The sequence below is a fragment of the Schistocerca piceifrons genome, chromosome 3 (genome assembly GCF_021461385.2).
Source record: "Schistocerca piceifrons isolate TAMUIC-IGC-003096 chromosome 3, iqSchPice1.1, whole genome shotgun sequence".
Classification (NCBI taxonomy): domain Eukaryota; kingdom Metazoa; phylum Arthropoda; class Insecta; order Orthoptera; family Acrididae; genus Schistocerca; species Schistocerca piceifrons.
Window position 1 is genome coordinate 458009330 of NC_060140.1, and position 60948 is coordinate 458070277.

General features: G+C 40.0%; 1 protein-coding gene across 1 annotated transcript; it reads right to left on the reverse strand.

Annotated features, from left to right (window-relative positions):
- Positions 1-1016: 1016 nt before the first annotated feature.
- On the reverse strand, positions 1017-59979 carry LOC124789534 (cholinesterase-like). Its single transcript, XM_047256930.1, has 10 exons — positions 59856-59979; positions 58267-58401; positions 50672-50948; positions 43813-43998; positions 34462-34661; positions 26111-26261; positions 25663-25844; positions 23286-23415; positions 1485-1617; positions 1017-1289 (listed from the first exon to the last, which is right to left on the reverse strand). The coding sequence occupies exons 1-10, from the start codon at positions 59952-59954 to the stop codon at positions 1121-1123; spliced, it is 1662 nt and encodes a 553-aa protein (XP_047112886.1). The 5' UTR covers positions 59955-59979; the 3' UTR covers positions 1017-1120.
- Between the last annotated feature and the right edge of the window lie 969 nt (positions 59980-60948).

Below are 60948 nucleotides of genomic sequence, written 5' to 3' on the forward strand. Positions count from 1 at the left end.
TGCTGATGTCAGCGAGTTCCTGGCTCATATGTCCACTGCCCTATTACTTGCCTTTCCATTTTTCAAAAAATCGTACAGCGTGATTCCTTGAGGAGTGTTCTTGTTTCATGATATGAACATACAAAATAGATTTCCAAATACAAAGCGATATATAGAGTCTAAAGGCTATGATTAATTACCTAAAAGGACAAAATTTCTAAGGTAATTAGTTCTTTTCTGTCTACAGGATGAATCCGAAATCCACAGAAATAATTTTAGATGTTGTTCTGAGATTTTTCTTAGTTTAAGTGTAAATACATTAAAAATGAGGGTGCTCAATGAGTAATCGAGAGAAGCATTTTGGGAATTTCTAGGAGAAAAAAAATTCAGGCAAATAATGTTGTGTAAGACGTGTATACGCCTATAATTAAAAGGATAATGAGGTGCATGGGACATGTAGCTAGGTGATGAATGATAGATGAACCAAGGAAGTTCTGTTCTGGATTCTAAGAGCAACTAAAGAACAGAGACTTCAACCTAACAGTTAGTTGGTAGGTGATCGGTGGGTTGATTGATTTGGGGGAGGGGACCAAACAGCAAGGTCTTCGGTCCCATAGGGTGGGGAAGGAAGCTGGCTGTGCCCATCTATGCAGATGACTAGATCGCATCTGGCCAAACGTGGGAGTGTAGATCTGGAGACAGCATTGCTTGTAAACGTCTGGATAGCATTTCACATTCCATACATATTCATACATTAAAGGAAACGGTAAGGCCACACTAAGAAAACGGTAAGGCCACACTAAGAAAACGGTAAGGGATTCCAAATTATCGACTTCCCTCAGTCCCCACCCGCAACCCAATGCCATCGACATCCATAGATCAACATATAGTAGTGAAGAGATTTTTGTTCCTTTTCTCCCTCTCGAAACACTATAGTCACAAAGACGATTTACTGCCTATTCTCAGAAATATATAAGCGCAGTTTTCAGACATTATTATAAAAACGTCTAGTAAAATCATAAAATCACTGTTTCACATTTTTAATTGAAAGAAATGGTAATTTATTTGTGTCGTATCCTGTGAATATTATTTATCTGGCGTTTTACAGTGATTAGACATGAATACATGTTGCATTTCCCTCTCAGAGGTCGTCAGCGTAAGGCTGCAATGGCACATTCTCATTCCAGAAATCCATCCGCTCTCCATCCTTGTTATGGGCGACAGTAAAGTTGTCCTGCATCAGCATGTAGCTGCGGGTTTCATTGTTATAGGATTCCCATATTACAGGGTCCGCCTCGGGAGTGGGATTCCTGTGAGAAAACGTATACATGTATTTATAAGGATCATAACTGTTATATAGTGGATTTTTTTCTGAGCACAGATCAAATGTTTGGCTTTTTTCTTGGACTTCATAAGCCAGTAACCAATGTCTGTTGTACCTGTCTACAGGATTATCTAAAATTTAGCAAATAGCGATAGGGATACTGAACATACTGTGTACATACCCATACTTGGTGAAATTAGTCCAGTACCGAAGCATATTCCTGCGTATACGATCTTCTTCAGATTCTGGATCCAAGTTATATTCGGTATCTTTCCTCAGGAACAGGAATGGTAACTCACCTGAATGGGATACACCTGGAACAAGGGATTATTTACTATTTTCAGTTTTAAGGTATTCTGGAAGGGTTATTCATCTACATGAACAATTAAATCTATACTCCATAAGCCACCGTACAGTGTGAGGCAGAGGGTACTTTGTGTATTACTGTCACTTCCTCCCTTTCGTGTTGTAGTGGCGAATGGTGTATGTGAACGAAGACAGATTGCTGGTATACACTTACGTCCATGGGAGCTCGTAACTCTCAATTTTATCGTCCGGTCTTATCGTGAGATATATGTGAGACCAATCAATAGATTGATCGATACTTCTCAGACTGTATGCTGTTGGAATTTTAACAGTACACAATAATGTGATACACAATGCCTCTGTTGTAGCATCTGCAACTGGAGTTAGATGAACACATCAGTGACGCCTTCACTTTTACTAAACGAACCTGTAACGAAACGTGCTGTTTTTCTTTGGCTTGTTTCTATATTCTCAATCAATATTACCTGGCGAGGATACCAGACTGACGAGCAATATAGAAGCATCGGATGAATGAGGGTTTCGTAAGCTACTTTCTTTGTAAATGGCGTGCACTTCCTGAGGATTCTTCCAATGAATCTTAGTCTAGCTTCTGCCTTATCTGCTATTAACTTTATGTGGTTATTCCACTTTAAATCATACCGTATGCATACTCCTAGATATTTTACAGATGTGGTTACTCTGCAATCGTGGAATTGCAGAGTACTGACTCCTTCTGCCTACTCATCCACATTGTATAACATTTATTTATTGATGTTGAGAGTCAACCCTAAATCCAAGCATCAAGTGTCGATCCTCTGAAGGCGTCTCTAAATTTCGTTACAATTTTCAGGCATTACAACTTCTCTGTATACAATAGCATCATTTGCTAACAGCCTTACGGAGCTCTGCTATTATCCACTATGTCATTTATTTTAATACCTTTTCTGATGTCTTGACCACACTTTTTATTATTTTCAAAATCACCTTACATGTCTTATTTTCAAAGGCTATGAAATACAACATAAAACCGGTATCAGAAGATATGAAAATTCGTCACATTTCACCATTGATTAGAGACATAAAGGAATAGCGTATGGTTTTACAGCTTACCAGTGTTATGTGAATCATGTAAAATTGTTCATTAGATACATTGTATCTCGACAACATTCTCAATCAAGAGAAAAGTGCTTACTGCTACCAAGGGACAAACTGAAAGTTAAGTGGACTAAATAATTAAGTGGCTCTGGATATGTGGTGTATGCTGCATTTGTTTGTTAACAACTGCACTTCCATCGTTACATCACGTAAAACAATTCCACCACTAGACAATTCATGGAAGATACTATAACAATGTTTTACAAAAGGTATCTATATACAAAACAATGGATTAAAGGTTTTCTGAGTGGTGGAAAATAATACATTGGAAGAGTACACTCAGTGGTCCTGGGGTGCATGGGGGACAACTATCTCATCATCATCATCATCGTCATCATCATCACTATCATTATCTCAGCCTTTCCCCACATCATGTGGGGTTGGTGTTGCTTTGCTGCATCCTTCTCTTCCATAAATGCCTATCCAGTGGTTCTTCTCTGAGCCATCCTTTCTCCCATAGGTCCCCTGCTATCTTGTCTTTACATCTCAGTTTCATTTTTCCTCTTCTCCTTGATCCTTCGATTCCTAGGTCTTCAACTCTTGTCCCCATGTGGTACTCCCCTCTTCTCTGCGCACGTCCATACAATCTTAGCCAACTTTCTTGGATCTTATCCCCCATGGGCCGAATTTTCACTGTTCCCCTGATGTACTCATTCCTTAGTCTATCCTTTCATGTCACCCCATTCATCCACCTCAACATTCCCATTTCTACCACTGCCATCTTTTTCTCTTGGTCTTTTGTAATTGGCCAAGTTTCTGCACTATACAGCATCACAGGCCTCACCACAGACTTGTAAAGCTTTCCTTTCATTCTGCAGCTAACCTTCTTATCACACAGTACTCTGTTCAGTTTCTTCCAGTTCATTCATCCACTATTTATCCTGCCCTCTATTTCGGCCTCCAGTCCTCCTTCACTTTGCATGTAAGAGCCTAGGTATTTAAATTTCTTGACCAGCGTCAGTTGTTTTCCTTGCAGGTTAATATATAGATCTTTGGCATCCTTTGTACACATTTACTCTGTTTTCACCATGCTAATTCTCATTCTCCTTTCCTCTAGAGCTTTTCTCCACTGTTCAAGTTTGTCTTGAAGTGTCTCCTGGCTAGGTTCACAGATTACATCACTGGCAAACATCATGCTCGAAGGTGCCTCTTTGTTCACATCTTTGACTAATACATCCATGACAAGGTCAAAGGGATATGGGCTGAGAGCAGATCCTTGATGTAGTCCTACTCTCACTGGAAATGCCTTTGTTGCATCTGCACTGCTTCTGACTTATGTCATTGCACCTTCACACATGTCGCCTACCACCGTGATATATTTTTCTGTCAGGCATTTACTTCTCAGACATCTCCATATCTCTTGCTTCAGCACTCTGTCATATGCTTTCTCAAGATCAATGAAGGCCATATGCAGTTTGGCTTGTACCTCTCTGTGCCTCTCTATCAGTTGCCTTAGTGCAAATAGAGTGTTGGTTGTTCCTCTTCCTGGCATAAATCCAAACTGTTTTTCACATACTTCACTTTCTAGACGCAACATCTTCTCAATTATCCTTTTCCAGATCTTCATTGTGTGGGGCATGGGTTTTATCCCTCTATAACTGCCACAGTTTTGGATATTCCCTTTCTCCTTAAATATGGGAACCTGTATACTGCTTCTCCGGCCACGAGGCATTCTTCCCCCTTTCCAGATCTTCTGCATTAGATCTCAGAGAATATCAGTTCCCTGTCCTCCCAGACTTTTCTATGCTTCTATTGGGATTTGGTCTGCCCCTAGGGCCTTCTCATTTTTGATTTTCTTCATTGCATGTTCGACTTCTTCCCTATTTATACTTTGGGTCATTCCTTCATTTATATTTCCATCCTCATACTTCTCTCATACATTTTCCTCATTCAATAGCCTTTCGAAGTACTCCCACCACCTATTCAGGATTTTCTCAAGGTCGTGTAATACTACACCTGATTCATCCTTTATCTGCCTCATTGATGTTATGTCCTTGGTAGCCTTATCTCTTGCTTTAGCGATCTGTAGGAGTTGCCTGCTGTCCTGTCTATTAACAAACAATATTTCCTTTTTTTCATACATAGTGGTTTGTGAATAAATTACTAGAGCCATTACAAGTTCATAGAAAAACATTTCATAAGAATTTACAATGTCTAGAAATACCAGTCGGGGCACATAGCATTCATTTATAAGAAACAGGTGGCACCCATGCATTCTATTTCCACCAGAACCACATACATCAGTTCCATCAATAGCACATGCCAACCATGCCAGACTGCCTTATCGACATTCCTTAACCCCGAACTTCAGTTTAATTAAAGCATCATCCAAAATGCAGTCATGTAAAAGCTAGTGCAATATTATGTACATTGTGTACAGTAATGGTCCTATGGCACATCGTGGGGTACACACAAGGATACTTTTATGTGTGAAGATTTTTGTATGTTAAACAAGATTTGCTGTTCATAGAGCATTACAACAAACTGAATTGTGATGCTACAGAGATTTTGAAACAACATTATAAGTTCAAATTACAAAATGAATTTAAAATGAAAATTTTAAATTTGATACTAAATTTCACAGCCAATGCAGATTTTGTACAGTTTTGCATTCGGCGTCAAACATGAGGTTTTTTTAGTAATGCCCATAATCTTTAATGGTAGTGACGATTACTATTGATATTATACCTCTTTGTTGGGGTACTGAGTAATTTGGTCGTCGATAAAAAATTCTCACATTTTTAGACGTGATTTTACAACTACAAAACACAATCTACATCGACCAAAAGTTAAGACTTCTTTTAAAAAAAGTGAGTGAGATGAAAATAATGGAGTTTCTGGTGCTCTTTGTCGAATTTTTCATGTTTTTGTGTATGTTATTTGCGATGAAAAATGTAGGTGAACCTATGCTCATTGAAATGGTGAGTTGACAGTGACATTATTTAAGAGTATGTATTCGTGTGGAAGGAGCAGGGCTAAACCCTGTTAATGGCGCCCTGAATTAAGTTTTCTGAGGTGGCCTAGACGATATGAAGAGAAAATACCAACTTATCTAATTCGAGTTTGTGCTCTGTATCTTATGACTTTGTCCCAATATCGATCTGGAGTTCGACCTCGACATTGGTCTCGACCTGGACATCGGCCTCGACGTTGATCTCGACTTGGACTTCGACCTCGACCTCTATGGAACGTCAAAAACTAATTTTCTGTTTATGTCTCTTAGTTTGAACAGCTGCACAATAGTCCGGTTGCAAGAAGAATACAACCCCAACCTAGGTAATTTCAGGGAAAAAACAACTTTCTAGAGGGCTAACATAGATCAAAGCCAGATAAGATTGTCGTCCAAGATAAGCATGTGAGGCTAGGTCTAATGTCTGTGATGAATCTGCAAAGATAAGTCATACATGTTCAGGCATTAAATAAGCTGTTTATTTGAGGGATGAGATTAATGAAAAACCCACACTATTTAAAAGATGCACCAAATCCACAACTTTGAAGTTCCATCAAAGAAATTTTGTACCAAGCTTTATATATATTTTTATCGAATTAAAAAAAAATTTTTCGAAAAAACAATACATGTACCTTTCTCTGAGAAACTATTCAAGAGATTTCTACAAAATTTTCTCTGTTTAATCTCTTTGCATATAGTAAGCTTCTGTCATATGGTTTCTTGAATATATCGAATAGAAGAATTTTAATAATTTCCTAATTATAATTCTGTAAGTACAATATAAAATTAATGCAAAATTCCAGACACTTTGCCCCATACCTTAGCCTACACTCATATTTGCAAAGTCTGACATTTATTGGGTTTACAGAAACCAATGTATAAAATTTTGTAATTCTACCCTTCATAGATTCTGAGAAAAAGTGACATAACTTAATAAAACATAATTTTTAAGAAATGCAATTTAAAGTTTAACCTAATATATTTTCTTATGTCACATCTTGAGAATGCCCCAGAGTTGTGCCCTGTGTCCTTTTCCATGTCAAAGCTTCTCTTCTGGTTTCTTGTTTCTACCCTGTTTCCTTTGCAGATATTCAACTGGCTTTTCTGCTGCAGAGAGGCATTATAATTTATTTCTTCAAGATGTCTTGGATGAAATTTATGAGCATAAAGCCCATTCTCTCTAGTACCTACATCTTCCCTACGTTCCCACCACTAAATACAAGAACTGGATCATAAGTTGCAATTCTGACACTTGTAACAGATGAAAAAGTATGATTTCAGGAAATCGTTTCGATTTAAGTGAATTTAGAGGTCGGCCGCAGTGGCTGTGCGTTTCTAGGTGCTTCAGTCCAGAACTGCGTGACTGCTATGGTCGCAGGTTCGTTTCCTGCCTCAGGCATGGGTGTGTGTGATGTCTTTAGGTTAGTTAGGTTTAAGTAGTTCTAAGTTCTAGGGGACTGATGACCTCAGATGTTAAGTCCCATAGTGCTCAGAGCCATTTTTTTTAATTTAGAGATTCATTTGGATTCTGGGTTTAGCTATGACAATTTTTTTTTAAGTTCAGAATCGACCATAAATCTGTAAGTTGGCTTGACAACATCTATGATTCAATTTGGAAGCCTCTTCTTGTGAAAGTAGGGGTTGGTATCCCTCTGAAAGCATAGGTATTTACACCAACTAATGTGATACATATGATGAAATGAAATGTTCATCTGTTGACATCATGTGGAGATATGTAGCTCATACTTCAGATTAGCTAGTTTTCTATATACTCTTTGTGACCATGAAAAAAACTGAATTCTCCTTTAGTAGCACACAGAAAAAAAAGAATTGCTTCTTCATAAACAAAGCAGCTGATTTCTTATTGTTTCTAAGCTATGGAACAGAGTCACAGATTATCTGTAAAATCAAAGAGTATATGTCACAGCCTTGCAGATGTATCCCATTCATGTTTCCTTGAAAGTAATCTATGGAACCGTTAGTCACCAAGGTAGTAGTGAAGTGTTGCTTCAAAAAGTGGGCGTTACAGGGAGGTCATGTCACACATTTAATTATTTATCAGGCACTTTGGGTGCGATTTCATCATTGAAAATTTGGGAATGTATTGTCCATGAGTCCCAATAAATGAAAAAAGATTGAGAATTGATATTTTCTGTCAATTTAATGAACATACACCTAGAAGTAAAACTGGTGACAGGCTCACTCGATGTTTAAGAGGAAACTGATATCAGAATTTCTGAAATAACGAAGGTTTCACAGCATAGGTGAGTTACAATTCGATGGCTTTTCAGTTCAAACAGAAGCACCATCGTGAGCAGACCACTCACAATTATAAAATCTCTCAAGTCATGCATCCTATATACGCATTTACAGTCTAAATGAACTACATCTCGTGCAAGCTTTTGAACAAGAATGACTCAGTGTTTCCGTGAGCGTTCATACTAGACAGTCAGTGAGCACAAATATGCATGACTACTCAGTGTATTTATTTCACTTTGGGGATCGTCGAGTTTGCTCTTGTATGATAACCATGTCGGGATTTTTGTGGCGCAGTAGTTAGCACACTGGACTCGCATTCAGGAGGATGATGGCTCAATCCCACGTCCGGCCATCTTGATTTAGGTTTTTCGCGATTTTCCTAAATCGCTTCAGATAAATGTCAGGATGGTTCTTTTGAAAGCGCACGACCGACTTCCTTCCCCATTCTTCCCTTGTCCAATGGGACCGATGATCTCATTGTTTGGTCCTTTCCCCCAAATCAATCAACCAACCATGTCGCCATTGTAGACTGGTACTGTATTTGTTTCTGTATTCGTAACCCTCTTACAGACCTGACGCGAGTGACACTGTTGAACATCACTATAAAGATGTTAACGCTGCCAGACATCTACATACAGTGTTTGAATTTCGAGGGCAGCACAACAAACAGCAAGAACGAACAGATTGCAAGAATCTCCTGACGTTTTATTACAACAGCTTATACTCTGAACGGTTTTATACGAAAGCTAGACTTACACTCTGTTACATAGGGGATCGTAAGTCAGTAATCATGTAGTTAAGTATAAAACAATATCTCTAAACGAGAGTGGCATTACAGACAAGGAAAGAGACTGAACTGCAGTGGCTTGCGTCATGTTCATAGACAAGATGGCCGCCGAGTGAGATCACAGGTATTTTCTTCGTCTGCTAAAAGAACTTCTTTAAGAAGAAGTAGTGTCAGATCTAAATTTTCTTTGTTTCGTATATTTGTTGGGGTGTCCATTCTTGTCACACAACTGAATATTAGCGTCCCAGCAGTGCTTATTCTTGAGAAAACTTCGTGTTATACGAAATCCCAACAATTGCGCCACAACCCGAAATTTTGTGTGACATAGACACAAAAAATTTTATTCAAGTTTTCTTGATATTACGAAATTCGTTTAAGAAAGACAGCTACTAGTTTCATCAGTGTCTATTGTCGCAATAAAAGTGTAACTAAACGTATTTAACTAACACATTTCGTATTGTTTACTAGTTAGACAGACACGATCTAGGCCTAAATTTTCTGAGTTACAAACGTTTGAAAACCTAACCAAACACGCTTGATAAGGTAAATTCTCTAAAAGCAAAGTAATTACTAATTCATTCTTCTGTCATTGTAACTCTATATCAGTACAAATACAGCAACAACCGCACGTAAGTCCTGTGTGTCGTTTTTTGTATACATACAGCTAATCTCGCGCCCTTGACAAATTTAAAACATTCTTTAAACTTAATTTTTCTTTTGAAACTGACCATGAGTGAGAAATGTGGGAGCTCTTATAAGGTAGTGAGTAGAGGGATTTGCTGCCAATCTTGTAGGAAATATTTTCACTGGGGCGAGGGGGGGATGCAGTGAGGAGAATGTTGAGAAACAGAAGAGGCTCTCCACTGGAACTGCAGAGCATGCAGTAGGAACAGGGCTAACTCATGTGATAGAGGACTTAGGGAATTTATGTGAGGACTTCACAAAAGAGGACCATGTAGAGATAGTGGGTGGGATGGGAAACAATTTGGATAGGGATAGCACATATGACATAGGTGGTAACCTCAAGAAGATAGCTTTCCTGACTGATGGAATCAATGTACACTTTGTTGAGCTGGGAACAGGAAAGGAAAATCTGTGCCCTTTAGGCACAGTTGGAGGAAGCAAGGAAGGAACTGATAAGTATCAAGGGACAGGGGGGGAGGAGGGTGGTTGGGAACTAGCAGGTGGTAGGAGGATAGGAAGAAAGAGAATGTGAGCCTATATATTTATCATCAACGCCAAAAACAGGAATCTACCACTGCCAGAGTTAAGTGGAGAAGAGCCTCAGTTAGAACGAGGAGCAAGAAATGTGTGGCACACTTCAACCGAGGCCAAGAAGCCTAGGAATATACAAAACGTTAGGAAGAAGAAGGTGCTGCTGCGAGGTAGTAGCCATGGGCGCGGTGTAGGCCCTCAGTTACAGGAAAGTTTAGGGTCGATGTACCAGGCCATCAGTATATTCAAGCCAAATGCAGCGCTAAGTCATGTGATAGAGGACTTAGGGTCCTTATGTAAGGACTTCACAAAAGAGGACCATGTAGAGATAGTGGGTGGGGGGGGGGAGGGAAACAGTTTGGGTAGGGATAGGACATATGACATAGGTGGTGACCTCGAGAAGATAGCTTCCCTGACTGATGGCATCGATGTACGCTTTGTTGAGCTGTTTCGGTGTCATGATCGATCACACCTTGATGGGTCTGTGAGGGGAATCAATATGGAGTTAGGGATGACTCGGAAGGCAGCCAACTTTACTCATTTTTCTCTGGTGGCTGTTGGGACTATCAACAGATAGGGTTCACTAGGCATGGCCTACACCTAAACAGGACTGGGAAGGGAAAACTGGCACAGCTGATTCATGAATGTATAGAGGGTGGACCTGTTGTTATGGGCAGGAGAAATTGGTCTTTTTTTAGGATAAATCCTGACAACAGCTTCTCCTGTCTAAAGAGTATCTCCAGCAGTTTAAAAAATACTGAAACAACTACTCAAAAGACAGATTTTAACACTTCAAATATCACATTTACCACATGTCACAAAGAAAAACAAACCATTGATAAGATACAATTATTAGAAGTTGAGCTTCAATCTTTGAACTGCACAGTAGTTTGTATTACTTAGGACTGGTGTAGAGACACAGAAATCCAACATGCAGTATTATCATTGAATGAAATGGCAAACTCTTACTGCAGAACTGCTTCAAGGGGCGGAGGATCACGCATTTATATCAGAAAAGGAACATAGTTCAAATTAAGACATGATCTCAGCAAAGTAAGTGAAGACAAACACTTTGAAATATCAGCTATTGAATTAACAGGGCTTGATATCACCAAGAAATTAATCATTTTGTGTTTGTGTGATCTAGCAGTGGTAGCGTGGACCCTTTTTTCAATAAATTATCAGAAGTTCTAGATAAAATCTCAAGTGCAAAGGTCAGCATAATTCTGTGTGGGGACATGAACATCAACACTAACATCATAAATGAATCCAGCAGTACCCTCATAAATATCCTTCAAAGTTTTGGCATGTCCCTATTGGTCAATAGTGCAACAAGGGTTACTAAAATGATTTCATCAGGAACTGACCGTGTGGCCAGAAATATGGAGAGGGAAAAATGTGATGTAGCTGTAAAAGACCTTGGACTATCAGACCATATATGTCAAATAACAACAGTAAAATCAGGCATTGAATCATTCCATAAACTAAAAGCCTACAAATGACATCTATCAGAAATCAAAATAAAAGATTTTTAAAAAAAAGTAGCAAAACAAAGCTGTGATGACATATACAGGGAACCCAATGTGAATAAGAAATTCTCTAAATTCTCCATATAATATAAATTGAACTTTGAAAAGGCATTTCCAAAAGTATACATGTCTGTATCAATTTCACACAAAACAGATGGATAACAGCAGGTATTAAGAAGTCCTCCCAAACACTTAAATGCTTCAGGTCCATAAAAAAGAGTCACAATGATTCAGAATTCTTAAATTTCTATGACAGATACTATATAGGAAGGTGCTGATTGCTGCAAAAAAAGTCATTTCATGACAAAATAATATATAATGCAGAGAATAAAAGCAAAGCAGTCTGGAATGTTATAAAAAAGGAAATGGAGAGAGGCAAAGAAATGCAGAATAACATACTGCTAAGGGAGGGGGATAATGTAATAATGATCCAAAATACTTGGCAAACCATGTAAATGAGCATTTTTCAAGTATTGGAGAGAAGTTACAGCAAAAATTCCTCTAAACAAATATAACACCTGTAAATAATGTTGCACTAAATACAATGATGTTACTTCCAACCACAGAGAATGAAGTCAACAAAACTGCTCAAAAACTAAAAAATAAAAAGTCAGTATGCTTAGATGAAGTACCACACATTGGTGTGTACTAAAACAATGCATAGAGATTATACAGGGCCCTTTAACAAATATAATAAATGAACCCTTCAAATCAAGGACATTTCCAGAGCAGTTAAAACAGGCGAGGGTTGTACCTTTGCTTAAGAAAGGTAATGCAGAAGACATAGCAAATTACCAGCCCATTTCCCTGCTGTCAAGTAATTATGAAAGACAGATTAATGAAGTACCTAAATAAATACAGTCTTTTAACTGAATCACAGTTTGGTTTCCGAAGTGACAAAAATACAGAATCAGCCATAATAGAATTTACAAAAGTTGTACTTGATGCTCTTGATAAAGATGAACGTGTCACAGGCATATTTTTTGATCTTTCTGTGGCCTTTGATACAGTTGACCACAAGATTCTATTAAATAAATTAGAAGCATTAGGACTAAGAGGGGTAGCTAATGACTGGTTTCGATCATACCTAGCAGATAGGGTACAAAGAGTAGAGATAAAACATACTTCAAATAGTATCTAAACATTCAGTAAAACACTTATAAGAACCAAAATACATTAATAAAGGCGTTTCGCAAGGTAGCATATTAGGACCAATACTATTCCTCATGTACATCAATGACTTTCCCAGTAGTGTTACTCATGGTGAAAAAATTCTCTTCACTGATGACAGAAATATTACAGTCACAGAGAAAACAAGAGAATTCCTCACAGAGAAAGCAAATGAAACTCTCAATGAAGTTTATGATTGGTCAATAAGCAATAAAGTGACATTGAACATAGAAAAACTAATCGCATGAATTTCCGTTTGAAGAGGAAAAATGACAATGTTAAATTAAATATAGATGGCACCTCTATAGACTGTGTCACAAATGCAAAATTTCTAGGAATGAATATTGATTCTCAGTTGAAGTGGTGTGAACACACAAAGGTACTTGCAAACAGAATGTCATCGGCATGCTATACCCTTAGAATCCTATCATCAGTGTGTAACATGCAGTGTCTTTTAGTTATACACTACTTATATGTACACTCAGTTCTTAACTATGGCTTTCTGTTTTGGGGAACAAATACACAAAATATGAACACAATTTATAAGCTTCAGGAAAGAGCCATTAGAATAATAACCAAAAATAGTAGTCGAGCTCATTGTAAAGATCTGTTCAAAACACTGGGGTTTTTAACTGCAACATGTGAATACATTTACCAGTCAGCTATACACATCAAAAATAGCATTGGTAACTACTGTACAAACAGCTCTGTCCGTGACCGTGGAACAAGAGCTAGACTCAACTAACATTTACCAAGAAAAAATAAACATAAAACTCAAAACAGCATTTTCTACCAAGAAATAAAACCGTACAATAACTTACCAAAAGAGGTTAAATAAATTGCAAAAATACACTTATTTAAATAGGTAGCTAAAAAGATTCCTGTTACAATACATTATATACATTGAAGGATTACTTAGATAAAACAATGTAGGGGTTTGGTAAGAAACAGTTATACAAATAAATAATAATAATTATTATAAAACACCCAACATACTACATAACACCCTCCCCCAAGTTATGCGTAGCACAACACTAACACCTCTTTCTCAGCTCAACATCTCACTCATTATAGAGGGATGCTGAGTAAGTTTTTCAGGATAGCAAATGGGAAGTTGTGTTACAGAAAATGGCCCAGAGTTCCCCAGTGTGTGTTTGTGTGTGTGTGTGTAGCAAGTCAACTGTTATGAAAAAATGTGTGTATAGTGTGTGCAGTGTCTGATAGTGAGATATGAGTGAACAGTGTGGCATTACATTGTTTAACAAGATATTTGTAAAAAAAAATGTTGTATTCTAGAAGGAAATGTAATGATTGTCTCTAACTAGAAGTCTGTAAATGTATCTGTATATGAATTAGCTTATTTTAAAATGGTCTAAACTTGTAAATACTTTGACATGTTCTACATCCTTGTAACAAGATATCTACAGATGAATAAAGCTACTACTACTACTACTACAAATGTTGAGAGAACATCACATGTGACGGCGACGATAGGATGAGATTTCAACACAAAGGCTCACATTGCAAGGATAACAATGGAGCTAAGATAGGAAAGCATACATCGATCATTTTCTTGCTCCTGACAGGTTTGGAATTTCCTACTCACTGAATTATATGTCACACAAAATTCTTTCTTTGCAACTGAAACTCACAATGAGTAGGAGATCATATAAGGTAACGATACTGAGGACATGTGAATTACAGACTGAATGACCGAAACGTATCAAGGCATACAAGGGCAGAACAAAACCTAATTAATTCCGAGAACAGCGGCTGCCTGTTCTCGACGGTATCCAAAAACTTTACTGGAAAACGATTAGGAACTTGCATATAATTTCGTGTGAGCGCCTCATGTGGGCAGAAATTCCTATCGCCAGCCGGAGGAAGACTTCTACCTGCCTCTGTGCCCTACAAAATATGTGAAACGTAAACTTGTGTATCATTTGTTCTGACTATAAGACAGCACAACACGACTATTGGAAACTCTAGACTGCAAGTGGGCATCCCGCAACCAGCGTGCTGGATCCAGCCTGCGATTTGTTGCAGTTCGGCTCGCGTAGAAATTTGTGCGAGTGAGAGCCAGATACTCGAATTGTACTCCGTCCAGGACGTATCTTTATATATTTACGACGACACACTGCTCGCTTCGGGTTTGCAGCTCATGTCACAGACCGGTGAACATTGTGCTTACTCCGTGTATGCCACTTCGCTGTCGCTGGATTTGAGCAATAGAGAGAAACACGTTTCCAGTATGAGCAGAAAGAACCTATGCCTACGCGATTAGTCACCAAAAGTATATTTGGACAAATATTTAAAAAATTCTTGTTAATGGTGTTTCTGGATCTTTACACACCAAATTTCAAACATTTGACTGACTTCCTTGCAGCCAAAAATTGCGAAGTTACACCTAATTCCTTGCCCCCGGGAATTACGTGTCTCACTGTTGTACTTCTTTTTCCTATCCTGTCTTGTATTAAATCAGTAAATAATTCTGTCTGTTGTGGACGTATTACAACACTGCTACTAATGAAACTGAAGGTAATTTATAGTGAATTAGCTGCTACTGGTTGCTTTTTACAAAATTCTGCAATTGAAGTTTTAAGACAGTAATTCTAAAACGTCATAAGGACGCAACGTTCACAGCACATAAATAAATGTAAACATCTGGAGATGAGGTGGACACAAAAAACGAATGCACTTTCAAAAATGAGTTTTTTGAGGCATAATTTCTTGGCGCTTCGTGAAAATGGTGCCATCACATCGATGCATTACTCGATAACATCATCGTACGGACGCTGTAGTTCTGACTTCATGCGCTAGGAGCGCTGCTGCCACATCAAGTGAGTGGCGGCCCGCACGCGTATGAATGTGATTCAGGCCCGCGGGTCACCAAAAGTTGCCCACGCCCGCTCTAGACCGTTAGAACTAGTCATGTATGCTCGTTTCCTTTACTTTTACAACACCTGCCTGAATATGTCAGTGCTTCATACGCCCATTTTGGATGACTGCAGCCAGACAAGTTACGAGACTGTCAAACACTATCTCTACTTCATCAGTTCCATAGTGTACGTATATCCCAGTGCCTCGCATCAGATATCAACTACTTCTCATCTGATCCAAATCGGAAAACAAGATCTCACTCATCTAAAACTATAGCTGTGTCCAGCCATAAAGGAAAAACATTCGTAAATTCCTTCTATGTCGCTGCTGCCCTTCTATGGAGCAAGTGCCGCACACAGATCATTTCAGACCCTTGTATCAGTCTCATAACTTTTTCTCAAAAGACATCAAATATAGCGAATGTGCCAAACATGAAGCACATATTCCCATCTTCTTCCAGCTATGCTTCTTTCCCTTTGCGGTTCTGTCAGTCTTCACCCCTGTCATCAGTTCTTCCGTTGCCCCATGTCCTGCCTCCCCCTCCCATTCTCTCACATCGTTTGCAGAATGTGTCCCCTGTCCAAACCTACCTCTTATTCTACTTAATATCAATTGCACTTTATATTACTATAGCTACAGCATTGAACCCAATATGAAATATATAATATGTCTGTCGTAATGACCATAATGTAAACTATGTAGAACACGTGGTTTGGTGTAAAAGAGGGTCCAATGGCCCATATATTGGCAGAATATGTAAATAAATATATAATGAATAAATATCATGCTGATTCATGTAGTGCATGCCTGCTACAACAGTAACGAATGTGTGTAATCGGCGGGCAGAAAAGAGTGGTTCCAAACTATACGTGGGTGTTATACCGTATAAAGTGTTCAGATTCTACTATTTCTGGTTAAGTACCACTACAAACTATCGTGAATTCGTGGCCGTATACGAATTAGACGATAGCAAAGTGATGGCAGTCTGGCACCCTCCATTGTTTAACAACAACTCAGACAAATCGCTCGATTATAACCTGGGGCGACGTCAGACGCGATAGGCGATCTCTGTTCATACGTGGTGAGGATAATCCAAGCAGATCAAATACATCAGGATAATTTTAGAGCAAATTTACGTTTCGTATTTCAGAAAGACATTTCGCGACGACATATTTTGAGGAATACGCTAGGCGTCTTAGAAAAATTACCTCCTCCTTCACCTGGAACGTCGCACATCAAACACGTTTCTGTTATGGTTAATTGGTAAATTGCTCGCCACTGTGTTCCATCACTGTTGTTGATGCTTTGTCGAATCGAACCCATTTCGCTTGGGGAAAGATTCCCCAGGAACAAATTCAGGCTCATTTTAATCTTATGCCTCGACATTTGCAACTCTGAGTTTAACAGGCTGGGGCTCACATCATACAGAATTCTTAAGTTGGAAGACAATTTTTAACCTTTCTTAGCCACGACAGAAAAGAGGAATGAGAATTCTCAAAAATCTATTATGCAGTCACATGATCAACAGCTGCTGCAAATTTTCCCATGAAACGACATCACAGTAACGCGCAGAAAGAAACTGAAGATTTAGGTGACAATTACAAATTAAAGGCGAGCTTTGTTGTTCTGCACATCAAGTAGCACTTAGTGCTACATTTTCAGGCATGGAACACATAAAGAAATGAATAGTTATATTGTTGAAGTCACACGCGGTACTCCACTGTCAGATGCAACACTTTTCGATGGGATTGAATAAAGAGTGTGGAGACTTTTATATTACAGAAAAGTACCGTTAGGCCCACGGAAAGGAAGATTAGAACATCGGTAAAGGATTGCAGACTGCCCACAGTTGCAAGGAAGGAAATAACTTATTTCTTATTTGATCAGATTGCATTTAAAAAGAAAATCGCATTGCAGAAAGGAAAAATTTTGTCGATCTGAGTCCAGTTCCCTAAGCTCACTGGTGTTAAAGAAAACACGAAGTTTGAAGAATTAATTGTGACCTTGAAGCAAGTACAAGGATAGTTTTCCGAACGTCTTGAGGACAATGCCAATATTTTACATCTGTTTTCGAACTGTTTTCGAAATCGTTTGCCGTTTCAGCTGAAAGCGACCCAGTGCATGCATAAATGTAACCGAATAATCTGCAATGTAATCCTGTTTTAAGGACAAATCCTTTTATGTGCAAAACTGTTCAGCACGTCTACATTGTTTTCCTCGTGTTGAGTTTCCATGTCTTCATACCGAGATTGCGAAAGTCCTTCGATATTTCGATCAATGTATGTGTGTGAAAGAGCTTTTTTGCGATTACGAAACTAATTATATTGTAACCTGAGTGCGAAAATGTGTGAAATTGTCTGCGTCTGTCGGTTGCCAATGGCCTGTACCAGGTAAAAATTATACAGGCTGTTCCAGAAATGTTGCAATAAATTTAGAGGGGTTGTAAAGGATGTCTTGAGGATGGAGCTGGCTGTTGCATAGAAAGCGCTTGTTTTCTATGAATTCCCAAAAACATGGAAGATTTTAGAGGTATCCAGGAGGAAAATAAACTGCAGATGGAAACCGTGTGTGTAACTGCCATGCAGCAAGGCAACCAAGCACTGCATTCATGGGAGACAAGGCCTTTCTGCGCAGCATCAGCTCCATGTTCTCCACTGGCGATTTTGGCAATCAGTCACCATCACTGAATATCAAACAACGTTCCTCCTACGACCCGTCAGCGTACTAAGTCACGTTTGCTGCCGAAGGGGTGGCCCGGTGTCAGGTGCTGGTGCATATAGCTCTGTAGCGTCGTTGGATGACGTTTCTGGACACGGTTTCCTATGCTCGAGTTGCTCCTGAAGACATGCTCTACAACACCTCGAAGCTTGTCGTAACAATTCCGTGGGCTCCCAGTATTAAGTCTTCAGCGCACCAAACACGAGGGCTATCCACAAAGTACATTACGTTTTCGTTTGTGTCCGTTAGGGGCGGGGCTAGCGCGGCCATCTTGGTGTCATGGTATTCCGCCGCTCAGTCGGCATCCTGCCGTGCTAGTGAGAGGTTCGTGCTGTACTCCGTTGAGTTACTGTGACAGTTTTAAATGTCAGCGTTAACTGTAAATGCCGCGAAGTGTGAAGTGCGTGCTGTAATAAGGTTTCTGACTGCAAAAAACTGTACACCGATAGAAATCTATCGGAAGCTTTGTGAAGTGTATGGGGACAACATAATCACTGAAAGTGCAGTGCATCAATGGGTCATAAAATTTAAAAATGGCCGAACTAACGTTCACGACGAAGAGCGAGGTGGAAGACCCAGCCGACTTAACGAAAAAGTCGATGCCGCGGTCCGTGAAAACCGTAATTTCACAGTAACGGAACTCTCTATGAGTTTTCCACAAATTTCACGAAGTTTGTTGCACGTAATCATTACCGAAAAGCTTGGTTACCACAAGTTTTGTGCAAGATGGATACCAAAAATCTTGACAGAGATTCACAAAAATCAGCGAATGGCTGCAGCGTTAACGTTTTTGGACGCTTACGAGAAAGATGGCGACTCATTACTCTATCGCATCGTTACTGGTGATGAAACATGGGTTAAGCATGTGAACTGCGAGACAAAATTGCAGTCAATGCAGTGGGGGCACACAAATTCCCCCCAAAACCCAAGAAATGCATGCAGACAATGTCGACAAGGAAGGTGATGGCGACTGTCTTTTGGGACAGAAAAGGTGTGATTTTTGTGGATTTCCTGGAAGGAGGCACTACAATAAACTGTCAAAGCTTTTGCCAAACTCTGCACAACCTCAGAAGAGCAATACAAAACAAGCGCAGGGGAAAGTTGGGCTCAAAGATCTTGCTGATTCACGACAACGCCCGGGCCCACACGGCAAATGCCACTCGTGAAGTTCTCGAATCTTTTAAGTGGGAGTTGTTTCCTCATCCGCCGTACAGTCCCGACCTGGCACGGAGCGACTTCCACTTATTCCCAGCAATGAAGAAGTGGTTGGCTACGCAGCATTTTGATGACGACGCACAGCTTCAAGAAGAGGTAACCACGTGGTTGAAGGCGCAGGTGGCCGAATTTTACGACGAAGGAATTTCCAAGCTCGTCCATCGCTACGATAAGTGCCTTAATTTAAATGACAACTATGTACAAAAGTAGTATTTAAGTGTGGCTTTCATCTGTATATAATAAAAAAAATTTCCAATACTTTATTTATTTTTAACTCCAAAACGTAATGTACTTTGTGGATAGCACTCGTATATACTGGCTGACTCATCATCACCTAGCCAAAAATGCCAAGGACAGAGACTTGAAATTTGGAGAGGGTTTTGACCTTATACTGTAGGCATCGTTTAAGAACCGATTTTTCGAAATTCACCTTAAGGGGTTGAAACAGAGGATCAAATTTTTTTTTAAATATGTCGCTATCAAGTCAATTTTGAAGCTGGAACTACGAAAAGTTGTATTTAGAAATAAAAAACACGTGTTTCAGTGTTTTTTTTAATTAGTCCCTTTGTTAGTGAAAGGGGGGATGAAACTTTTTATGTAAATATTTCGTTATATTAAAACATAGATACACAGATACATTAATTTTTCAGTAGAGCTAATATATGTTCATAAAATTATTTTTGTTGCTGTTACGGTGAAAACGAATCGTTACTGATGACTAAATATATACCACTTTTAAATGCGATTCCGTGCAGAGGAATATCATTCGAGATGAGAGAATACAGTACTGGGTGTAAGACAGGAGCTAATAATTATAGAACCAGTTAGTCTGTTTGCTTTTCTAACTCGCCATATCAAACGAAATTAGACTCTTTGGAACTATTTCATCATACAAAGACTGGCAGCCACGTAAAGGGTCACTAACTCTTTTATAGTGTGTAGATTTACACATGAGAAATTCGCACCACAAAATACAAATTCGATGAAAGAAAAAAAATATATGCTGACCACACAGTCGCCGCAAACGTAGCGATGGGCTGGAAGCTAGTAATTAAATAATATGACAATTTATTTGTTTGTGATCTATCTTGTTGAGAAATGTCAAACATAAAACCTAGTCGTATGCAATGCAACTGAATTGCCGATTTAAATGCGGTGCGTTCGCAGTTTCCCCATCTTCTTCCTCCTTTCGCTCAGACAGCGTGCCGTGGCGTTGGGGCAAATGTATAGCCAGGCTGAACACCATGATCTCTTGCCAGGGCAACGCTTGCAAGCCACATTCTTGGCTGCCCCTGCAGACTGTATGAGCTTCATACCACTATGGGATGGAGTCGCACGCTATACCCTGAATCCAAGATTGTGATAGGTTATGAATGTGGTTGGTTCTTGACGTAATTTAAAAATAGCCTCTAAGATAGAAATTGGTCAGTAAGTTATAATTATTTACGAAAGCGTATAGCCTAAAGAGAACATTGATTTTCTTTTTTAACTAATCATTTGTGTAGTACCATGTACATAATCTATAGTTCGTGGCTCATTTCGGTCACATGTATCCTTTTTGGAAATTTCTGGAACTGAACGAGGTGGAGCAGTGGCTAAGGCATTCGCATATGAGAGGAGCTGACCTCAGATCCCTGACCGACCATCCAGATTAAAGTCTTCCATGGGTTCCAAAAACCACTTATGACATGTAACGAAATGGTTCTCTTGAAAATTACACTGCCAGTTTCCTTCTCCATATTTAATCAGTCCAAAGTTTTTTCTGTCCCCATTCTCCAAAAAGTCATCGGAACATTAAAAGCTTAGTCCTTCCCTTTCTTGTATTTCAGTTTCCACAAACTATTATACAGGGTGGTTATAATTAAAGTTAAAATTTCAAAACGCTGTAGAAATAACACCACTGGTCAGAATGACGTCAAATTGCAACGGAATATTGTGGGAGAACGGGGAAAACGTATGGCAGAAGAAAAAAAAAGTGAAATTGATCAATAGATGGCGCTGTTTGTGTCAGAATATCTAAATGAAAACACCTGTTATGCGCACGACCCATTGAAGTTGATATAAACACGCCGGGTACACGGCTTTTCCTCCTTTCGCGTGTGCGACGTTCACCATGACTGTCACAATGCAGGATCGCGCTCTGTTTGTAAAGCTGTGTTACAAGAATGATGACTGTGCACACATCGCTCTGCATAAGTTCCAGACTCTGAAGGGTTTGAAAAAAGGCGTTGGTCGATGACTGCTGTGGGCCCGGAGGAAATGATTCGGAAAATGGAAAAGATGGATTCTTTTGGTGTACAACCTGGTAGAGGGAGGAAACGAATCGATTCGACGTCAGTGGAAGCAATGGCCACAGCAATGCAGGAGGAGACGAGTGGTGGTGTGCAGACGTGTAGTGCACGGAGAATTGCCCGAACATTGGACATATCTGTCAGCATGGTGCGTAAAATCCTACGAAACATCCTTCTGTGCTATCCATTCAAAACTACCCATGTGCATGAGTTGCTTCTTGTTGACCTGTTAGCAAGAGAGACCATTGCTTTAGAATTTCTTGCTCGCATGGAAGTGGACAATGATTGGCCGCGGAAGATTTTGTGGATAGACGAAGCCCACTTCCATGTGACAGAATATCTCAATACACAGAATTGTCGAATATGGGCAACGGAAAATCCACACGCAAATCCTGAATAGGTCACGGTGTAGCGCGGGTTTAGGGCACAAATTATCACAGGGCCATATTTTTTTGTAGAGACAGGTGCTTCCTGTCCGGTTACCTGTACCGTCACTGCTAAGCGCTATGAGTGTCTTTTGTGAAACCACGTCATTCCAGCTCTCCAACAGCGTGGATGTGTGGATGGGATCATTTTTATGCAAGATGGCGCACCTCCGCAAATTGCAAATCTAGTTAAGCAGCTGCTGAAGCGCCATTTCGAAAATGTTAGAATTATAAGCCGCCATTTCCCTACAGCCTGGCAGTCCCGATCACCTGATCTTAATCCGTGTAACTTCTGGCTGTGGGGATACCTGAAAGATGTTGTGTTCAGTGTTCAGATTGCAAACTTAGCTGCATTGAAGGCACGCATTGCGCAACACACTGAATGTGACCCTGGAAACACTTCGATCAGTTGTGGAACGTGCTGTTTCTCGATTTCAACTTGTTGCAGGAAACGGTGGACAGTATACTGAACATGTTTGGCGCCAGTCACACGAAGATAAATAATCCGATTTAATTGATGCTTTTTTGCAGGTTTTGGCCTCAGAACAATTAAAAACCGATGTGATTGATGTTTTTTATGCGGTTTTTGGCCTAAGGACAGTTAAAAACGGATTTTTCCTATCCGATGTGATATAACCTTGCCAAGGTGGATGAGTTTATGTAACAAACGGTATCACACATGTACACTTGAGCACACTGTATACTACAGTTTGTTTAACGTCAAACGTGCACCTTAGACATTGTTGTATGATTCATTTCTCATTTGTAGTCGACCACTATTAAATTATGATTCTTACAGCGCCATCTATTGCTACATTTTCTAACTATTTTTCTTCTGACATACCTTTACCCCTTTTTTCTATAATATTCCGTTGTAATGGTGTTATTTCTACAGTGGTTTGAAAGTTTAACTTTAAATTATAATCACCCTGTATATATCAACCATGAACTATACCCTGGAGCACAGCATATATGCAGAACGATTCTGTCTTACGGAAAAGTCTGGACTGAGTTCCACACGCTCCACTATAACTGCTTATGGGGAATAAGTTAGTAGTTAGTAAGCACTTATTAGTACTTACCCCACTCTGTTGTATTCACATGTTCTCCATGGTAGTCAAACACGTAGTAGAAGACTGGTAGATCAGTGATTTCCGTCACTTTCCTGACAAGAGCGTCAGTCGGCTCGAAGATCCCCAAGTCGATGGTGAACTGTTCCAATTGAAACATAGTCTTTATCAGGCTGGTAATCTGATATTGAACTCAAGTGAATAAAATCGAAATTTGTACGACACGTAGGATCAAATGAAAAGAACCGAAATTTGTCGGAAACATAGATTATATCTTGTCGCTCAGTTTTATTTTTGATCAGTTAACTACGAGGTGCGGACATGGTCCAGTGCACGTGGTACGTTACTCAAGACACACTTGTTGCCATGTTGTTTTTAAGTCCGGAAATGTATTAAAGTATTTTATTATTTGATGTTTGTATGCCGACTACTTTTTAATTATACTTGGGTTTTTTACCATGTCAGTTCACCTATCAGCGTTTTTAACAATATGTGACCAACGTAAGTTTTAAATGCAACCCTAATTTGCCCGCTTCATGAGCTATAGCATGTAAGTTCTCTTCCATTTTCTTTTCTAATATTTTAATTTTTATTCTGTTTACTAAACAACTAATGATCGTTTTATGTCTGTATTTAACGACGTGACATGTGGTACGTGTTTAACACACTTGAAAATGACTACACAGCTGAAATTGCCCAGCAGTGAAAAACACAAAGTACAGGATATTCTAATTCAGGTTACAACAACCAGTCAGCCAGATTACTGTCATTAAAAATACTATTTCTGCTGTGAATCCACTTGTAACTAGAATATCTGCATTTCTGCTTATCTATAGGATGCGAGAAAATATGTATGCACACTTTGAACTGTCGTAGAAATTTTATTTGCCGTTCTACGAGGTTCTGTTTCTGGGAGAAAGTAATTTTATATCTCACCAACAGGTGGTAGCAATTAGCTTTGAAGCGCAGAAGCAAGTGATTACGTGGCATTGGAAGTTCGAGAATGTTGCTGCGTTTCAAAGGCAGTGGAGAAGTCAGTGTGGTACAGAACCACTTTCGAGGTTAAGATTTACACGTCTACGCCATAAATTCGAAGTTCATGGAACAATGTATGATACGCATAAAGGGCAATCAGCGGGACTTCGTACAGCCACAAGTGGTGAATCCTCGGCTGCGGTCTTGAAACTGTTTCAGTCTTCAACTCAAAAATCTTCAAGACAAGGGTCACTTGAGAGTAACGTAAGTGTTGTTAGTATGTTACGTATCCTGAACAGAGGCATGTCTAGTGTGTCCATCTCAAGGCTGGTGCAATGTCTAAGTGAAGATGATCCAGATCGAAGGTTATAATGGACTCAGGCGACGGTGACACGTGAACCGGGATTTACGTGTAATGTGATTTGGTCGGATGAAGCCTAATTGAAAAGCTATTAATAGGTACAATTGCTTGTACTGGCTAAAGATAATGCTCACTTTACAGTTGAAAAGTTTATGAATGTGCTTGGTCTAAATGTATCATGTGATTTGTCTGCAAGGGGATTCCCTGGGCCTTCCCGCTTTGAAAAATACTTCTTGATGACAAGTTATATTACCAACAGTATGGCGCCCTGTCGCACTATCATAGGTATGTACGAGCCAGGCCAGTGGATAGGACGCAGGGGAAAAACTGAGTTTTTCCTCGTTCTATAGATCTCATACTGCTCGATTTCTTTTTATGGACCACAGTAAAAGACGAGGTGTACAAACGTAAACCACGTAACCTGGACACACTTTGGAATGAGACTGAAGTGATGTGTGCGCATAAATCCCATTAGACTCGTTGGTACAATGTACGGAATCAAATGTGACTCGCACTGAGAGGTGTATTGACGCTGAAGGCCATCATTTTGAAAGTTAATCAGGAAGAACGTACATTTACTTCTCAAATTGGACTTTAATTTTTCTATTTCCAGAAATTAAACCATGTACAACTGAAAACAAATTTTCTATGACTGTTCAAAGTATGTTTAAGTTTTTAACGCACCCTGTATATTTCGTTAAATATTTATTACTTAGTAATACGTTCACTTTTCAATTATTTCAGTAGCTTTGTCACTATTGTTCGAAATTCTCATTCATTTATGCCAAATAATTTTCTTCAGTGGGAATGATTTTTTCAGGTTATAATGACGTAACTCCTTTTCGTCGTATGTAGGAATACGTAATAATTTCGCCAGTAACATATTTATTCCTATTTCTGAATAGTTGTGTAAGTATCTGGAGCAAGCTGTCATATTTCTAGCGTTAATGCCCCACAGCAAAGGAAAGATATACTTTTAAAAATGAACAATAATGACTTTCTTTAAAATGATGGGATTGTTTATGAACTAATCGAAACAAAAGATTTACTCACATGCACGAGAGGGGCAGGATTGTCTGCAGAGATAGTATCGTTGCCGAAATAGAATTCTCGTAGTTTGAGAGCTGCTTCCTGTTGCATTTCCACAGTTGAAAGGTGTAAACATGGCCCAACGGATTCAGAAAACATGTTATTTAGAGTATTGATTTTCTCTGTCTGGTACAGTATTCCAGAACCTGTGCAGAGGAACCCCAATTAAACGCCTGTTGTAGGTAACAGGTACAATACTCCATTATTTTATCTACATGAGAACACGATGAGGTATGTGTTTACATTTGATAGAATTAGAATGCAGACTCTAAGTGAGTGACCAGCAACTCAACATACTTCGTCTAAATGGCTTAGTGCTTTCACTTTGTATTTCTTAGTGTCACTTCTGAAAATACTTCCTTCTATTGCCTTGTAACGAACGTTCTGAACTATGCAGCAGACATTTACGTACCTCCTTCGCCGGACGTTACTCCTGTCATTATAGGCACTTGGAGAAAACGGCCATCTATCAGTGCTTGAATGGGAGATTCTGAGATGAAAGCACCTTCCAGCTGTGGCTCTATATGTGGCGACCACAGAGCGTAGGAGAACAGAAGTTTATCCTGAAACCGAAGATAGTTGTTAGTTCCTAGCAGACGCTCGTCTGTTGCTGTAAACAGAAGCAAACTCAGTTGTTGTTTTGATTTCATTTTTATGTTGACTTTCTGTAAAAAAAAAAGGGGAAGAGAGAGAGAGAGAGAGGTGCAACAGGAGGGGAAATTATGTATTGCATTTTCCTAATAGATTGGGACTACGCATCAAACAATGAATAAGTGTTTAGCTATAACGAAGTAAACAAGGAAGATAGGACAGTGGATTGAATTAATGTGCCATCGTAATGGCACGTTTAGTATAATAATATTGACATCTGTGGTTCGAGTTTATTGACTGATTTCAGACACCCAGCATTTAGTGATGTCGATCACCATGCAACTAGTTGGTTCCTTTTTTATAACATTCTGTTCTTACAATAAATGACTTTCGGTCTTCCTGTAACATTGTTTTTCAATCACAATATCAACAGTAAAAGTTTGTTTTTCGATTATCGTGCCTGTGTGTCGCAGGACGGCAGTATTAAACCCAATGGTTGTTTCTCCTTTGGCACCATGAAAAGAAACTTTGCAATTTAAATCGGAACTACAACAGATAAAATGAGGCACCTAGCCAAATAACCAATACATATACCCATTTTCCCTAGAAATGGTATAATAAGCAATGGACACATTTCGAAATAGAGAAGCTACGTTCCTGAGCGACATTCACCCTGAACATTTGAAGCACAGTGACTCAGCAACCTAGTATCGACTTGCTTCTTTCTTCGACGAAGTTTTATATTCATACGACTGCCCATTTTTATGAAATCTAAAATTATCGCTACCTTTAAAACAGATAATTAAAAAAGAAAACAGACAAATTTTGTATATCTTCAAACCCATAAGTGAAACTTAAGAGCTACTAGAAAGACCGATTATGAAAACGATAGCACCCCCAAATGGTTTCATGTTAGTTCCGTTGCTGACTTTTGACGTGGTCTAGGCTGCAGAGATGAGGTACTCGGCTTGAGTTCGACCCTCGAAAATCATTCTATTCGCCGATCTCTTGTCTACTTATGGTACCGTTTGGAAGGGAGATCATTACCTGAAATTCAGCACCATACCATATAGAAAGATGTTTATCCCGATAAATAAATAAATATATTTAGTGGCAAATTATTTTTCAAATTTATAGAGAATATGTCGTAACAGATTCCATACGCAACAATGGCTTGCCATAAGAATAAATCTTTTGTCCAGTTCTCCTTATCTTGTACACACATGACGCTCCAGAATCAGTACATCGGAAATTCATCTACGCTATAGACATTAATCTAGAAATGCAAAGAGGAGATATCAGTGAGACGAAGGACGCACTGTCCTAAGGCCTTAAAAGGATGGATGGTTATATTATATGATTGTGCTTGTAACCTACCCCTTTAAAAACATACATAGCTACGTTCCACCTCAGTAATGGAAAGAGAAAGAACCAGCCTATGGTCAAGTTTAGAAGTAACACATAATCCCACTTCCAAGTATCTGAGTATAGCCTTAGACAGATACTTAATGTAGAGGTATCATCTTCAGGAAAGGGTCAAAAAACATTAACGTCATAACAGCTTCCTGGTAACAGTGGATGGAACTTCATGTGCAGCAGTTGCAGCACGCTTCAGAATTTGTGTTTTCGCCATCGCCATCTCAATAATGCTGTGTCGTATGGCTGAATAACTCCCACAGTGAGCGGATTTCTGGCCAACTATGGTACATTATGAGACTCATATTCGGTTTGTTCGTTTCCATTCCTGTCCAGTGGATACCCACAGTGAGCAAAATTCAGCCTCCTCGCATCAAATGGCAAAACACCCGTGCTAGATTGACGTGCAGAAAACTGAAAAGCTGCCCAATTCCTATCCACCAAGAAACAGACGTAACTGCTGCAGTAAGACATACATTTCATAAGTCTGCCTGCAAGTCAGCCCAAAGAGCGCCAGTTCCCTTACCCCTCATGAAGCAAGGAGACAAGAACTGTCTCAATCACATCCTCGCAGTCTTATTAATACCCGTGCAAAATTGGCTAACTTCCCTCGGTCCACCTTGCACACCAATAACTGACAACTGTGCACTGTAATTACACAGAATTTTTTTTTCGAGCCACTCTACATAAAGGAGCATCAATTTGACACTTGAGTTGAAACGAAGTGGAAGAGTATGGAAATGTTTGCACCTTCTTAAATATTACGTGCTATGATTTCATGAGCTATTTAAGGACTATTGTTAGTGCTGTTTCAATTCTTATTTGCACTGAGTACAAGTTAACTGAAGCAAATGGTTAAGAAATATATGGAAATTGGTTTAGTTACGTGGGTAAATTGTTGTGATTGACATTGGCGCAAAATAAAACTTTACTACAGAAATGTTGTTTTTCATAGAATTCCAAGAGAGTTATCTTCCTAGCCTATACAATAATTCAACGTAGATGTAGTTAATTCAGTTGTAATTAGCACATTCTTAAGGCCAGAGAGAAAACGTTTTTACATTTTATGGACAATCAGAATATTTGCTTTAATTCCCTTCAGCACTGTTATGTTTCATTCATGAAACTCTCTTGTTGAACGATCAAATTGATTACACATTTGATTGTTAATTAGCAAGCAAAAGGCATGTGTAGTATGAAGTTGACGTTGAATATGGTAAGGTACAAGTTTCGTCATGTTTCATTTGAACTTATTGCGGACTCTGCACTAATTTTCACTTCTGCTTAGCTTATTACTAGATGTGTTACCCTTTTGTATGTAGGTGAAGCTACACCCGTACGAAATGGTTTGTCTCTCTGTTAGTTTACTGTCATTTTCTGGCTTTCTCCACTGTCTTATCACAAGCGAAGAAGTGGTCAGAAAATGAAGTAATTTGTGAAGTAGGTGATTAAATTTCTTTTTAATGAGAATGAAAATCATTGAAAATAAAAACTGTATTTAAAGTATAAATGCAAGTATTACAGAATACAATGACTTGTTTAGGCCAAAGTTCAACGAAAGATTAATGTGCTACGCAAAACGGGTAAATCTTTTGAAGGTGATGGAGATTTATTCTAAGGCACAAGATTGACTCTCTGCCCTTGCATGAGGCCTACTTTTAGTGAAAGAGGCGCCCAGTTGACGATTCATCCTTCTGTGAATGCTTGCCTGGTCATCGCCCTCCGAAAACACATTACGGTACGCGCTTCGGTCTGCATATGACACCAGCGAAACAGACCACGAAAATAACGGTCAAATGTAAGAAGGATCCGCAACCGCTGATCAACCAGAGCAACTAAATGCCGATACTCTAAGTATGCAAATCACTGTTAAACATACCTCTCACAATACTGATAGGCGATCCTGTAATGGTCATAATTATGAAAGGACAGAGATGGACCTGCCATCTTTCAGTCTCAAGGCCTACAACGGCGAAACTATTTCTGTTCTTGAAACATGCGCTTTGCAAACAAAATATAGAAGCATGAGTACATCAGTGTCATTCATAGTACTTCAGTCATGTTCTAGTCCCAATATTTTTGGCATGGATGTTTTTGACATATTTGGTTTACATGCTCAGAAAAATGTACTGTTTACTGACACGCAACTTCCCATGCCAATATTCGTGAGTTGTGTAAAAAGTGTGTACATTTGTTCGACGACACTCTGGGGTATGCGAAGAATTTTCACACTCACACACACACACACACACACACACATACACACACACATGCGCACACACATTACAATCACGGACAATGCAAAACATAGTTTTTACCAATATTTACTATCAAAAACAGTCTTGATCACGATTTATTTATTACGGTGACCGGTTTCGACCACTACTGTGGTCATCTTCAGACCAATGAGTAAGAACCTGCTGGAAAATCACTATTCTGGGATGTTCGAAGTAATGAGTAGTGATTCTCCAGCAGAAGGAGGTTCTTACTCGTTGGTCTGAAGATGACCACATTAGTGGTCGAAACCGGTCACCGTAATAAATAAATCGTGATCAAGACTGTTTTTGATAGTAAACATTTGCAACACGTTGATCATTGTCACTCCCATAATGTATTCGAACGTAATAAGTTTTACCGCTCTCGTCTGGTACCAAATTCCATTTGCGATGAAGTTGTTTGTGAACTCAACAGAGTAGAACAAATAGGAGTCTTGAAACCCGTTTCAGCAAGTCAATAAGAATCTCCCTTGGGGTCAAAAGAGAGGCGAACACGAACGTCAGACTTTGTGCCGACTTTGAAGCTATAGTTAACGCTGAAACAGTGATTGATTCCTTCCTGCTTCCATGTATTTTCGAGCTTATGGATCACCTAGCATACGGACGATTTTTTTTTTCAAAAATTGTTTTAGTCGATGCTTCACCTGGGTGAGACACAAAACAAAAACGTTATGGTGGTTAACACTCACGTCGACTTCGTATCAATATCAGCGCCTTTCCTCGGCAGCGCCACTGCTCCTGCGTTATTTCAACACGTCGAATGTTCCAGTTCAAATTATGTAGATAACGTCATTTCAACTAGACAAACACCGGGACAGCATCTCAAAAATATGGAGTCTCTTTTTCAAGTTTTGACTCAGGTAGGACTAAAGTGTAATTTAAAGAAATGTTCATTTTTCAAAACTAAAATCGAGTATTGGGAGTAGGTCATTGAGCCCATGACGTTCGTTCCGTGACTAAGCATCTAGAAGTCATACGGAGATTATCTTCTCCTAGCAACGCACGAGAACTCCAAGCAGTTATTGGCAAACTGAATTCCACATCAAATTCATTCCGGACGCAGCACAAACAGCCACTTCTGTGCTTCGCCTCTGGCGTAAAACTGTTCCTTCTAAATGGACTGGAGAGTGAAGAATGTTTTCAGAAATTTCTTCTTTGCTTAGTCACCCATGTCATACTCGTATGTACTTCGAACAGCTAAAACCAGTAGTGTTTGCAGCTGACGCATCACCACATGGGAAGTTTTACCTTACAAGGTTGGCAACACAGAAGGCCCTGCAGCATTGGTGTCTAAGATGTTTAACAAGATCCAAGTCAAGAAAGCTTTAACCATAATTTATGGTGTCAGGAAATTTCATCAGATTTTTTTCTTGTTATGATCATAAGTCGTTGACTGCTCTTTTTCGTCCGGCGAAAAATGTACACGATTGCGCAGCACAGAAGCTGCAACGTTGGTCATTACTTCTTTATAAATACCAACATGAACTTCTTCATCGTCCTGTAGCATAACATACGAAATCAGATGCTCTGACTCCTTTACCTATGGGAAACGATCCAGATTTCGATGGTTCAGAATTGATTCTTGTTGGGTCACGAAGGTTACTGTTCAAGATGGATCACTACGATTGTTCAAATGGCCTCATAATCCGAAATCAGTTTCAGAAGCAGTAGTTCACAAACGTCATGCACAATGCAACTGTCTTTCTCTTCAGAATGGTGTAATTTTATTGCATTCTCCCAAAGAACGAATGACTGAGTCCTGCTTCCGATATCTTTGCGACAACATGTGCTGAAACTGTTACATAGAGGACACTGGGGAATCGTAAGAACTATACAGCTAGTGTGCTAGCATTCAACGCGGCTCGGACTGGATAAACAGATAGAAGATATGATCGCTTATTGATGCCGCGCTTGCATGAACAATCATACAGCGCTACGATAAGAATTTTTCCACTGACGTCGACTGACGGTCTTGGGAATGTTTTCATATCGATTTTGCTGGTCCTTTCTGGAACACAAGATAACTCATTATCGTTAATACATTGAGAAAATATCCTTTTTTCATTCCAATTCATTCGACTACTGCTAGCATTGTCAAAATACTCGCTTCTATCTTCTGCTTAGAGGGTTTGCCACAAACAATTGTTCCGGATAATGGCTCACAATTTTCTTCGCTGGAATTTCAACACTTCTTACAACAAAATGGAAGTCAACGTATCCGAATGCACCATTCTCTCCTCAATTTAACGGTGAATCGGAACGTCTCCTTCATATTTTCAACGCTAAGGTGCCCAATCCTTGTGCTTCGCACTAGAAGGAAAACGGCTTTTCTTGTTTCTGAGCACCTACCGCACTATACCTGCTCACGACAGTTTACCAGCACTCTTACACGGTCGTCGCCACTGCAGTCTTCTGCAGCTCTTTCACCGTCGCCACTCTGTTTCCGACGCTTACTTCACAACAAAGTTTTGCAAGAAGGCAAAAGTTTTCTACATGTCTACAGCAAGTCTCATAACAGGGAATCGAGTGTTGTCATTCAAGACGTCTGTCGTGCACATTCGTGACACCAAACCCAACTTTGTTGCCATGGTTATAGGGATCCTGCCACAGCCGCCGCGACCATCGCCAAACGCTACGACGTCAGTCACGGACATCGAGCCTGTATCAGCCGTGGACCCTTTTGCGTTCTCAGCAGCGCCAATGTTGCACCCACATGTGCTGTTGAATGGACGTCCTACCTCCGGTTTCTTGGCAGATGCTCCCGGCGTTTCATAAGACGAATATCGAGGTGCGGATTGGTTGGCGCCATCTGCCATAGTTCACAACCAACCCCATAGGCAGCACTAAGGGCACAGAACTCTCTCTCGTCATCGCCCGCATCCACAATGTGCGACGACGGTATGCAGTTTGGTGTGTGCGTGGAATGCGGTATCAACGACATCTTCGTCGACCCCAGATTGGCGCGCCGCGCTTTCTCATAACTACGTGGGAGATGGCACCCGCCAACTTTCTGCCAGTGCGCCGCTGGGAAAGTTCGCTCTCCCATCTGTTACTGTCTCCGATGGGTAGATTGGTGGGCAGGGGGAGGAGAGTGGAGTGGGGGGGGGGGGGGGAGGGCACACATACACGCCACCAGCAGAAGGACACCGAAGGGACATGTCCTCAGTGCTAGCGACTCTGATTGGGCTGCGTCTTTTTTTAAGCAGCGGCGCTCAGAACTTTGCCCCAGAGCTTCCGTGAACATACAGGCTTTTCAACGTCGGCACGGAATGTTGCAGTGAGGAAATTATATCGAAGTAGCACAACAATACAAAACGTTACTAAGGGTGAAGAGTTATCTAAGTATATAAGCGTTCAAGACTATTTGTTTCTCTCAAGAACATTACTCCCCTCGTATATAGCTCACCCCCAACTTAAGAACCTACAAATATACGAAGTCAGGTATATATAATTTATTAAGTCAATATACAGTACTGCAAACAAATTTATTAATGTGTTACCTTTTTGTAAATTTCAGAATGTCCTTTATTAGCCGTCTGAACTGCCAACACATCAGTATGTCTCAGTATAGTATAACAGTAAACGTCAAATGTTGAATATTTTACTGCCTTATTACTACGACAAAAATTAAGTTCTTTATTTGTAACGTGAGAGTGACCATCGTTGGTAGTCCCACACAATGTGAAGAGAAAGATCCAGAATAGTGACTTAAATAACTGGTCTATCTGAATGATAAAAGACACGAAAAGGTATTTAAATCGCGAAAGACCATTGAATTAACTTTTGTCAGGAAAACACACCTGCCCATAAAAGAGCTGAATTAATAGGGAAACAGGGATTTGAAGTACAAATTTTGGAACATTCATCATATCCAGTAACTGCGGATGGATAGTGATAAGACGTATGCCTCGTTCTTGAGAGGACAGCAGTTTAAATCCCAGGCAAGCCATGACGATTTAGTTTTTCGTGATTTCCTAAAATCACTTCGTGTAAATGCCGGGAAGGAGTACAGCAGCTTTCCTTTACCCAAACTGAGCTTGTAATTCGAATCTAATGACCTCGTAATCGACAGAACATTAAGCCATAATATATTTTCCTGACCAGCGAATCCCCATATGTTCTGTCGCATAGGGAAATATGTGTCTGGAAAACATTTGAGTCCAATAAAGAGCTTACGTCACAAACAGATGGATATTTTGCAGATTTTAGCCCTTCAGGGATTCAGTCTACTTAGTGGAAACGCGTCGGAGAAAGCTCAGTAACCTAAAAGGATAGAATGTCGGAAAATGTGTGCATAGTTTTCGTAAAAAGCACTCTTTTTTGCCAGGTCTGTAACTTTTCATCTAACCCGGGGATTGCCAAGTTCCTTACGTGAGCATCCGGATATTTTAGTGCGGCAAATGTTTCTTGAGAGTCAGCAAACTACATAAATGTGTCTTCTTGGTTCAAAGAGCTTTGATGAAGTTAGTATAGTGCTCACCTCCTCTGTCAGAATAAGCGAGCTGTCCACCAGGAGGTCTGATGGGCTGACCGATCGCAGGAAATCCACCAGCTCCTGGGAGTCATCCGTTTCGAGGCCGAGGGCAGCCCCCAGTCTGAAAGCGTTGTTGCGGGCAGCTTGCAGAGGCATTGGGCGTCCAATGAAGTTGGCGCTCTGGATGATGAGCCTCGAAAAGAGACCTGATCCAAACGTGGAATGAACCAAGTTATACTCACATAGTGATATCTGCCAAAGTTTGGGCTACATCACGTTCATTTGCCCAGGAAGGTGTCTTGTGTGACATGTCTAACAATTTGTTACCTATCTTGAGAGTGTTGAGTTTCGCTAGTAAACTCAAATTTAAATGTGTATAATTACCGGCTTTCATGCATTGTTCATAATCCTTATACTGGATATAAAGGGCGGTTATAATTACAGTATAGATAATATCGGAGGTCCAGCGTGGGCTGTAATTATCGCATGGCAGCGAAAATTGATAGATATGCTGATGCCTTAATGCAGAACCGATTAATACTGGAAAAAAAATTAGTTGCAATTTTGACCACCAGATGTAAATCTGGCGCTCTACAGCATCTCGTCAACGTCTCCGGTGCTCATATTGAACAAATTGTGTACGTGGCGATTAATTATAAAATCGCTTATTTGACCTTTTCTTCCTATGTTACGTTCCTAACCTACTACATATGGAAACATTTCTATACGTATGTCTTGCATTTACAGCACCACATTTGCACCTAGTGCCCAAAATTGGAACTAATTTTTTCCAGCGTAAATCGATTCGCATTAACACATTAGAATATCTAACACGTTTCGCTGCCACACTATAATTACTGCTCAGATTGGACATCTGCGAGTAGCTGCACTTTCATTATAACCACCTGGTTCAGCTTATCGTGTGTGTTCTGGCAGCAGGTAAAAACTTATTTTCTGAAATGACAGCCAAATGATGAAAAAACAGAGTTATTTAAATATTGTGGCAAACGCTAAAGGCATTAAGCTAATTTAAAAATATGATCAGTACATCTCTTCAAATTAGGTATGCAACAGTTCGCTACGTGCAGAATGTGGCACAATTTCCTATAAAAGTCTGAAAAAAGTGCTGTAAATCTTGTTAAGCCGAGAACAAATGGAATTAAGAAGCAGGGATCTACGTGCACTGGACAAAATATGGAAGTTATGCAATTTGCAAATATCTGACAAGAGGAGAAAACTGTGAAGTTTATTAGGAAGAACTCGCTAAGGACAATAATTAAAGGATACAGCCATAGTCAATAAGAAGACTGATTTGAACAACTCAGTGCTTTAGTAGTTACGGTCCTGTTGGGGGTGGTATTCTGTTACCTTTCTCCGACCTCTGAACTAACTTACCCACCAGTTATAGGGCGTCCTACAGTTTAAAATGGACTCCGAACCGCAGTACTGCTCGGCGTTTATCACATAACAAATATTGCCAGAAGTGACATAAGTGCTAGATAAAAATCCGAGCCCTGAAGTGGGACTGAAATTATCGTAATGAAAATAATTTTACAGTTACTAATTTAACCTTTTTAGAGCGTGTCCATCACTTATGAAAATAATAACAGTAATGTAAACATGAGGTGGTCTGGAATTTTGAGTGTATGTAGAGTAATAAGTAGGCACATAAAAATCAAAACGCTAGTACAAACGACAACTAAATTTTGCAGGGGAGTAGTAGCTGCAATTTTGTTTAATGGAACTGAATCACGCATTAGAACCAAACCACAACAGTTCAGCGTTGTACCGGAAGTGCTGTTGCTTGGAGTGGCTAAACTTGAATTATTATTGGATCAGACAGACTAAGATAAACTGATAATAGGAAACAAAAAAGTGGAATGACTATTTTCTAAAAATAATGAAGTACATCACTAAAAGTTGAAAACTTTAAGTGGAATAGTAGATACGTTTGGTAAAATGAAGAATATCCTGTAGAGGAAAATTCCTCGTAATGCAGGGTGGTTATAATTAAACTTTCGCTAATTGAGCCAGTATAGACGGAAAACTATTTACCGTATGCGTATGCAACGGTATAGGAATGATGTGCAGTCTGTGCGCTGCAGGATTTTCGTTGCTAATAGTGCTAGTGTCATGACGTGCCGTTAGTTGTCCGTACTGGTGCAGTGAATTAGAGCTGAAACACAAGCATCAGTGTGCATTACAGCTGCCGACAGTGAACATGCGTCCCGACAAGGTGAGAACGGCTTTACTCTTAAAGCTATTTTATCAAAACAACAGCAATAGTGCTGCCTGCTCTCCGCGAGTATCGACGCATTAAAGGAACACATAGAGGTCCTCTTTCTGGACCGTGGTTGGCGAACATGATTCAGAGGTTCGAATTAACTGCCGATTTGGGAACTGCTTCTGGCAGAGACCGACGGCCAATTGGACCACAAATTGTTAAAGAAAATACTGTTACCATGGCTGAGAATACTGGACACATTGTGCGATACTCATGCTGTGCACGAACTGTGTCGCGACAGCTGAACGTTGCATCGTCGACGGTTCAAAAAATGCTGCGAACAATTGTGAAATGGTCTCTCTAATGCGGTTCCAGGTTGTCTTGGATGCAGATGGTTGCCACATTGAGCAACGTTTGTAGCCTAGAAGGAACAAATGGTGCGCAATTAACAGATGTTACCTTCTCACGTGGAAATTAAAAACAGTTTGTTTCAATGGTTTATTTCTCTTTCGCGTGTCCTTACAAATGTTTCCGCAACGTTTCATTGACATACGATCACTCATTTTTCAAGGGGCCCTTTCAAGTAGTGTAAGTTTAATTACGACCACCGTGTACATTAAATGAGATATAGTGACAATTACAGAGATAACCAAAGGAAATATACGCCGATTCTAAAGTTTATGTAGAACTATCGTGTATGACAGAAACCATTAGAATAAGACATTCTAAATACTATTCCAAGTGGGCGTGCAGTAAAAAACCAAGTTACAGTAAAAAAAGTGGGACAGCAAAGAAGACAATTTAGTACTGAAATGGTAGCAAAGTGCATTGCATTTTATCATGACCACTGTTTAATTTGTTTAATGAAGAAACATTTAAGTATGTAGAGGAATAACATTTCAAGGGGAAACATCGACAAATATGACAGTTGTTAGAAGTTTGTTGAATTACACCAACACAAACTACAGACTGAGAATAAATCAACCTAAGTCACGAATGATGAAGACTAGGAAAAGGAGAGCAGCGACTAGATTAACAATAAATTTCATGTTCGCGAAATAGAGGAAAATGTAAAAGAGGTGTATTCTGCAGGATGCAACATTACGCAGGATAGAAGTAAGACACATATCAGCAGTATAAAGGCGTAGATTCAGAAAAATTTCGTCAACAAAACAACTAGCCTACAGTGAAAACTGACATGGAATAGTGCAAAGAAGTCACGTATTTGGACGTTTCGAACTCTGCGTCTAAGGATATGAATCGTGGATAGCAAAAATGATGGAGAAGAAAGGAATGAAAAGATCTGTATTTCTTAAAATGCTTAATAAACCTGGTACAGAAATACGTAACGAAGAAGTCATAGAAAGAATTTGTAAGCAAATAATTATATGAGAAAATTGTGAAAAAATATTGGGACATTTGGTACGTCAGCCGAAAACTGGCCCCTAGAAGAAGCATTAGGGGTAGAAAATTTTGGCGACAGACAACTCCAGAGTTTGCAAAAGTATTATTAGAGATGTTCGGTGTATAAATATGAAGATAGGAAGACAGTCAGAAAACAGGACAAAAATGAAGAAAAAAAGACTTCTTAGGAACTTTCATTCCTTTCTGATCTTCTCTACTTGAAGTCTGTCTTTAAAGATCTTTAATTAAGCACCAGAGAATACATTATTCACCCATAGAACATATCACGCTAATACCATACAACGCCGCCCCAAGCCTTAAAAATGACTCCGATTCTGCGACCCCATAGCTACCAGTTTGTAGAAATGTTGATAGCTACATTTCATCCACCGTTCCAAACAAGACCTAATATTTCTATGGGATTATGACAGTGAGACGAATCTGTCCAGCTGAGCTGCGTTAGTATTCCAGAGTGTTCGCCAAATCAGTGAAGTAGGTGTGCAGACCTGCCAGCACGGCTGTTGTCGGTTTGGAAGACGGTAGTTTATACAGCATACTCATCGTAGAGATACAGAAATAAGGGCAACACGTGCTGACTGAAAGTGTTAAAATAACATCCTGGATCACGTTCATTGTATCAAGGTGAATGGGACCAAGTCTTACGAGAAGCACTCCCAAACTAACAAACACCTCTAGCCTAAAGTACGCCGTCCACACACTGCGGGATAAAGAAGCGGTGCACTCGATGCCTTGCATCAATTGAAAAGAGGCACAATCGTGACTCGTCGGACCGCACTATATGCTTGGTCTATGGAAGATGTACATACAGTGCCGTTGTGATCAGCGGTCTTTTGTGAGGTAATGGAAATGTCGTGTGGCTAGGGCCTCCCGACAGGTAGACCGTTCGCCTGGTGCAAGTCTTTCGAGTTGACGCCACTTCGGCGATTCGCGAGTCACCCAGTCCCTGAGCGGTGAAAATCTCCGACCCAACAGGGAATCGAACCCGGGCCGTTAGGTATGACATTCAGTCGCGCTGACCACTCATCTACCAGAGGCGGACTTTTGCGAGGTAAATGTTCATTACATGTCTGCAATGTTCGGTCGGAAACCGGTTAAAGGGGGCCTCCGTTCACTGTGTAAGGTGTCAGGCAAATCCAACACCTTCCATGAAAACCCTGACATGATAACCAAATCCAGTAGTATGTCACATAGCTCCGAATAAATCGTGACATTAAATTAACCAAAGTAATACGAGTAACGAGTGAGCAAATGAATGGAATACCACAGACTAACACAAGAATGCCTAAATGCATGTCATACCTTCCCACTGTGAGACAGACGCAGTTCCGAGGGGAGAAACGAGAACAGAAGCCGAGAGCAGAACCGTGTTAAGCGAGAAGGCCCTGCGATAAGGGACGGACATCCACGTGCCAGCTAACCGCTACGACCACACCACCCGCAAGTTTTTAGCGTGAGTCTTTTTCGCGTCTCTGTTACGTTAGGACCACCCCCCCCCCAGCCCATGTTAAAAGCTAGAGCCCTCCAGAAGAACTGTATAGATCTTACGATAACGCTAAAAGGACCACACCAGCTGCAAGTTTTAGCGTGAGACTTTTCCGTGTCTCTGTTACGTTGCAAACTTTAAAAACATTGCCCCACCACGAAAAGTATAACGTTTCTCATTGGATAGACAGAATTTTTGTAGGCGGAGCTCAAGGTTAACATTGAGACCCTGATTGGTCAGATGAAAACACAGCCAGATAGTTTTTTTTAAACCAACTTTGGTAAATTGTAGTAAGGAGAAGTTAGAAGAGAGTTGCTTCGGAGACAGCGAGGTGCGTGGAGCTGTGCCGCCAGCCGCCCCCTGACGAACACCGACAAGGTAATGAACGCACGCGATGCCGCATTTTTGAGCACATAAGGCTTCACTCAGAACTGCAGAGGTCTCATCTGTTACATCCCCTTTTTGCGTAATATTAGTGTCGATCGTCAATTAAAGCTCATGGTGTTCACATTTGCCACTTGAGGTAAAAATCTAAAACGCGATGATTTTACTGTTATATAGTTATTGAAAAGCCACATCAGCCACTGTAATATACGACAAGTTAGATAAGTAATTAAAGATAATTGAGGGTCACTGTAGACCATTTTGACAGTTTTCTCTCTTGTGAAACTTAATTTAAACCTAGATTATAGATGTGATATGGCACAGGTCATCCTTCGATCCATTGTAGAACTTGGAAACCCATTCAGCGAATATTCGTTCACATTTTTGTTGAAGGCAGTTGGTTTTTATCATCCTGTATTAAAACATTTCCTTTTATCAATAGTGCAATTTATAAACAATGTTTTGTGAGTAGAATAAAATTTCCAATGGTAAACTTAACTGCTTTTTCGACGTTATTTTACCAGCTAACTAAAAATAGGAAAGCCTTGAACCCCTTCCACTAAATTTAGTTAGTATTAAGATTCTTTTACAGGGACTGCAGTGGAGCTGACGCTGAAATCATTAAGTATTTGGTTATATCATCGCTAGTCTCACTGAACACTTCTGAATTTTACATGTCATGTGTGGTCTGACGTCTCCTTACCAGCAACAGTTCCCAGGTTCAAACTAGTCAATTCCCTAAAAAACACGCTCAGAGCGTCGTTGCGCGAAAGTGGTAGGGAGACACGATATAGAACAAACAGACACCACGCAGAATGTTTAGAACTGAGAGCAGAAATTCCCGTTGACTTTGCAATCGATTGTTATCGACGAGTTATGACACTCGACCTTTGTCTCTGTCGGTTAGAATATTTTTACTTCTACTGTTTTTATGCGCCGTCTTATGCGGCTGACATTCGTTTTACAATCGTTGGACAGTTTGCGTTGATACACCAACAAACCATTCACGGTGTGGTCATGGGTACGTCCATACATGGTAGCTCCTTTCTACCGTTGTGTCATTTCTCCACGCCGGCCTATCTTACTTCTCTGGTTCCATACAACCAAGTGGCACGCACATATACACGACTTTTCTACCATTACTTAACTCAGCGGTGGAGGGTGACATGATCGCGTGGTTCCAGTGAAAGGAGTGTGCTGGAACACATTTGAGTGTGGCACCCGAATACGATTTTATAATCGATGTATGTCTTTGATAGGCTTTGTATCGCTCATACAGACCCAGAGATGCTGCTTCTGGTCTGAGATTAATGTAGTGTTGGAGTAAGAAAGCGCTGGGCGGACAGTTGTAGGTAGCTCTCTGTGAGGGAAAGAAGGTGGAGCCGGCAGTTTTTGTGGTGTGCTGTGTGAAGTCACCAAGTGTTAGACTAATTTAGGTATGTCAATATTGTTGAACTTAGAAGCAGAAGTCTTCATGCTAGCAAGGTAAAGATGTTAAATAATTACGATTTCTGTTTTTTTGCAGCGCGTTAGTGTAGATGCGTTGGCTGATAAATTGTAATTGTTGAGTAACCCCATAGTGCACGTAAACCGTTTTGGTAAAAAGACTACATAGATATTTCGTTTTTGTAATGCTTCTAAGATTTGTTAACAGAGCTGTATGTAATTTGATGATTTGCATTTATACTGGTTTAATGAGGTCAGGTAATACTTGCTGTTTAAATGTCATTGGTTGTGAATCAATTGTGAGTAATGTAACTTCAGTTGTCAGATGTTTTTTTGAAAAGAAAAACTTAACCTGCAATATAGCTTTGCTAAGAAAATTCAGTATTAGTAATTCACCATAATCAGTACCGCCTCCCCGTCCAGGTCATATATTTTTCAGATAAGTTGGATTTTTCATTTATCACTCAAAGCAATTTCATGTGCATTTGAAAGTATTACAGCCAGCATTGCACACGGCTGAGCCTGAAGGCTAGCATATTTACAATTTTTGTGAGAGACCAGAGTATATCGCGTTCCACCGTTGCTACTTTAGAGGTAAGACAATTTAATTTATTTTTTATGGGCACAGGGACCAAATTTATCAGTTTTGCACAGGGCCAGATGACTCAGTGCCTAAGGGGCTGAATGTATTTTACAGTGACTGTATTTCTTTATTGGTATTGGGAGTTGCATTGCCCAATCATTTTGTGTAAAGTTTTGCTGACAATAACACAGAGTATGCATACCACTTCCACTTACAACATGCTACAGATAATTCGAGTTTTGTATCCAAGCAACAGTTCAGACATTCATTTATTATAATTTAAAGTTTTTTAAAAGAATGTTACACCACTTATGCCCCATCTACAGTGTTCCAAAGTTGACTAGTTTGCACTTTTAAGGCAGTGACTAATATTTTGTCCGGTGGCATTGTTGCTACAACTAGCTGAGTAAGCGGCGTATTTATTCCAGTCTTCTATTAGTCCATCCGCTCCTTCCGCCTTCTCTCTGTCCATCTTCCCTCCCCCCCGTCTTTCTGTCCACCTCCCTCTCTCTCTTTCCGTCCCCTTCTTTCCCCTCTCGCGTCCATCTCCTCCCCTTTTTCTATCCGTTTCTCCCTCCCCCTCTCTCTGTTCCATCTCTTCCTGCTCCCTCAAAATCTGCGTCCATCTCCTGCTAACCTCTCTCTTTATGTCCAACTCCTCTTCCCCTTCTCTCTCCACATTTTCATTCACCGCAATAGAAGGCCGCCGGTTCTTACGAGCACAATTTCTTTCCAGATAGTAAGAGATATGTGTACCAAGTTCGGTTAAAATCGATGCAGGGGCTAAGGAGGAGCTTTTTACCCGCGGCTTTGTCATACATGTTTCACGTGTATTTATCACATTTCGCTCATATTTGTACAAATATTTCACCCGTATCCGTAGCGAATTTCCCTCTGCAGATTCGTTTTGACGCAGCTCAATCTTTCTGACGTCATATCTTCTGAACTATGAGTCGTACAATGATATAATTTTCCACGTATACCCAGTGACATACGTGAATACTGTCTGCGAAATTTGTTGCGAATTGAGGTAGTAACAAAGAAGCAAAAATTAAAACGTCATGCGTGGTGCAGCATTTTTTCACGCATCTCAGTGTTTTTGATGTAATATCTCACGAAATAAGCTTGTGAATAGGTATAATTTTGTAGGTACTTTCAGCGGCACGTGTGGGTACTGTCTGTGACATGTGTCACAATTAGAGGTAGTAGCGAAAAAGTAACAAATTAAAACATGATGTAGGTTGCGGCAATTTTCCACGCGTCTCAGTGCTTATGACATCATATCCCCTGAACTACTTGTCTTACAGTGATATGATTGTGCAGATATATTCAGTGGTATACGCGAATACTGTCTGCAAATGTGTCACGAATACATATAGTAGTAAGGATGAATAAATCAAAACGTTATGCCTGATGCGGCAGTGTTACTGCACAAATAGTGAAAATCTAGTAAGGGTTAATCTCTTCTGCTTTCCTCATTTTGTGAGGGTTTTCAGCGAGAACTTTCGTAAGAGTTTAAAACTGTGTGTAAAATTTTTTGCAAGTGACTGAGTGCTATTATTATAGTAAGTGATGTGTACCAAGTTTGGCTGAAATCGGTGCAGTGGTTTAGAAGGAGACACGGAACATACATACACATCTTCATTTTTATAATACGTATAGATTTCCTAAATCCTGTTACCCGACATCATTTTCTCGAGCCTTTCTAGCTCACACTTGCAGATAACCATCTTTTCAACGAAAAAGTTTCATATGAGTTCGACGAAGTGTACAGTTTGTATTTGACACGCATGAAGGACTCTGGGCACGCACCTGCGGACAGAGGCGACACGAGGTGCAACGACACGGACACGCCGCCTGCGCTCTGCCCCTGCAGCGCCAGAAGCTGCGGGTCGCCGCCGAAGCTGGCGATGTTGCGCTGGACCCAGGACAGCGCCACCTGCTGGTCCTTGAGGCCCGCGTTTCCAGGGACCACCTCGTCGCCCGTGCTCAGAAAGCCTGCAGGCAACGGTAACTTTGGTATCCGTGTTACATCCCGTTGCCATTAAAATAGCGGTTAATTTTTGGGATTATCAGGGTGATATGGTGAACAAAAATTTGGGCCTCGTAGAAGACAAGAAATTGTTTATTTAAACAAAATAAAAACACTCTCCTTTCACAAAATACATAAGTAACACATTAACAGTACTACATTCTCTTTAAGGCACTACAAAAGTTTAAAAAAAAACTTATTTTTATCAATTTCACCATTTCATCCATGTATATGGGTGAAATGACGAATGCCCTTTGGGTGAAATGATGAACTTATTTCCCCAGCTTTTTGCCACATACGTCACACATAGATTCATATTTTGAACAGTCTTCATCTAGCCAACGTTAGCAGCTAATACATTTGATCCAATCCACATCATTTATAGTGCAACTGTACAGTTCACCGCACCCTACACAAAAACACTCTTCATCATCCGCGTCGTCATCATCGTCTTGCAATTGGATATCCAGCGACGAGTCGGATTCGGTGTCAGTGGTAGCCGCTTTTCGTTTCTTGGGCTGCTTCTTTTTGGTAATTCCTTCGGTAGTATCTTTGGTTACGGTTTTTTCTTTGGTTACGGTTTTTCGTTTGGTTACGGTTTCTCCTTTGGTCCTCTTTTCAGCATTTGCTCTACTCTTCACTGACGCATTTTGTCGTTTTCTGTTTCTCAGGTAGTCGATGTTTTCTGGAGAAGTCAAAACCGCAGCTAAAGCTCTGGACTTCTTCCTTGCAGATGCAAGTTTATCTGGGATAGGTATCAGCAAAATATGGTCCAAGAGTTTGCCAGGGGTTATTTGAGATTCTTCTGTTGCCACTGTCGAGGTCATATCTGTTGCTTCTGATGAAGACTGCATGTTTTCCTGTGGATTTCCTACCGTTGCGAACAGTCCAGTTGTGGTGAAGCTTGTATGTGTTCAAGTCCCTGATCGTTATCTACGTCTGCAGTTGCTTCTTCCGAGGGATTAGGTATCTTCTGCCAGTGCGAACAACTTGGTCGAGGTGAAGTAGGTCTGTTTTCACGTCGTTCATTGTTTTCCTGATGTTGATCTGAAGCTGATGTTAAAAACACGTATTCGGGGATGACATCAGGATTAAACGGGATGATTCCTGGGCTTTAGAACCCCGTTATTTCATTCTCTGTCGTAGCTGCTTGTACCCATGCCTTTGTAAGCAGTCCTCCGAACACTAGCCTGGAATTTTTCTATTTGGATTCATTTTAATGTACGAATTGCAAGCATTGTAAAAATAGGATTTCAGAGCTTTAAAACATGCTCTGTCTAGCGGCTGCAGACAGTTTGTGGTGTAGCTGGGTAGAAAGAGCAAAACTATGTTTTTTTCTTCTGCAAACTTTAATATACCCACGGCTGCTGCAATGAGAGCTATGTCCATCCAAAATAAGCACGACTGTTCCCTCAGGCTTCCTCGGTGCAAAATTGTTCCTTAGCCACAGAAGAAAAATGTCAGTTGTTACGTACGCCGACTTTTGTGACATGAAAATCGTGGAACCCGACAGCATACCGTCGCTGTACTCGGCCTTTTCATTTTTTCCCTTCAAATTACAATGGGGGGGGGGGGGGGGGGGGTAAAAACATGCCCTCTCCATTGCAGCAAGCTATTACAGATATGGTTTCACCCTTTTCATCGGATGTTATCGCTCGAACGCTCTTAGACCCCTTTGCCGCCAACATGTAACCTGGTCTATTATTCAGCTGAAGTCCGGACTCATCTACGTTGAATATATTTCCCGGCCTATCAAGGAGGTTATGCTCTACCAAGAGGTTCCGCAGCAATGAAAAATAGTCTGAAACGTTTTTCGTACTTAAACCCCTTGACCGTGCTTGTGAAACTCCTTCCGATTTGTGGATTGAGAGTTCTGGATTTCTTTTTAAGAATAAATGTAGCCAGTCCATTCCAGCAATTTCTTTTCCTCGGTTACATTTGTGATGTTGATTATATTTCTCAGTTAGTTTATATGCCATGGTACGTACTTCTGTCCTTGTCGGTGCAAATCCGAAGTTTTGTAATTTTATATGTTTTACCAACTTTTTCTCACATTCTTTTGTTAGTACAGGCGGGCCACCGAAAGGTTTTTTCGTAAAGCACCCGTTTGCTAATCGTCTCTTCGGCGTTGACCATGGAACGTGAAACTCCTTTGAGGCTTTATTCAGGCTCATTCCATTTTGCACCGCTTTTACGGCATCGTTAACTTTCTCCTCTGTCCAATCAGCACGGCTGGATCCTTTTTATCTTTTGTAAAATGTAGGCATCTTTGCCTGGAACAGTAGTGGTAGTTAGAACATTTACTTTTTTAATCACTGACAAACCAAACTGTCCTCGCAAAAAATATATAAAAACTAATTTTGAAATTAACGATTGTATTGAGACGTCGGATAAAACTCTCGCATGGGATAGGAAACGCTAAGGTTTCATGACTTGTAAAAAACCCTGGCTGGGATGTTCCTAAATAAAAGCTTTACACTTTACACATAAGAAAAGTCCTTCACCGTATCACCCCTGCCCGAGTTCACCATTTCTCCCATTTGCTATGGGTGAAACGGCGAATAGCGCGGCAAGAAGTTCAAAACACTAGACGCAACGATTTCTAGGTTATGTAGTACATAAGCAGTATAAGAAGGCAGAATATATCAAAAAATACCCCGCGGACTACGCTACCTGAAGTAACATCTACAAATGCATGCAGCATATAAAAATTATTTAGCATCGAAAACAGTTTTGTACACAGTACTTACGGTTTTTAAAACGGACCTGGTTTTCAACACGTGTGCGTTGCACAGATGATCAGAGACTGTTGGCATGCAGACACACAGAGACATCTGTTTAACCAGTAAAGAATTAAAGCAATTCACCATTTCACCCGATTCAACATATAACCCTGACTTACCCTAACTAACGAGGCATGTAAAATTCTGTGTCTCTTTGCGACCTGGAGACATTTAAAACAGCATGCAATGACTGGGATGAAACAAGGATAGAATGCATCAATCTGAGTTTCCATTCCAGCTGTATCGACGAATGGCATTAAAACACAGGACGCACCAAAAATAAGGTAGAAACAATTGGAGAAACAGATGAGAAAAGAAGGATGTAAGGATGGGAGGAAGGAAGGGTTTAACGTCTCGCCGACAACGAGTTTGTTAGAGACGGAGTACAAGCTCACAGTGGTGAAGAATGGGAAGGTAAATCGGCGTTCGATTTTCAAAGGGACCAGACTTGCATTTGTATGGAGATATTTAAGAAAGGAAAAATAATGGATGACGGGATGAGGATTTGAACCGACGTCATTCCGAGTAAGAGTTCGGTGTGATCATTACTGAGTCTTTTTCTGTTTGAAACGGCTGAGAGGGGTATTGATAGAGGGGTTAGAGGAAAGTATTATTATCACAAACATTTTTGAATATTTATACAATCAAACTAATAGAGAAATCATTAGGAAAAGCAATAGGCATAATACGTAGTAGAAGGTGCAAGGATATATACACTTCAGTAAGCAGATGATGAAGCAATATTGGCTATTGGGAAAAGAGCATGGAAAGAGGATAAATACAGGAACGATCAAATGAAAGTTCTGGCCAAATATGATACGAACGAAAGACTTTCCGGCAAACAAAATATTTTACGCACTTACGAAAATTGGCGAGGAATTGGAAGCTGCATCGAGAAAATGTAAAATGACGCAAGATTTTTGAAATTCTGAGTATTTTCGGAATTATTTGCAACATGTGCAAGAACCGAGAGGAAACAATAAGACTGGAAGAGAAAGAACAAAGTATTTGAATTAAAAAGTGTCTAAGGCAGGCACGTAGTTCTTCGCCTCTATTGCTCAGTCTGCACTTCGAAGAACCTATGCCTCAAGTGAAAGAATGGTTCAAGAGTGGGATTAAAGTTCATGGCGAAAGGCTATCATCATAGCTTGTGACTCTGCTATCCTCAGTGAAGATTAAGAGGATTTCTTCAGTGGAATGAACTGTCTAATGAGTACAGAATATGGACTGAGACTAAACCGAAGAAAGACGCAAGTAATAAAAAGTAGCAGAAATAGGATCATAGAGGAACTTAAAATCAAAACTGGTGATCACGAAATAGGATAAGTTAAAGAATTCTGCTACCTTGGAACAAAAGTAATCCATGACGGACGAAGCCAGGAGAACACAAAAACTAGACTAGCACAGACAAAGAGGGCATTCCGTGTCAAGTGAAGTATACTATCATCACAAATAGGCCTTAATTTGACAACAAAATTTCTGAGAATGAACGTTTGGGGCAACAGCATTGTATGGTAGCGAATCATTGAATGTGGGAAAGCCGGAACAGAAGAGAACCTAAGCTTTGGAGATGTGGTACTACAAAACAATTTTGGAAATAAGGTGGACTGATAAGGTCAGGAATGAGGTGGTTCTGCGTAAAATCGGAGAGGAAAGGAATATATGAAAGATACTGATAGGAAGAAGGGACAGGATGATAGGATACGTGTTAAGACAACAGGGAAGATGGTGAGGATTAAAACTGCAGAGGAATACAGATAGTAGAATACATAGAGTAAATAATTGAGGTTGTGGGATGCAAGTGCTACTTTGAGATGAAGAGGTTGGCCCAGGAGAAAAATTCGTGGCAAGCCGCATCAAACCAGTCAAAAGACTGAGAAGTGTTTTGTCTCAAGTGTAGCACAACTGACATAGGATCATGGACAGCAAAAAATGAACACATCTTTGATAGTTTTAAAATACGGTTATGGAGAAAAATGTTGACTTGGAATGGATTGTCAGAAAAAGAAATGAAAAAGTACTTCTAAAATTAGGAGAATAACGAAAACTAGCGGAAATACAAGAAGACATTTACTGCGTAAACATTGCCTGCAAGGAAAGCCTGCAAGGCCGAGAGGAAGAGAGAGAGAGAGAGAGAGAGAGAGAGAGAGAGAGAGAGTGAGAGAGAGAGACGAACGGAATGAAGCTGGACGAAGCTACCAGAAGTTAAAAGAATAGTGACAAGCAGATACTGTCATAAGACATGAAAAGCTCAAATGGAAGAACGGTAGCCCGCATCTCGTGGTCGTGCGGTAGCGTTCTCGCTTCCCACGCCCGGGTTCCCGGGTTCGATTCCCGGAGGGGTCAGGGATTTTCTCTGCCTCGCGATGGCTGGGTGTTGTGTGCTGTCCTTAGATTGGTTAGGTTTAAGTAGTTCTAAGTTCTAGGGGACTGATGACCATAGATGTTAAGTCCCATAGTGCTCAGAGCCATTTGAACCATTTTTTTGAAGAACGGTAACAAACAAAGAAGGTACATGAGCAGCAGTCATTCAGCAATATTAAAACTGTGCACGACGGCAATAAAATTGAATAAAACAGCACACGATGACAATCACAGTAATAACCTTCTTAATTCTAGGTGCAGCGGAGGAGATTTGGCATTTAATCACGTTCAAACATTGTACACAGTGTAACTAGGACTGTACAGTTTTATCAAGAATACATGAGCAGTTTGGTTATGAATGTAGGATAAAATAGGGGTAATGAAGAAGTGGGTCTACTGATGAATAAGAAAATAAGAATACGGGTAAGTTCGATGAGCAGTATGGTGAATACCTAACGTGGCTAAGATAGAAACGAGGCCAAAACCCTCTACTACAATAGAAGTTTATACTCCTACTAGCTCCGCAGATGATGAAGAGATTGAAAAAATGAGAGGTGAGATGAAGAAGATTATTCAGATAGTTAAGGGGGGCGAAAACCAAATTGTATGGGACGAAAGGAGTTCGATAGCAGGAAAAGGAAGCGAAGAAAAAATAGTAAGTGAATATCGAGTGGGGGAAAAGGAATGAAAGCAGAAGCCGCCTGGTAGAATTTAGCATAGGGCACAATTCAGTCATTCCTAATACGTGTTTTAAGATTAATAATAGATGCGACAGAGGCTGGAGACACTGAAAGGGTTCACGTAGATATCTTCATGATAAGACAGAGATTTCGAAAAGAGATTTTAATCTATGAAACATTTCCATGGGCACGGCACATGTGAGCTCTTACAATAATTTTTCTGCTTACGACTCGCAGACTGAAAATGGAGGATTCGTAGAAAGGTAGGACGTTAAGGCTGTGGGAAATGGATGAACTGAAAAAATAATCAGTGATCATTTGAAAACTACTGACTGAAACAAGAGAACAGAATAAAAATAAAGGGGAATGGCTAGCTTTGAAAGATGAAATAGTGAACACGGCAGAGGATGAAATATGTAAAAAGACAAGGTCCAGTAGAAATCCTAGAAAATAAATGGATATATTGAATTTAATTCACGTAGTAGAAAATGTAGAAACTGTAGCAAAGGTAACAGCCAAGAGAAAATATAGACGTCAAAAAAAAGGGGGGTTTTAAAATGTGATTCTGTGGTAGAATGCTGAAGGCTAGGTAGGTAGATCGGATAATTAATGGTAAGGTGAATGGCACTGGGGAAAAAGTAAATTTATGGCAAAACTTGATTAAAAGGAGGGATCCGTTGATAGGACACGTTTTTAGGCCTCAGGGAATTGTCAGTCTGGTTATAGAGGTAAGGGTGGGAGTTAAAAATTGTAGAGAGCGACCAACCCTTACCTAGAGATATTATTTCTATCATCACGACAGATATACGTACCAAGCGGGCCAAGCCGGTAGTTGATGGTGACGAGTATGACACCGTAAGACATGAGGAAGTCGGGCCCATACTCCTGATCTGAGCCGCTGCCGTAGACAAATCCTCCGCCGTGTACCCAGAAGAGCACGGGCAGCCCTGCACCCTCCTCTGGTACGCCCGGCACGAACACGTTCAGGTAGAGGCAGTCCTCGGAGCCGTCACCCGAGCTCTGCACGCAGTCGCTGCCGTACGAGGTGGCGTTGCGCACGCCCTCCCAGCTACCAGCTGACTTCGGATCCTGTAGGTACGTTATAGGTTACTATAATTGCTGTTATGTCCATAGTAATATGACAACCATTAACTTATGGACGCCATACATGTAAGATCATATTGTGCAGCATCCTTATGTATTATGATGTTACCATCTAGCATGCTACTATTTTCTGTATTTCTGGTGCTCGTTTTAGGCTGATGCTCTTCTACATCATTACTCTGCAATACGTACTTACGTGTTTGGCAGAGGGTGCCAGAACCACGTTCAGACTATTTCTCTCTTTCTCCAGTCTCAAATAGCACATGGGAAAAAATTCCTCCCAGATCATTCCGTATGTGAGCTCTGATTTCTCTTACGATATTAAGATGATCATTTCTTCCTACGTGAGTGGGTGTCAATAAAATAATCCGTCGTTAGGGTGGCAAAGCTATTGATTATAATTTCGAATTTCGTGAGAAAGCACATCAGAACGAAAAAGTCTTTGTTTTTTGATTGCCACCCCAACTCTTTATCACATACGTCACACTCTCCCGTATTCAGTTGTAATACAAAACGAGCTACCGCTGTTCGAACTTTGTCAACGTCCCCTGTATGTCCTGTCTAGCAAGGATATACCGTTGAGCAATACTGCAGAAAAGGACGGACAACTGTGCTATAGGCAGATTTGTAGCAACTTCTAAGTGTTCTGCCAATAAAACGGAGTCTTTGATTCACCATTCTCGCAACATTTTCTGTGTGTTAGTTCCAACGTAAGTTGCTAGAAATTGTAATCTCCCAATATTAGTTGAATCGACAGCTTCCAAATTTATATGATTTATAGAGTAGCAGAAATTTAACAGTTTTTTTTTTTTTGCACACATGTGGAAGAGCTCAGACTTTTTATTGTTCCTCTCAATTACGACTTTTCACACGGTGCAGATATTTTGTCTAAATAATTTTGTAATTCATTTTGATCTTCTGATGAGATTACTAGACAGTAAATGACAGCATCATAAACAGTCTTATACGGACTGCTCATATTGTCTCTTAAACAGTTTGTATAGATTAAGAATAACAGAGGCCCTATAACATTTCATTAGATGACTTCCCATCAGTTAACACGAAATGTGACCTTTGTGACAGGGAACCATGTACCCAGCACAAGGCTGAGATGATATTCCATAACCAGACAATTTAATCATATTTTATTCAAGGGGCCATTTAAAAGTTTGTGGACGCTGTAAGAGAAGAAGCAGTTGAAGATGAACCCAAGGGATTGAAAATGGCTTAATGAATTATATAAATGATGATAGTTTTTGAGTACGATGATATTCATATGCACAGTGATTTTAATTGTGCTTATTGGCATCGTAATGGAAACATATTAACTGATTCGCTTCGCTTCCATACGGGCATCAATTGTGCTGGGTTCCATGATGTAAGTCCATGCGTTTTCCTCATATCTCGTGTATGTTTGGCCTACAAATCGTACCCAAGGCATAATGATTGTGTGTTACATTACTTCTTGGCGTTTTACTCTTAGATAGTTATCTACTGTGTATTCGCTTAAAAATCAATATCTGTATGTCTAATGATTGTATACCGTTCTCTGATGAAATTCCCATCACGGCTTTGGTCTCACGTGTGCAGTGCGTAAGTATCCTCTAATAACATAAACTTATACACGTTTTACATGTTTTTAATGTTTCTTCTAGTAACATAATCTTGTACACGTTTTACATGTTTTTAATGTTTCATGGAGAAATAACAAGAAATGCATAGTTTAGTGAAAAGAAACGTACTTTTACTTCAAATTTTGTTTCCTTCTATTGGAATGATAAAAAGGCATTAATGCTCGGATTTAACGTAAGGAACTAATATATTAAGAGTATATGTGATCCCGCGCAGCAGCTTCTTGTTGTACACTGTAGTTCCACGTCTCCTTTATATTTTCCTTTTTCCTTTTCACTTTGTTTCCTTCTTTTTATCAACATAAAATTCTTGTAGCAAAAAGATTGAAAAGGATGTAAAATATTTGCTCCCGTTCGTAGACAACAGATTATCAATGCTAAACCCAATGTAATCTAATTAATTAGCTAAGTTCCTAAGAAATAAGTTGTGTGACTCGATGGATAAGCAGGTAAGTTTGGAACACTAGGGTAAAGCAGTGGAGTTCAATCTTCCTTCCTTCGATTTTTTTTTTTTCATGTTACTTGATTCACTTCTGGCAATGTTCTGTAACGTGAAAAATTCCAAGTTATGCCGAGGTTTGGAGCTCACATTAAACAGTAGGCCCTCCATCCACAAACTCGGAAAAGCCAGATCAGATGCCGGAGGAAGGAAAGGGGAGACCACTTGTAATAGGACCGTACCTAGGGGAGCACTGCGGTGTCCAATCCGTCCTTCGGGTTGAGAACGTCTCTAAGATATCATTTAGAGTTGAATACAGACTGACGAATTTTAGGAAATGGAAATCATTTCGATGGGACATATTCTAAATCAATAGTGAGGACGGAAAGCGTCTCTGAGTGGTTAATATACATTATTTTAGTGACTCTATGTTTCACAAAACGATTACAATACTGTCGTTTGGTGAAGCTAACTCTGGGCCAGATTTTTGGAAGCGAAGAGTTAGAGAAAGAGATAGAGACACAAGTAGAGAGAGAGAGAGAGAGAGAGAGAGAGAGAGAGAGAGAGCTCGGGGCGAGATGGAGCACTGAGAACTTGGAACTTGGAGTTGTCTGTTCTCTCTGCTCACTAAGAGTACTAGCGTATTCTTAATAGCCTAAAATATAAGTAAGTTTGTAGACATAATATACATTTTTAAATGAAATTATTAATGTATTTAAACAACAGGATACTTTTATCCGTGACGTTGTTTTGCCTTTAATAAATCTTACAAATGAAAAGCCTTCTATTCATGTGTATGTTGTCTCAGAAGAGACATAGGCCCCTGTAACTACATGCAAATGTTCTTAGCTCTAGGAAATGTTCACTGCGGTTTGAAAGCCAGAAATTAATTAAGGAAGTTTTATTCTGACATGACTTTATAAAACTGGTCATCTCTCAGTTATAAAATGAGGATCTAACTCAATTTCAGATATGGAAATTGATTCAAATGTCAGTTATAATATAATTTATAATGGACAGGAGCTTTTACCTTCTAGTTTTAAATTAAGACTCTGAGATGGCAACTAATTTCAACTAAAAATACCAAATCAATAACAATTAGAAATTTGATTTGGCATTTTTCTTGAAGTTAGTTGTCATCTCAAAGCCTAAATTTAAAACTTGAAGGCATAAGCATCTGTCTGTTTAAAATTACATTAAACTGATCATCTCTCAGTTATAAAATGAGAATGTGAGTCAATTTCCATATCTGAAAGACCAGAGTGAATGCGCTGCGGATAACAGCAATGTAACCAAACATACGTATTGAGAAGCGTCAGTTGAAACCTTTTTTCATAAGTTTTAAAGTAATTTTTAGTTAGAGGACAAAATATAATGCAGTTTCCTAGTGAAACAGAAACAGAGATGAATAGTTTAAAAATAATTTCATTGTTAGAAATGGAATCTGATAAGGTTTTTTGATATCAAAATAATTCTGCCATAATTAATGTGTGTTATTCATTATACGCAGGGAACATTTCCTAGAGATAAGAACATTTGCACATAGTTACAGAGACCCGCATCTCTATAAGACAACATGTAGATGAATACAAGGTTTTTCATCCATAACATTTATTAAAGGCAAAACAACGTAACGGATAAAAGAGTTAGATTAATGGTATCTATGGTTCCTGTTCTTAACAGCTGTTGTTTAAATACATTAATGAAATCATTTAAAATATTAATTAAGTCTACAAACATACTTATATTTCAGGCAATTGAGCGTATGCTGTTACCCCTAGTGAGCAGAGAGAACAGACAACTCCAAGTTCCAGGCTCTAGTGCTCCAATTCGCTCCGAGCTATTCGTGTGCTCTCTCTCTCTCTATCTATTTCTATCTCTATCTCCTCTATTTCTTTTTCTCACTCTTCGCTTCCAAAAATCTGACCCAGAATTATCTTCACCAGACGATTATCTCTTGCAGCTGTAGCATTGTAAGCGGGGTCCACGACAGCAATCAACCTCTCATCGAAGAGACGATTTCCGACTGTTGTTGAATGGTGGTGCAATAAGGGTGTGTGTTTGGAACTGTCGTAAATTAATTGACTTAATTGCGTGAGTCGAACCGAACGAGATCTTATCCTTATTCCTGTTTTCCGACCTCAACACTGAACGTATGAAGGCACAAAAGGTGCTTGAATTGTATGATGCATCTGAACTCCTCTGCGAAAAAATTGACGTATGTCTTGTTAATGCTGGAAAATCACAGTACGTGTCGAATACTAAAGTAACACGAATTAGTCAAAGCACATTATAGAGAGGGCTAATTTCAAATCCAATATATAACTGTCGCAAAGAATATCAGTTTAAGTTCTGGTTGAAAAAAATGGCAGCTACCTAGATTGCTGAGGTCGTCAGCAGCCGGATCCTAACGACAGTCGACACGACGTGTGCCGACTTGTTCCTACACGGACCGATTCCAACTAGGGAATCGCAGCGCAGCTTCCGATCGAAAAGCTATATTTTCTTTAAGCCAGTCCCACATTGTTGCAGTTATATACGAATTTCTTCACTGTTACACCGTAAAGTCAAGCGCCGGCACGCCAGTCGGGAACGAGAGAGCAGAGAGAGCTGTGAGAAGACGTCAGCCAATCGCACGCTGACCGACCCCTCTCCAGGATGACAACGCGACAGCAGCGGCCTCTGTACGAAGAGGACATAAGCGTCGTGCCCGACTGGTCGTGACCCAGTTCTACAACAGCTTCAAGACTAGTCATTTCGCCTGTACTATGTAGCATTGTCTATACTTAAGAAACTTGCTTATTTTGTTTGTCGTCCTTTGCTTGTGACACATCTATATAATTCTCAAAGTTAAATATTGTCATGCACTTTTCATAATAAAACTCAGTAATACGATTTGCTTGAATTGTTGTCTAGCAATCCGAGGAAGCAGGTTTCCTAGACAGCCCATCTTTGACGACTACACAGGATTCAACATTCTCAAAAAACTACAAGTTTTTCGATGAAACTGTTGGGGTGCCATCCAGAAGTGTCATCGGATCTGTCATGAGAACTCTAGTGCAATTTAGTATATTTTCTGTATTGGAAATGGGTGTCTCATTATTGCGATTATCTCGTACACTATCACCTGCTCAAACAAATGTCGGTAAGGTTTTCTATAGAACTCTTGTGGAGCTATTCAGAACTGTGAACACAATTTTATTTTCGCAAATCGGCAAATAATCTTTTCGCAACATTAAAATTTTGCCGATCACGAGTGTTTCCTTCGCGAAATTCTGCAGAAGTATTCAAATTTATTATAGAGAATTCTAGAAATATAGCATATCCACCAAGAGCTCTAAAAAAATGCGTAGTTCTCGAAAGTTGGGTGTCAACTTCACAGCTAATCAGAAATGTGATCATAACTTTTTTTCGCAATGTTCTACAGAACTATTCACAATTCGTGCAGAGCACTCTAGAACTATAGCATATCTGCAAATAACTCTGAAAGAAATGGGTATATTTCGAAAATCGGTTGCCAGCTTCACACGACTGTGAAAATGGGTCCCTCATTATTGCAGTTAACTCGTAAACTATTATCCGAAAAAAAAGGTCATTAGGGTTTTCTGTAGAACTGTTGGGGAGCTATTCAGAATTGTGATTATAATTTTTTTCGCAAGTTCGGCACTTAAAATTTTGGCCAAGATTAAAATTTTTCTTATTACGATGTTTTCTTCGCGAAATTCTGCAGAACTATTTAACAGAGAACTTTAGAATTATGGCGTGCCTATCAAGAATTCCAAAAAAGATGTATATTTCTCGAAAGTCAGTTGCCAACTTCCTCAGACAGTGTGAAGCTGGCCTCCCCAGATCGACTGGCGTCTTCAGTCAGATCGCGGCCAACACGAAACCTGTCGCACCGTTACACAGCTGTGGTTTTCGACAGACATGCTGCACCATAAAAATTCTTCATTCTCTGGTAGGTGTCTACCGGTATTTATTGTTCGGCAGTCAAGAAAAGACTAACAGCATGTTGGTCCTGTTTGGACGCATTTGGTAGTAATGTCACAGTAGTTCACGTTTCCGCATTTACAGTTGGAAAGACACGTGTGCATTTCTTACATGTCGGTGCTTATATACCCGCATAAGAGTTGCACTACGTTTTTTGATCGCCCCTTACATTTTACAATTTTACCTTCCTTCTGCTGCTCTTACGGAATTAATATCGCTAAACATGTCCCGTCAAAGTTTTAATTAGGAACAGAGCACTAGCGCAGTTTGTACAAGGAAAGTATCAAAAACATCCGAGCATTCATATTAAGTGATTTAAGGACTCTCATCCCATCTGGGAACTATCTTGTTGTAGTGTGTAGCAACTTTTCTTCAGCGAACAGTGAGTACTGGCATGGACTACTCGAGACACGGAAACTGTTGGGAGCCATCCTTGCAATGGGTGATGACCACAGGTCACAGAGACTAGCTGAAGCATAATCTAAAACCTACGCATTCCAATCGAGAATACGCCATGTGCGCTGAATGGTGCTTGTCCTTTGCTTCTGATAAAATCGGTAAAAGTTTTAGCCTCTAATACGGTTTCGCCGAATAAAGTGCCGTAAGGAATCTGTCAGCATAAGTCTGTATCGCTCTGCCATGGAGAATCGATGGTAAAAGTATTAGGGGTTCATTCTTTCTTATTCAAAGATTAATCATAAAAGCATTCCATACATTTACAGCAGTTCACCCCCCTCTCATCTACAAGTGCCAACATTTACCACGTCTGTTAAGCCCAGGATGCTATTTCCTTGTTTGAAGCATATGATACTGACATTCCTTATCCCACGATAATCTCCTTTGCTGAAATGTGTACTTAAAAGAGTGAATCATATCAGAAGTCACAACCTCCGGCCTGTAGCGAGGAGACGGTTCTGGATGGAGCAGCGATATATGTGCTATTATGGCACCACTGACTTGGGTAGTTATGATTCTCGTCTGCTAAAAAAGACCGTGTCATCCGCATGTCCAGAATTACGACAGCTTATCCTGGCTATTGCGCTACCATCAAGCAATAAATAGGCACCACTTCTCGGGGTGACAGAAACACTATCTCCCAGACAAGGCACTTGCTTGGAAGAGTTCCTCTTTCTTGCTTTTTTTCAGAGCTGCGATTCTCTCTTAAACGGAAGCAGCCGACCCATATATGTGCATTACTGCTTTTAGCATCATCCACTGTAGGAACTATGAACAACCTACTCACCTGGAATCGTAGCTCTCCAACGGGTGGTTCTGCATACGGGATCCCAAGGAAGGCCGTGTAGGTCGTGTTGTAGACACTCGTGGCTGTGGCACCTCGTAGAATGCCCTGCTCTACAGACACAAGCACATCCTCCATCTGCGGAAAATGTCACACCAAATTAACTGGTACTCCTCACAGTTCAATTTTTTCATTATTTGGTTCTGCCAGAGTAACCGTTTTAAGATATTTGTCTTGTGGTTGAACCACCCTTTAGGTCCGTGATTATATCAACGTCGAACATCTAATAAATAGAAGAATGGGAGACACACAATAGACGCAAGAAAAAATATTCGGTTTCACGAAGCATCTGTCGGCTATGATTCTGGGGACAAAGCGAAAGATCTACACCTGAATTATTCAGTACGCCTTATCTAGAACTCCTGCCTTGGTTCCTCTGGTTATCACGACTTGTTCGTTACGTGGAGGAATGACAGGTTACACTGACGAGCCTTTAAATGATAAACACAGAAATGGAATTACCGATCTGTATTACATAGCGGGTAGCCATACTAACGTCACAGAGAAATGAAAGCCGATTTAAATGTTTTGAGCGTGTCTACGAGGATTACTTTTTGATGCAGATTCCTTAGGTACAAATAAATCTCGTATTAGGTGACAAACGTAGCATTTGATTTTGGAAATATTCTCGTAGCTCCTTCTGTTTTTCCCCCTTGGCTACCTGCCAAAACGATAATTTTCCTATAATTAACATATATAATACCTTATTAACAGGGAACGATTCCTCTCATCTACCAGGTGTTTACAATTAAAGTGCAGCTACACACGGAGATCTTGTGTGGGCTGTAATTTATCGTATGACAGCGAAACTTGTTAGATATGCTAATCATTAATGCCGAACCGATTTAACTAGGAAAAAAAGTTTCAATTTTTTCCACCAGGTGCAAATCTGTACAGCATCTCGTCGACGTCTTCAGTGCTCATAGTGAACTATTGTGTAAGCGGTGATTATCAATACAATCAACGGTACGCCTTTCGCACTTGTCTGATCTTTTCTACCCACGTCCCGCTCCTAATTCATTACATATGGAAACATTTATGTATGTCTTTTTGGCATTCACAGCGCCAGATTTGCACCTAGTGGCCAAAATTGGAACTAATGTTTTTCCAGCGCAAATCGGTTCCTTATTAACGCATTAGAATATCTATGAAGTTCCGCTGTCATACGATGATTACAGGCCACATTGCACCTTTGTGAGTAGTTGCATTGTAATTGTAACTACCTGATAACTAAGAAAGGGGACTGGTAACGGCCATAGCAATGGCCCAAATGTATTTATCGATGCTTCGGAAAATTCAGTACGGATCGTAAGAAGCGTTTTTCCAGAATATTTGCTGTGTTTTCCTAACCCATTCACTATACCTGAGAAAGTGATTTCAGAAGGCCGGAAGAAAAATTCGCGGATCCGCTACGTAATTGTAAACGAAATAAAAAAATTAATGTTAGTAATTAAATGTTTACTGCAAGTATAAGCATTTTTGATTTGACTCTCGCTTATTCTCTTCACAAATTACATTACTTGGAGCTTTACCTTGGCACTGCCCACAAGGTCAAGAAGCAGGAAGGACACTAGACTCATGTGGAAGAACATTATGATGGACACGTTTCTGTCGAAGTACCAGTCGTACATCTGATGTCCCGGCAGACAGTTTCGCAGTAACTGGGACCAGGTGAATTCAGCTATAATTAAGTGAAGGCTACCGACGGGTGTTGTTAGCTCAGCTGATACACCAGACGCGTTCCTATCTGAGAATGAGAGAACATTGTTACATTTTGTGTTTGCCCTCCCATTCGTTCACCATGTCCGATCTCTCCATGTAAAAATCCTAAAGCAAGTCTTGACCTTAACAATACCAACGTACGTGTATTTTCAATAAGTGTTCTACCGACTGGGAGGGCGCGGAGTGCTTTATAACCACAATAAAAAATAATAATTAGGTTGTTTCTGACTTTATTAAGAACATAAATTCCTCGTATATAGGTAGTTCTTACCAGTTATAATGCACTGGAGTAACGTATACTACCAATAGCAGGGGGAGGGGATGGAGAGGGTTTCTTTACTACACCAACAAAATAAATAAATAAGTACAAATTTCATTTATTATTTTTATTTTTAATAAAAGCATGTTTTTAAAGAGACACTAATGTGTAAAAAGGGTCTAGAACGTAAAAATATTGAATATGACATTCGTTGTGAAGAGTCGCATCTATAATGAGACGCCAAAGAAACTGGTATAGACATGCGTATTCAGATACAGAGATAGGTAAACAGGTACAATACGGCCCTGCGGTCGGCAACGCCTATATAAGACAAAAAGTGTCTGGCACATTTATTAGATGGATTACTGCTGCTACAGTGGCAGGTTACCAAGAATTAAGCAAGTTTGAAAGTGGTGTTGTCGGCGCACGAGCCACGGGACACAGAGTCTCCGAGATGGTGATGAAGTGGAGATCTTCCCGTACGATGATTTCACGAGTGCAGCGTGAATATCAGAAATCCGGTAAAACATTAGATCTCTGACATCGCTGCAGTCGGAAAAACATTCAGCAGGAACGGGACCAACGACTACTGACGAGAATCGTTCAGCGTGTCAGAAGTGCAACCCTTCCACAAATTGCTGCAG

Coding starts and splice junctions, on each gene's coding strand:
- LOC124789534 (XM_047256930.1), bottom strand. CDS start 59,954: ATGTACGACTGGTACTTCGACAGAAACGTGTCCATCATAATGTTCTTC. Junction 50,949..58,266: donor TTGGAGAGCTACGATTCCAG/GTGAGTAGGTTG, acceptor ACGTACCTACAG/GATCCGAAGTCAGCTGGTAG. Junction 23,416..25,662: donor ATCCTGCCCCTCTCGTGCAT/GTGAGTAAATCT, acceptor CAATTGGAACAG/TTCACCATCGACTTGGGGAT.